This window comes from Numenius arquata, chromosome Z (genome assembly GCF_964106895.1).
Source record: "Numenius arquata chromosome Z, bNumArq3.hap1.1, whole genome shotgun sequence".
In the NCBI taxonomy this organism is placed as follows: Eukaryota; Metazoa; Chordata; class Aves; order Charadriiformes; family Scolopacidae; genus Numenius; species Numenius arquata.
The window spans coordinates 30284516-30345463 of NC_133616.1; the positions used below are offsets into that span (position 1 = coordinate 30284516).

The following is a 60948-nucleotide window of genomic DNA, read 5'->3' on the forward strand; positions in this document are numbered from 1 at the left end:
GAATCCCCAATTCAAGATAAGGAGTAGGCCACGAAGGGCCTTATTTTCCAAGATATGATCCTTTCCCTCCATACCTCCTACACTCCACAATATTCTTATATCCTTCATCACCACTTCCCCATCTTTTTATACACATCTTGCCCGTGTCCCTTCCCTTTTTCTCACAATATTCTTGGTTTACGGAATTTTCCTACACAATACCATAGATCTCAAATACAGGTCACGCTCAGACTGCATTCAACCTACCTCACCTACATCCCCACTGCAGCACCCCAGGGTACCCCAACTTCCCTACACATAACACCCTCAGTTCCTCCCCAGTTCCCCTGCCTCCTGCTGTGACAGCCTCAGCTACCCCTCTGTCTCCTGTGCTCTCTACAGCATCTTTAAGATTCTTCCCCACTGTCCTCCTACAACCCCTACCCCAGTTCCACAATGAGGTTTGCCAAGGAGCAGCATGTATGCACCAAAGCTGGTGTGGAGCCACCCAGGCGTTAGCTGGTACACATGTGGAAATAGGCCCAACTACCCAGGAACTCCAGAATGGAAATAAGGAAGGAAACAAGCCTGCCAGCTGCTGCCTCTCAGGCAGCCACTGTGACACCCTGCCTACCAGATGCCTGGCAGGTCCAACAAATGTCTTCAAGAATGGCTTCTGGTCCCCAGGCCTCTGCTGCTCCTGCCGGGTCCCATTCATTTCACTGGGATTTTTGCCAGCTGTTTGCGAGAAAATGGGATCAGATCTCAAAGAACAAAATAGGTTCCAGCCTCCCTCTCCCATGATGTTACCTCCCCATAGCATCTTTATAACCTTACTGCAGCCTTATAACCTTACTGCAGCCTTATAACCACCACCTCCCTCCTCTCCTCTGGTGCCCTTGCGACTGGAAGACCCTGTGTGCAGCCACAGAGCTCCTTCTTCATTCTCTTTGGAGAAGTCTTCATTGTCAAGATGCAAAGTCAAGATGGAAACACAAATCTTAACCTGGTGATTTGAATGCAGAGGTGCTGAGTCCCCTGTCTTTCATTCTGAGTGTGCTTCCACAAGATCTCTGTTGTGCTCATATGTTTGTCTATTTGGCTCTGATGGCTGTATAACATCCAGAGTGCACACACTTTTTGGGGACAGGGACTGCTTTTTCATCCTGTTCTTGCACAGCATCAAACACAATGAGATCCTGATCTCCTGCTCAGAATCACAGTCATCAAAATAGTTTAGGCAATCCAATAAAGTCTTACCAGACATTCAGTTTACAAACACATGAGTGCATGGAATTAGAAAGAAGAGGCTTTGCCACCATACGCTCAACTGGAAATCTGTGGGTCTATGCTTCCTTTGAGAGAATTGCTAATGGGGAAGAAAGGCCATGCAGTGGAAATGGGGAGTGAGCTCTTTTTGCAACTGTTGGCAAGAAGTCTTTGTTCAAAATTCTCCATAAAGCATGTGGGGAACACCCCCATCTCCCCAGAGGTGAATTCATGCTGCCCTTGCCAAAATGAGGTGGCTTTTTTATTTCCTGTTATCATCTTCCGCACCTCTAAATCCCCAGGAACGGTCTGCAGGTGCGTTCCAGAGGGGATATTGAATATTTTATTGACAGGCAAGTACTAAAGAACCGGTTCCCATAGTCACTATCTGCAAAAGTCTTCCCCTCAGGGCTCACGCAAGGGGGGAGTGTGTCCCTTCCTACACAGTCCCTGCTGAGAACAATGCTGGGGAAACCCACTGCTTCCAGCAAGGCTCATAAATTTTTTTGTCGATCCCTGACAGTTTTGCTTGCCTTGAAGAAGGAACAAATACACATGCTTGAGATGAGCATTCCTAACTCATTATCAGGCCTTTAGAAAGGTGCCAGCTGCATTATCTAAAAATAGCTCAGGTACCTATGACAAAAAATTTACCTGCCAAACTCTGAGTAATCTGGAGAGGCTATTGCCCAACATGCCTCTAACAGCTAGTCTGAGAGGTGAGCACTCTCACACCTCAGAGGTTTGCATAGGCACTCTCTGAACAGGAGGCATTTAAAGTGAGTTCATTAGGGTAAATACTTTGTTACTGGGATAGCCATCAGTTCACAGTTCTCTTTAAACTTTTCTTCTTCAAGGCTCTCTGTGACCCATCACATCTGAACCGGATGTTGCATCTCACCATGCAAATATTTCAGGATCATGTTGGTCTTCAGAACACCACCCATCATACAGCAGCTCCCATTTGGACTACTTAATGGTGCCTGATTGACCACAAGAACCCTCTTGTCCCTCCAGTTATGCCAATTCACTGACTCCTTTCAGTCCTTCTGGCATGATTCTCTATGTATAGGCAAAGCACTCGATATGGCTTTCTAGTGAATCAAATACTTCCTGAGTACTTCGTTTTTTCACGTAAATCCCAAGCCCAAGACTTGCCAAGCATACAGATACCTAGTCAATGTTCTGCCTTGTCATCTTCTCCAAGCCCATATGCTTCATTTCCCTCGTCCATTTAAAATGCCTTTCTAGTATACTGTGCACACCTTGGACAAAGCTGTCTGTTTTCATGGCTCATGCATCCACGTACACATGGGAATGGCTACACTAGCAATGCTGAGGCATGTGGTTCATACCACATTTCCTTGGCAAAGCTGGTTTAGAAGTTTTTGTTCATCCCTCCCAAGAGCTGCCCATTTCTCTGCTATGCCACAGCCTTGCATGCCCTCAGCCGTGCCATGCACTCCTGTCTGCAAGCTGGTTTGCAGCATATCCCATGAGCATTTCTATCAGCACCAGTGAAAGGGTGGTGGCTGCAGAGCAGGGTTGGGAAGAATGAATGAATGAATGAATGAATGGCTGAGGAGGAAGAGAGATTTCTCAAGCGAACTTTGTTGTTGAAGAAAACATACGGAACGACATCCTCAGATGGGAAAGATTTTTCTTATCTGCCCTCCTACTGATTATCACCTCTCCCATATCCATAACATGAGCCAGCACAGCTACACAAACATGTAGGAGATCGCAGAATAATCAGTTTAACTACTGCTAGAGGCCCCAGATCAGACCAGTTCTTAGGAAATCTGTTTGATAAGAGGGGAGATTATACAGCTTTTTCCAGACTACTGTTGCCAAGCATGTAGTTTGAACATTGACTTTTTGAGACAAAGGACTTCTACCTTCAAGCTATACTACAAAGTCACACTCAGGTGATACACCAGCTGTGTTCTGTAGAAAGAAATTGCACCAACATGACAAACCCCACTCAGATGCTATCACCAGATTAATTCGGAATTGGCTAATGGCAACCTAAAACAGGTTGAAATCCAGGTACAGTGCCTCTGACTGGAACCCCTGCATGTACCTCAGCCCCACCAGAACAGCAGGTCTTAGCCAGCCAATGCCCTGAAGCCCTACATGAAAGTCCGTTTGAACATGCAGTTTGTATACATAGGCTGTGCAGTATATCCAGAAGGCACTGGGCCTCTAGCAGATGTGTTAGGCAGTGCATTTGGCATGCACAGAAATCCCACGTCCTAAGCACATCAAATCTACTATGCTTGCATTAACCAGCCATGCAGAGCACGTTCAATACCAACAGCAGTCTCAGGTGCCACAGTGCTCCTGCTCATGCCCATGCCCAGGGCTACAGCCCAGAAATACGTAAGTGCCATATAAGTGCTTCTGCTCCAGCTTCCCCCCAGCTCTCTCCTGTATATAGCAGTCATGTCCACTGCTAAAGAAAAAACAGTTGAAAGGCACGAACTGATCAACTTAAGTGAAACCACACAATGGGCTGCCTCTGTTTGACCACATCCATTTGTCCTCCTAGTCCTGGGCAGGATACCTTGGTTGTCTCTAGGTAGCTTCATGTTTTGTAGGAGAGTAAAGGAGGCAAGTTAAGAACACAGGCCAGCAAGGGACTGTGGGGATTTCAGAGTCCACATGAATTAGTGTTGCTTTGTAAGTACTGTTATTTCTTGACCTGATTACCAGAGAAAGCAAAAAATATAGGAAGAGAATGAAACATTTTTTGTCTTTCTTTAGGCAGAAATGGCATAAGAGAAGAACTATATTTTGATCACCTACATTACCTCCTTAAGGAGATAGCTCTCTCAGGGAATCAGTCACAAAACTCCTATTGATTCTGATGCAACCCAGGATGTAACCTTGTCATCAAAAACGGTTGCTCTTCTTCAGACTCTGTTTTGACCAAAAGTTATGTCACCCAAAATGTGTGGGACAGGCAAGCTAAAGACAGAGCAGAATTAAAGAGAACAGAATTCTAGACTGAATAACTCTCGAAGTAATAGTATTTTTCTGTGCACATAACCCATGCATTAAAAAATTTACATTGATAGAAGACTAGTATATCAGAAAAACAGAAAAAAATTATAATGAGTGATATACTTCGGTTTCTTTTACTTGCATAACCCATAATCCTGCTGGATCGCATGTTTACTGGTGGGTAATATATGACTTATAAGTACAAAAAATCTGCACTGAAAAAAACAAACCAAACAAAGCACACAAAAACCCCCCTCCACTATGTGAAATATGCCCAGTAAGACTCCTCTATTGTGGCAGGAATTGATGGGGACATTCCAACAGATCTCTTTGACATCAGAAGGAGCTGAGATAGCACAGTGATATAAATGCCAGAGCACAGTTGTTACCAACCACTGGCTCTCAATTAGCCCTTTGTAGAACCAAGATTATTAGAGATTAATGTATGAGTCTGCCTGCTTACACACAGAAATGCACAAACAAGAAAAAGAGTATCTCAAGATACAAGGTATTTACTAGATCAATACAAGAAAGGAAGGTACCCGCATTTAAAGGATAAAACATAGTAGGAGATAATATAGACAGAAAAAGTTTTTCCAAGCAAGTTTCAGGGAAGCAATCATGTGGACAAAAAAAATATTAGGGAAATAATCTCACTCAACAGACAATGAAGTGACAGGGTCAGAAGAGGAACAAAGGACCTGCAGAATGTAAGTTTTATATCAACTCACTCTGAATAAGAGATAGCCAGGAGCCCTTTCCAAAGTAAGCAATTCTTCTACTAACACTACTAACACTGAAGGGGCAAGATACAGTAAAATAAAAATATATGGTAATGGAAAGAGTACAGAAAAAGAAACATGACTGAAGGTAATGACTGCTGAGCAGATAAGCCACTTGCAGGAAAGATTTTAAAAAATTGTATTGTAAAGTGGCAGCTTTACAATATTCCATAGATTAAAAATTGCAGACTATGTCATAGGTAAAAGGTGAGGGAAAATAGGGAGAAAAATACCTTTAAAAAACCTACCAAAGCTCTTTTGTTCTACCTTAGCTATTTTGAGACACTTTGAAACCATAAATGAAGTGCTCTATCACAAGAGAAACAAAGATTTTCAAAGTGATTGTTATTAAATGGCAAGAGATGTTTAATCATTTGCTTCAGTAGGGTTGTGAACTGACTTTGGGGCAAATTTTGGAAGAATGAATACCATTAAATGAAACTTCAAATTCCACTCTGACTAGACCAACTGCAATAATACTGACTCTGCATATGAGAAAATCCTCTCTCTACTGCTGTTTTCTGCATTTGTATACTCATTTTAAGAGATATTTCCTTCTCTCAGGGAAGCCAGATTTGAGCAAGAGAGCCTTCTAGAGCACTTCTTATGTCGCCCAGGAGGAGGAGGGGAGGCCAGTCTGGACACATCATGGGTCGCTAGAAGTCAGAAGCAGAGATCAATGATGTGGGTCGCAGGATGTTCCTCCCCAGGATTACCCTGGTGGGCTGCAGTGATTAGAGTCCATACAAGTTTATGAAAATATCGTCCCCTCAGATCTGCACTTTTGATTGATCCTTTCACTTTGTGTCAGCTGATGACTCCCTCAGGTTTTGTTCCCGTCATGCACGAAGGAAATCTGCAGGGACAACCTCGCTACATTCACCTCGCAACTCCTCTCTATCCATTTCCCAGTCTGAACAAAGCCAGACAGCAGCCAAGAACAACCTGTGCCTTGTACAATCACTCACTTCTGCATCCCTGGAGCTGCAAGAAGACAAGTCTTTTCAGCAGTCAGCAGGCTGGGTTCTCTGAAACAGAGGTTTCCTGCTGCTTTCTACTAATAAAAAGTTATCTGGTCGTTCTCCAAAATGATGCACAAACAAATCCGAACAGAACAAACAAAAAGTCTGGTGATCTACAAATTCCTCCTGACAATAGGTTTCTATTTTGAAGGTAAGATGATCTCAGTTGCAATGAGGTAAATGCAATCAGATGCCTCACAAGGTATCTAGTTGGAGGCAAGCAGGGTATCTCTGCAATATGTAGAAAAGTTGGGCCCCTATGCTGAAATTGTTTTAATTCTTGTTCTCCAATTTCTCCTTGTTGGTGCTCATGAAGGGCAGAAGGGTATTTGCCCAGAATTTGGCCTGTAACTGATTGAAAACTGGGCCCTGTATTCATTTCATTTCTAAGCACCTAGCTAAAAAAAGGCTTGAGATGATTGATACAAGGATAGTACCGGAGAAAATCATATTACAACTTAAAGCGTAACAGATTTCACTTGGCACTATTCAGTGGGAAATTGAAATCAAATACAGTAGCAGAGCAATCTGTCAAAGAAAACTTGTTTCACTGAGCAGCAGAACCCACTTAAAAGTACATAAGTCACCAGCATATGAAACAAATGACATTTTCATTTCTTTCATTCCTCCTGTCTTAAGGATATGGGATCTAACACATAAGATCCATTATTATAAATCAGAACAACTATAAGAAAGAGGCAATGTCTATAGGTTACTCTGCATTTAAGATTGTTCTGCACCTTCCCCTTCTTCCCCAAGGCTTATCTCTCAGCCACATCTGTCTTAGTAAGAATGACATAATGGGAAAGTGTTACAGGTTTGAAGAATTTGTACAAGAATGACTGACTAAAAGATTAGTCATTGCGCTTCCCGCATTCCACAGATAATGACAAGGTACTATCTTCATCACTAAAAATAAATTTTCAGGGTGGCATGTTAAACTATCCCAGGTGATTTGGAAGAAAGGGCAGGCTGTGTAACATACTGGCTTTTCACAAGAACAACAGAAATATTTTGTCATTCAAAGTCACTTCTGGTGACTCTATAGTAAGAGTCTTGCAGGAAAGTCTGTGAGTAAGTAATTTGTGTTGGAATTTCTCAAGTTTACCCATGCAGAATAAAATAGACAGTTTAGAGGTATGCCGAGCTCCAGTGTGCCAACATTGATTACTTGAAGCCATGAGGAAAATGATAGAATTCTATTTAATTCTATTTATCTTTTTGATTAGAAAAGGGTAGCTTTTTTTTTTTTTTTTTTTGCAGACCGAGAGTGTTGAGCTTTTACTTGCATTTCCTGCTAGTTTCAATGGCAGTAGTTGAGACAGGTTAAAACTCCTACTGTTTGCAAGCCCTCACTCAAAAGTTATCACTTTAGAAGAGGCAGAAGATCACATGGATTGCCCAACAACTTGAACCCAAGTGGATAGTAGTTGAAATCATCAGGCAGGGGTGTGCAATCTGGTGCCCTTTGGTAAGAGGGTGGCTGGAGAGAGGTACGATAATCTTAGCCACTGAAACCAAAGCAGGCAGGAACCACAGCTCAGAGACCTTACCAAGTAGTTTCCTTTTCCCCTACCCCACTTCACCCCTTTTCATGCATATTCTATTCCTACCCTCTTTCAGACCCAATTTGGCAAATACAATTTGTGGGATTTATCTTGGGGTTAAATTCCTAACCTATGGTGGTCATATTAAACTGCTGTAGCCAAACATCAGCTCTCTCAATCCTGTTTTAACACCCTCCTTGCTCCCTCCAGGCCTGCAATGCTCTGACAAGTCATCCATATAGTGTGAACATGCGTATCACACATAGGATCTCTCACACAAGAAAGTGCATTCCTCATGGCTTTTCTTGTATTGCTGAGTCTGTGTTTTCCTCATGACACTTTGCCTGCCACTTTATGTTAAACCTGAGTATTACGTTTCTGGAGTGAGGGAGAAATCTCCTGGGTAACAAAAGTATTTTATCAAGAAGAGAAACATGTGCAGAAACATGTCAAGGATACCTTCGACTGTAACCTTTCCCATTACAGTTTTTTATTGTATTATTTGATATCAGAAAGAAAATAAATTGCACTTGGAGACTATAAATCATTAACTGCAGGCCTATCAATATTGTGTTTCAAGGTGTCACTCTAAAGTCAGCTAGGAATCAAAGACGTATTGATCCATGCTCTTGCGTGATTAGCAACACATGACTTTTCAGTTTTCACTCCAAACTGTTTTTCTTCTGCTGAATACACATCAGATTTTAGTGCAAGTTAGAAAAAAAAAATGCTCTTTAGGATGGAAAAAGGGATACATTTTTCCTTGTTATGCTCTTCAGTTATATAAAATGTAGTACAAAAGTATTAATGAGGAAAATATATACTCAAAGATACCAGAAAAGTAGCCCACCACACTAAAATGATATGGCTATAATAATATATATGGCTCTTCGTTCCAAAATCTTTGGTTTCTGCTGTCACACCCTGCATAGGTCACAAGGCCAATAAAATGTCTTTTCTCACGCCCTGGGGAAGGCATCAAACTCTTGAGATGGAAAACAGGCTGTTTGATGGGCCAGCATCAAGAGGTAGGTAGCAACAAAAGTGGACTCACCACAGACCTGGCAAAAGAAATCCAGATTTCCCAGTCCTAGTACGTTCCTACTTAGCAAAGAGCTGTGCAACTCATTTGCCCAGACTGTGAGAGATGTTGCTCTTAATGTTTGCCCATTATTAATAGGTACTATTTTCTTACTCGGGTAGATCACACTGCTGCACTGCCTTTGTATCAAAGGTGCTAATAGTCTCTTTTGATATGGTACCACCCGGCCCAAGAGCAATGAGGAAGACATTTATCTGATGATCTGACGGAAAGAGCAAAGAGGGAGATGGTGAAGACAGCACTGCTGTACAAAGCTCCCTGCCACCAGAGAGGGAAAGAAACCTCTGAAACTAGCAGACAGCACGTGACAGCAGTGGTGGAACAAGCCCAGAACTGTCCACAGCATGCAAATCCTACTTCCTGCGAAACTGGATGATTTTGGAAAATGTATTCTTTTTAAATCAGACCAAATGTTTGATGGAAAGCTAGAGCTGCACATACATACTGCCAGTGACATTCTTAGGACACTGACCTACTGGGAAGCACAGATTACGGCTTTTGTTATCTGATCTGAGGCTGGACTTGAGACCTACAGTGAGATCCCTCATCACTGGGCTGCTGTAGGGCATGAATGTGCTCAACTTCTGTCTCTTCCCATTGCCTTTCAATGGGGAGTATGCAAAGAAAGCACCACTACATACATCCTCTGTTCTTAAATTCTTTCTATGGACATCTAGTCCTAAGCACTGGCAGAAACTAGGATCTTTGGTCTGATCCAGTAGAATCAGATCTATGTGCTCTCCCATTTTATCCTCTCCCTTTTCTCTGTCGCTCAATCCTGAAGTCCCAGTCCACTGTGAGAAGCCTTTTCCAGCTATAACTTCCATAAAGCTTTCTCAAGAAAGTTTCCTTTCCAACAAATAAGCATTTTACATTAATCTTTCTCATGACAGGAAAATTTTCCAACTTAGCCTTAGTAAGACCTTTCTCTGAGACAGGCACAAGTTTATCCTTACGCTTTACCGATACCATTTAGCTTGTCATGCAAATAAAGTCTCATAGACTTTGTGTGGAAGCCCTTGAAGTTAAAGCCCTGCCTTTTTCCTATGTAGCAGCAGTCTGTCTCAGGCAACAATGTTCCTGGCATCCCACTAAAGTCCATGGAGAGATTGCTGTACATTTCAGCAGGCTTTGGTTTAGACTCTCTCTGCATAACTAGCAGGCTAGGCCAGTATGAAGTACAGCTACATGCATTAAATCATGGCATATTGAAATTCAAAACTAAATTGTACCTAGTGATTATCCTAACTTGACACTTGTGTGGCTACCTTGAAGAGATCCATCTTATTTCAAGAGTATTCCTAAGTAGATCCTGCCCTTGTTACAACATTGAAAACAAAATAGATTTGTTCCTCGTGGGAAGTAAATGTGGTGCTTTGTGTATCTCTAAGGAGAGGCTGGATAAAGACAGCAAGCATCCTGTCATCCTCTGATCCTGGAGTTGGCTGAAGAACTGCAACCCTAAGTCTGGACAGCACTGAACAGACTGCTGCCCTCACCAGACTGTCTCAGCATGTCCCCAGTTCAGCACAGGAAGGAAAGATAGGGTTGAACTGTCATAACTGAGACTCCTCCGGGCTTTTAGTGCAATGGACCATCACAAAAGGGCCATAGAAGTTTTAGAATCCCATGGCCCTGAAACACTCCCTAGAAACAGTGACCCAGATAGCCAAACCTGAAAAGATCAATTAATTACCCTACTACATTCTCCAGTGACCCAGAACCCAGAAATGCGACCCTGGAAACTTGGTCTGCTTGAACCTCTGTCCAGCGAGCCCCTGAGTAACCACAGCAGGCAATTTCACGGTATATGGAATTGTCATTCTGACCCCAGGCTCCTGAGAGCTCCTGTGAAGCTGACTGCCTTTTTCCTTATGAGCCATCAGGAGCAACTGCACTGAAGGCGGTAACCACACTGAGCAAACCTCCTGCCAGAGCAGCATTGACTGCCGAGTCTCACAGTGCACCCAAACCTGTGTATCTGAACGGTTTGGGGGAATTAAAGTTTTTCTGCCACAATGAACATGTGAATTGCTCTGCACAAACTGGACACTGACTGCATTCCAGTAAGGAGGCAGAGGATTGTACAAAATAGGGCTGGAAGGGACTGCAAGGGGTCACATCATCCCTCCCCTGCCCCAAGGCAAGCTCAGCTCTACCTAAACCATTCCTGACAGATGTTTGTCTAACCTGTTCTGAAAAACATCCAGTGACAGACATCCCATGGCTTCCTTAGGCATTGAAAATAACTTTTTCTGATCTTCCAGAACTCAGCTCAACACATGTACTAACTTACTTAAAATACAAAGATGAGAAGAATGTCAACTTTTAAATGTGCAAATGGATTTAACTTCTTGATTTTAAGGAAAGCGCTCATGGATACAAGGGTGACAGCACAGTATCTCACACACATTTGTATTGAAAGAGATGCAGGCCTACCAAATCAGCCAGCAAAGGAGTGCAGGCCAGCAGCTGATCTGCTTTGAAATAACAGCCATAACTCTGGACTGTTTTATTCCCTCTACATCGATGCTGCTGCAGGCACTTAGAAAGTGCCTGTGATCCATCTCAGTGCACACAAGTGCATTGGCCCCTCTGTGCTTTGGAGTGCAGTCTTCAGCTGCAGTGCCAGCACGGCTCACAGCCTCAGTGCCTGGTAGGACTGGTCTTGAGGGAGGTCCCCGAGGTGGCCCCAAGTGTGATGTTCCCACACGCTCTTGCTAGAGAATTCACCAGGAGCAATCGGTACAGATGGGTGCTGCCATTTCCATGGGATCTTCCCTTCTCTGGGAGACAGGAGGGAGACAGTTGCCTCACAGTGGGCTAATGTTTGCTTTAACTGATGGTGGAGGAAAAATCAGAATAAAAGAATATGACTCTGTATGACAGTATTTCCCCACTCAATGTGGGTGTTTGCATACGTGCATCTGTATGCACCTCTATGCCTGTGTTCAAAAAAGAGAAAAAGAGGTAAGTCTCAAAAAGGTCAACTCCTGGTTTAAGCCTTTTCAGTAACTTCTGATTTCCATTCTGCTAGCTGGGGTGGTGTCGTGGTTTCGGCCGAATTTACCGAAACCAGACCAACAGATGGCCTTCCCCCCCAAAAAAGAGAGAGAGAGGAGGAGAAAGAGATAAGGAGATTCAGAAGTTTAGAATGAACTAAACTACCTTAATGAAGAATTAATATTAAAATAAAAATAAAGAAGAAAATAATGAAATAGATACAATATATACAAAACTGTATCAAGCTCCCAGGATGACAGTCTCGTCACCAGCAGGCACTGGGGAAGTCCCAGACTGGACTCAGTGACGGATGGGAACCGGATTCCAGCTCTGGAGTCAGGAACACACGGGTCGGGATCAAAGGCAGATGAACAGACAGAGTCCTCTCTGGACGTCGGCCATCGCAGGAAGGGGCTGACCCTTTGGTCCCTCAGCTTTTATACTGAGCATGGGGCAGATGGGATGGAATACCCCAGTTGGTCAGGTTTGGGTCACCTCTCCTGTCCACTCCTCCCCACAGGTGTGACCCCTCTACATTTTTCCGTTTCCGACGCTTTACGGGGGCAAATAACGAAATTGGCTGACCTTGGTTGTTATAGCAATATGTAAAAGCAAAAGCCTCTCTGCATACCGTTCCGTGGCATGGAGCACAAACATTGGTCTTATCACTCTGAGAAAGAGCAGTTTTCCCCACAATATGCCGTTAATTTCAGAGAGTTAGAGGAGGCCTAGCTAGGATGTAAAGTTACAGAACAGAAAATTGGTTCGGTTTTACTTCAAACCAGGACAGGTGGAAGAGACCCTAAACATAGGTCCTATTTGATTTCAAGAACGTTTTCGGGGGGGGAGGGGGGAGTTGTTTCTTGATATCCTTGGCCAAAAAAGGATACAATGTTTATTCTTTCATGATGCTTTTCTCACCGCCAGTAGAGTGGCTGCACGCTAGTGATGTTGAACACAATCAGAGTTTCACCCTCCACTCTTCAAAGTTGACATGTTTTGAAGTTGTCTTCAAAATGGCACCCTGAACTAATTTATAACATTTTTGGAAGCCTGCAGAATAGAAATTAATACAACAGTTAGGAGAATCACCAATTGATTTTAGTATAGTTAGACAAGCCATTCTTAGAAAGAAGGGGAAAGGTAGGATGACTAAAAGGCAATTACTGGAGTTTATAATGGAGAACACAATAGAGTGGGAGAGAGGGTCCTCTGTGACTGGTGTGTTGATGGCCTTATCCAGATAAAACACACGAGGAATCTGCATCACTGCTCTTCTCCCTGGAAACACAGTTAGGTGAGACATAGCTATGAGTTACTCCCAGGCAGAAGCGTAATGCCTGAGCTACATGGCTGCCCTAAATTCATCATGTAGCACTAGCTGCACAACACTGGATGCCCCAAAGGTTCCCCCTCACACATGGCTGCGAGTTGCTTTTGCAATATCAGTGACCTGAATATATCAGAGCAAAACTCTCAGAGAGAATTAGATTCAAGAGTCTTGAAGCTTCCCAGGAATCTGAAAGGGCTGGCATTTAGGTCTTCATGGCCCACTAGAGCCAGTTAAAAGGTCAGAAATAAAAGGTTATTGACCTGTGGATTTTCTTGAGACTCAGAGGGCACCATGACTTCAGCCCTTGAGTTCCTCTCACAACACAGGGATCATAAAGGGGTTTGCAGGTCACCGACCCCGCGGCATATGAAATCAGGAAAACGACTGGTAAATTTACTCTGCATTTTATTTGATTGCCATTGAATTTAAATAAATTACTAAGCAATTATCACTAATCGGGAAGGCTCATGAAGGGCACAAGTAATTCTCACTGCAAGAAATACTAAATGACATTCTGCAGCCTAAATTATATAGCCAGTCAAATGATGAGATCATAAGGTCCTATCTGACCTTATAGTCTATGATCTGTTGTTTGCCTGTAGCAAAGTTAAGTCTCTCTGTGTCTGACTTTAGTTTTCCCTTTATTCCTTAAGCTATGTCTCTCAAGAACGTCTTAAAATCTTCACAGTTGCCCTTTCTTCAAACAGATACAGTCCATGCAACAAATCATATTATTATATATTACACACAAGAAGGGTTTGTTCTTGACATGTTGCCAAGAAAGCTTGAGAACACAAGTCTCTCTATCACTTTGATCATGAAAGACAAGTGGCTCCAGTTATTTGAAACTGTATTTGACAGGATGGAAGTGAGATAGGAAGGGAAATGCTAAACTCCACCATTAAAGATCAATGCTTGAGAAACATACAAACAAATCAGAACAGAAATGGATTTTCAAAAGTCAATACTGGACGAGCAGGGAAAGACTCTGGTATACGTTTTATCAAATATCCCTTTAAAAGCCTGGCCATGGTGCAAGTGAACTCTTGATTGTTGCTGTACTCAGAGCACCCGGGCTAATTCTAGAAAGCCACTCGCTGGAAACGGCAGATTGCTGGTGTTTAACAGTGCTAATCTGCATCAAAATGCTGCTGCAGCTTTATGAGCACCTTTTCACCCACATTCTTCCCTCACAATGACTAAATCCTTGAAGTCAGAAGAATTAGTCCTGAGCCAGGCTGGTGGAAACGAGAGGAGAATCAGTGCCTTGTCCCTTCGAGTGATAATCCTTGTAATCGTTTTTTCCTAACTGGAAAGCAAAAGCCACTGCCTGAAGAAGTTACCCCAACTTTCAGCTGGACTTCAAATACTTTGCACACAAAGCAAAGCCTTGGAGAAACGGCATCAGAAGTGGATGTTTATTTTAGTGTGGTTCTCCTGACATATTACTGAGCAACTCAAGTTTTGCTTCAGGCCAAAAGCGTATTATATAGATGAAAGTCTAATAGCTTATCTAGTCAGCCTGATGACTGTTAGGATAGGACTGAGCAAGAGCAATTTTTTTTTTAATGGAAATAGTTGCAATTTTTTAAAAGATTCAAAGAGCTGAGGACTTCTTTGTGTCTTTCTCTGTATAGAGTTTCTGTTTAAAGGCCATTAGCAGCCTTTAATGAGACAGAAGCAGGCATCATGGTGACTGCTCAAAGCAAACTGGATTAATAGCCCTGGAAGCACCCATCTTCCCTCTAGCCAGGAGAAGATATATCTTAAGCTGTAACCACTTTATGTCCTGCTACTATGGATCTCTTCACATGGGAGAGGAACGCAACACAGCACCGCTGCCACAGCTGCTAACACTTTCTGCACTCTGCTTTATACTTCTGTGCGTACTGTGGATAAGGGCACATAACACGTCACCTTTGATTAGCAAGCTAGCAGTCATCAGTTTTTTCCCACAGAAACTGCCCCTTCATGTATGTTTTCATCCCAGGATATCACTTGGCAAATGCAAACTGGCCCATCCATTTCTCATCAAAGGGCACACGATTTCAAACCACCTCACCCTTATCACGGAGGAGGAACAGGCGTGGGAACCTGCAGACCAGCTGATGTAGAGTAACCTGTTATCTCCAATGACTTCTTCACAAACCTATGGTTTAAGAACTCTCATGTGGTTCTGAAATATTGACACCAGCCTACTGAGAATTCAATTTTCAGTTCACATATGAGAATCAATGGCCTTCAGTCAATTCTAACCAGAGATCTATGAGCCCTGAGCCAAAGCCGCTAACCTTTCTACTATTGTTTTATCTAAGAAAATCAGTTTCAGCTGCTAGTCTTTTTTCTTTCTTTGGTGAAAACTTGATTATAATTCCTTTGAAACCAAAGTCCACATCAACATTTGTGATATGAAGCTTGGAATAACATATTAAAATGTCAAGAGCTGTTGTAGAGATCTCTGAGATAAAATCAGTGACAGACGGCGTTGCGGCAATCTGGCTGGTAGGCCAATTCAGAGGCTGGTGTGTTCTCTGATCTGCTTTCACTCTAGCCAGTTCTGAGCAGGTTTTGGAGAAGTAAGGAAAATAGGACTTTCCCATCATGTCCTGCTAAGGAGAATAAAAGAACTGGAAATGTGGCAGTAGGCCTTAGAATGAGCATTTGAGGATCAATAGCCCTGGGCTGATGTTCATAACTACTCCACAGCAGCATAATGGCAGAGCCACCAAAATGTATCTCCACTTGATCTTTCAACTGTTTCTTTACACTCTGACATCTGACAACACTCATTATTTGTTTCCCATGCCAGACATCTTGCTGGGGGCGCAGGAATCATCTTTTTGTCCGCGATGGAACATCTGCATACACCAGACAGATCTCATTGTGTGTGGTGGAATAGCCTGACATATGGTATTACAACAATAAGAAATTACATTTTGCTTTTGTTGTATTTAATAATAGCTAGAGATACTGCAACCATTAATCCCAGCTATGGTGTGAAGCCAGCAGGCCTGGATCTCTTCTGTTTGTGTTGTTCCCTACCCTTTACTACTGAATGCCCCTCCCTGTTCCCTTCCTGTCTAGTAATATCCATTGATTTCTCTTTTCCTTCCAAAATCGGGCCACTACTAAAAGCTGAAAGCCTTCTCCTCCACAGCTTATTATTTACCAGCCATTTTAAAATTACATCCAAAAGCAGAGCTGGCTGACATATACACTGAAGCAACAGAGAGAGAAAGAGCAGGAGAGAGAGCATTCCACTGAAGAGCGAGCCACAGGACCTCATAGGGTTCTTCCACGGCTATTCCACTTAAACATTTCACTCTTGCTCCCTTCGCTTTTCTCAATCCTGAGCTTGTAGAGTTGGGAATTAGGGCACCACTGCTGCTGACACAGTGAATGGGCTAACCCCAGGCACCAAGGCTGCTCAGTAGCTCTTGAAACGGAGGTAAAGGTTCATCTAGTGCATTGTGGTGTTGACTAGAGCAATAGGGGTATTTTCACACAGATTAATCCAGTAACGCTAACATATAACTATTTAAACTGTTCTTTGAATTGCACTAACTGGTCAAACCTGTTCTAACAAGAGCTTCTGGCTTTGAGAGCAAGCAACTCCAGTGAAGCTGCTGCTGGAGGGTATCTGATGTTTCAAATGGAAGTATTTTACACCAGTTTGGACTTTCTCCAGGCAACTGTAAATGATTTTTGGGACAGGGCAAAGTCCTACAGCTATCTCTCTAACTCAATCATCATTCTTAGTTTGCAGCATTCAATACATTTTTTTCCCACCTTAGGAAAACATATCATTGTAGGCAGAGTACATATTCCCACCAGGTACTTTAACATAAGCTGTTAATGACTTGTGACTTCCTTACGCAGTCAGGCAGAGAAGACTTGTTTCACACTAAGCAGGTAAGCAAAATTTAAACCAGATGGTTCCAAAAAGGAGGGGCATTGAGAGAAGCAGGATTAACATAATTTTATATACCTAAGCAGAGGGGCCACAGCATGGGAGGAAAATAGCAATACTTTGACAGCCTTCTGTGCTTACTCGGAAGACAAGACAAGCAGCTCACCATCTGGAGTCCTAGAAAAATGTTGTCGGTTAGGAAGTTCTTGGAATGACTTATAAACCTTGACCTAGACCACGCATTTAATATAACAAGGTTCTGGGTCAACTTCTGGCTTGTACAGTTGGACTGTAAAGACACACTGTGAGGCATTAATCGTGTAACAAGAAGAAATCAGCCATAAGAACATGGCTTTAAATTTCAGAAGCCATCATGTGAATCCAATTTCACCTGCCTTTCCAGTTCGAACAACAGAACTACATGGATATGTGGATTTTGAGTTGGAGCAGAGGGATGGTGCAAATGAAAGCTTTTCGTAACACTTTACCAGCACCTCACTTCACTTGAACAGGGAGCAAACTGGTATTTGAAATCAAACCTAAATCTAGTTCCAGTAATTAAAGGGATCTTCTAAATATCCTCCTCAGTGGCAAGAGACTCTATTTACTGGTTAATTAAAGACTGTTTCTTAAACCCTTTCAGAACAGACATTAAAAAAAAAGGGTGAGAATGCAAGGCTGCAATTATTGGTTAGGCTCTAACCAAAAGCAAAGATTTACATTTATCCACTAGCTCATATGTGCCCATGTTTTGAAATGTCTTGGGTTTTTTTGATACAGCTGAGGGTGAGAAGGAAGGCACATGTCTCCTAACAGCTTTTTGAACACAACTGAGCTTACCAGAGCCCCATGTTCCAGCTGGCGTGGGTGGTGGTCTACAGTGTGGGGGACCCTAAGCATACTCCAGATGTCTATGGACATACTGTACGAGAGAGGGGGAAGGACAGTAAGGGACAGATTAGCACAGCTGCAATATTAGCACAACTTTATGATTGTCAGACCGATCAAGGAGAAGGTATGTGTGTGATATCTTTATATGTCAATATTATTTCACTTGGAACAAATTTTTCTATGTTTCATTCTAGACATTGAGCTCATTAATTTTCAGAGTAAGGGTGGTCCAGCAGTGTGGATACTGTTTAAGGCTCTGCAAGAGAGGATTTATATTTCTGTCCATGCCACAAAGTTGCTTTGTAACCCCTTGTTATCACAGTGTACAACAGCATGAATTACAGTTTACATGGTGATACTCCTGTGACTCCCTGTACTGAAGTGATTGCTCAGAAGAATTACCTCACATAACAAGAGGGACTTGCTGGCCCTCTTTGCCCATGCACAGCATGGAGCATCCCCTCATGGATCTGTTATAAGAGCAAATACACTAGAAATCATCTGGTTTCTGGGATCCATTTCAGTGGTCACAAAATAGGTTTCAGCCAGAGGAGCATGTTTGGGCTGTTCTTAGATCCTAACGCTAAACTGCAAAATCAGACTTTCCAAAGCCAAGATCTTAAAACATTTTGCTAATCCATCTAATTAGTTAAATTAAGTTCTTGCAGATCCAGTGCTGAATTCTCTGTGGGATGTCATTCAGTTGGACAAAAGTGAGTCCTCCTCCTGGCCCGAGCCAACAAGCAGCACAGTGCACAGGTCAGTACAGTCCAAGCACAAGCTGCTACTGCCTTGTTACTATACTCTGATGCTCTACAAGGCTTAATTCCTCAGATTTAGAATAAGGTTATCTACAACCACACAACTCTCTGCCAGTCCAGGCCGTGAACCGAAAAAGTGGCGGTCAAACCACAGTATACTGTAGGAACTTGCCAGTTCTCTCCAGTTTGTTGTTAAAAAAATTCTCCAACATCCTTCCGCATAAATGTAGGACTCTGAGCATTTGCAGTAGATTAGTACATAATATAATATTTAATTTGATAATACTGCTCTACCTCACAGCCAGGATTAGAAAGATTTACTCAATTCCAATGCAGATGTCTGTTCTGTCCTATGGAGCTTCTTACACCATCTTTATCAACATAAGACTGAGTGAATTCAAGCAGCGTGCTGACCACAATTGGGTGTTGCAAAGAACAGCTGAGTATGAGGGCAAGGGGTGCCTTGTAGGTATACACCTGCATTTATACATGCACATATACACACAGACTGCTATGCTTTGGTTTAGAGAAGTTGAGGAAATGTGAGCATAAAGGCAATTTGATGTTTTTTGTTTTTTGGCTTTTGGTTTTTTTTTTTCCAAAGGAAGCTAATTTTGCAGTTTTCTAAAAACTCTGTTCTTACGTATTCCCCTACACTCCCCAGTTCTCCCTTCCCACAAAAGTCCCGCCTCTTGCCCAGGCGGTCCTAACCCTCCTGTGGAGGTGCTGGGGAAGCGACGCAGGCTCCAGCCTCGCACCAGTGGCACTTGGTGACTTGACGTAACAGGAGGCACTGCAACCATCACACACCATGATGCAGCTTTATGAAGACAGCCTTCGACTGCTGTAATAGCTTAGCAGATAGGCATGAAACCAGGATAAAATCTGATACAAAAGCATCTTAACCTTTTGCATTGTGTGCCTGAATCAGCTGCCTTTTTTTTCATATGCTTAAATCTTGCCGAGTATTTTGGAATAGAGGCTGTGTAAAAGGTCTCCAGAGACAAGGCCAGCTGTATGATGGTTCTCCCTATGCTGGTTGTGTTCACAGTCCTAAATTCAGCACAAAACTACACTACTGGTGTTCAGAGTGTCCTCTGCCTTGTTCCTGGCTCTTGCCACCTCATAGCCATTTGCTTTTCCAGCAGGCATAGTCTCCTGTCTCCATTGGCTTGAACATCTCCCTGTCCTCTGTATTATAGATGTGGCTGTTAGGAAGTTTCTTTCCCTACCAGCCAGGTTAGCTTTTGGAAAGCTCTACCTCAGCCTCCTCAGCCCTTCCTACACATCTCCTTTCAGTCATTCTGCTTATTTAATCCTCCTTTTGGACTCATTTCTCATCCATAGCAGGGAAGTGTGACAGACAAGTAAATCTTCAGCTGTCGTCACTTCTCCCCTGGCGAGAAGAAGGACTGACAACCTGGCCTTTTCCCACGGCTGAGCAAACTAGAACCCATGGGCTACACGTTTGCCAGTAAATTAAACCACTAATCTGTTGTGCTTAACTGTTACAACAGGTCTAAGCATACTTTCTGCCAGGGCAAATTCACATTCTACTAAATATTACTGATTTGTATACATTATTGGTTGATTAGCAGGTTCTGTTCTTGTAAGGGGAGGTTTTCCCTTTTTGTTGCATACTTTCCAACAGGGATGATCTGTCTCAATTCGCTGATCAAAACCTGATCACAACCTGCAAAAGGCAAACCCTGCTGTGGTTAAAGTCAGCAACGTGCAATGCCATGCAGCTTGCTCTGTTTGTGTAAGTCACTCCAACGCCCAGCATCAATCAAGAGGTGAAACCTGCTGACAAAGGCCACCTTTCATAAACATTTCCTCATCCCACCACTTTCTCAGCCCTTTCTTTCTCCTCTGGGAAACAAGTAGCCTTTTCGTTTTGCTCCCAAATGTCTGTTTCCCAGCAATACCTAAGAAAGTCCCACCTTCCCTTTGGAGCACATCACAGTCCCCATCACCTGCTGGTGGCCAAAACAGTCAAATACTTATGAAGCCTCATCCTTCCGTTATTCACAGGGCAGAGTATACTGAGGTTGCAGAGCATCCCCTCTGCACAACCCTGTCAGGTCCTGCAGCAGCAGTCACATACAGCGCAAACCTCTCCTTGCTGATAGCAGGTACAGTCAAGCAGTACTAAATACTCTTTAGCCAGGGCTATTCAATATTCCATCATGAGCCAGACATAAAACACGAGCCTATTCAAAGCATGTCTTCAGCATTTAGAAAAAAAAAAAGGCATGAGGCACCAGGTAAAGAAAAATTCCCTGTCTTAGAAAAGAGGGATATTTGCGAAGGCTACTCTGGAAAATTGCCTCTAAAACATGAAGAAAGAGGTCCAAAGAAAAGGAAAAGGGAAAAGCTTCTTTAGGCTTTTGTTTGCTTATGTATCAGTATGACCTTTGAAGTTAGGTGTACATCTAGCTAGTTGTATATCCTTGGGAGGGTCTCTTAAGCTCCGAATTTCAGTTCACAGCCACACTCAGACATCACTTGGTGTTTCCCAAGTGACTCCATCTCCATGGAAACACAGGGGAGGACACCTGAGACGTGTTCTCTGTAATGTTGTCAACAGTTAATGTTTAAAGGCAATAGTATGACACAAACAAGATAATTTGATTAAATTACATAAAGTTACAGTTGCCTCCAGATGAGAGAGACTTCTTCTTGTCCTTTAGAGGTTATATGATAAGAACAGTCAGTTGCTTCTGACCTTTTAGTCTTCATAACAAAAAATGAACAGTTTTGACTTGATTCTACTGGATATACATTTAAGATTTTTAGCAATAACTGTTAGAGCTTGAATCTCATTGTTTTTGCAGTCAGGAATGAGTCCTGAACAGAGAACATGGGTTTACATAATGCTACATTTTCATAGTGTGCAGACACTTGTGTAGATTTAAAAATGTATGTATTTGGGGAAGAAATAGTAGCATAAGAGGTTTTCAAGTTTCTCAAGTTAATAAAGAACAATTTTCAAATTAATTTAAATGCCAATCTCAACATCATCAGCAAGTTGGAGATTGTTGCATTGCAGGCAGAGAGACTGCAGATCCTGAACACCTCCAGCAGGGCTTTTGAACAGAAGGCACCCTGTCGGGAAGACTGCAGAGAGACTGTGTATGATCAGAGGAAAGTTGGATTGGATGTGCACTGATCAGATAACACCTTGCAACTCTCTACAGCTCATTAATCCCTTTGAAGCTATGGCCAATATCAGTGTGATCATGGATTTTTTAATGCAAAGAGGAAAAAGCTAACATTTAAGACTATTTTAAGCATGTTTTTAAGTGGTGGATATCTTGAAGAACTAACATTCAACTTTTTGTTTGAAAATAATTATTGTTTTTCAAAACAGGGAAGGGGGCTGGTGGAGGGTGGACAAATACAATAGGTGGAAGGCTGTGGCTATAATTCATGGAAAAAAGGGAACAAAGATAAATCTGAGCCTTGAATCTGCAAAGGCTGTTCCCTAGAAAATTCTCACTGTTCTGGAGATATCCTTACCCACATAGACCTGTTTGAGAGAACGCTTGTGGACAGTGGCCACAGTCAAAGCAAACTCCACATTTTTCCAGGTTGTTTGGTTTTGTGGTTTTATTGTTTGTTTATTTGTTTTTTTCAGGAATATTGTTGGAAGTATTCACTCAATGCCAGAAGCACAGTCAAGACAAAACACAAGCAACTAGTTCTCTCTTTCTGATCTATAGCACATGTTAACTAATCCACTTTTTAAATAACCAGTAAACCAGCAGTTAACTATCTGATGGCTTGTCCTGCCTTCATGGCAAACTGTTTCTGTAGCTTTCGTTTCATGATTTAGCTAACAACATGTGGAGGCTGAGCAGCACTTTTTCTTTCCACATCCTTACAGAAATATAAGGTATTTCGCTATGACTATCCAGTTAAATAAAAACAATCTTTTGATTTTTAAAAATCCCAACAGCAGTATTGTTGCCACCCTTCAGCTGCACAACACTGTGCATGTGTTTTTTTTGAGAGTGAGTCCAAAGTGTAGGTACAGAGATCTGAAACAACAGGAAGGTTTAGGTCTGAAATTATTGTCGTAAGGGCTGATGCCTTTGTTGGTGATTTGCATTTCATCTCGACACGTTGGACTGGTGAATAAACTCTCTTCTACTCTCTCTGTCAAACACAATACACTATTTACCCACTTGCTAATAAACTTATTCCTCTTAACAAAGCCTCTCATACCATCGTTTTAGAACTTGCAGCAACACCTTCTCCGCCTACAATAGATCAGTGCCATAACAATGCACTATTAGCAAGTTTTGTACTTTGTTGACTATAGGTCTATGTAAATCCTGTGCCACACACTCATTGCTTACTAGTTTCTTTGTGAGAACTATGTTTACCAAAAAGATACAGAATACCATTTCAGCTAGTGGCAGAAAGGGACACTTACCAGATAATAACAAGAAATATTTTCCTTCCTATCCTTACATATTTGAATGTATTTGCTAGCCAGCTCCCCCACCCCAGAGATTATCTAATCTACCTCATCCATTGGCAAGATATATAGCCTGTCTATAAAATAATACTGATTTCTAGGTGTCTGCCTTATCATAAAAAGACCAATCCTTATTTTATTACATCCTTAAAATACATTTTAAGTGGCAGAGCAGCAGGCTATATTTCTGAAGCTCATATACATGGTTCATATAGTAAAAGTCTTGGTGAAAGAAAGGACAATACATGGAGTTTGTAATTTAATAGATACCTCCTGTTCCACAAGAGACTCTAAATTCAGTAGCTATATTATAACACATCATTGTCATTTTAATTTAGTACCAAATTTTGGTTCGATGGGCCATAGCTAGCCTCTACTAGCTTATGCAAATCATACACATTCATTGTAAACAACTTCAATAAAACATCCTTTCTACTACAATGCCGTTTCAGCAGATGATTTAGAAAAGATAAATATTTCTCTATTCTTAAAACACAGCTGAATTGAAAAATTGTTGTCAATGATCCTATGGGAGAGTGCGAAGACATATCCAGACCCTTCAGAGCACTGCCCCATGATAGCACAAGAGGCAATGGGCACAAATTGAAATATAATAAATTCCACTTAAACATAAACAAAAATATTTAACTGTGAGGGCGGTAAAATACTGCCACAGGTTTCCCAGAGATCATCTGTAGCATCTCCATTCTTGGAGATATCCAAAACTGACTAGACATGGCCCTGAGCAACCTGCTATGGCTGACGCTGCTGGGACCTGTGATGGAGGCTGGATTGCATCATCTCCAGAGGCCCCTTCCATCCTCAGCCTTTCTAAGTTTTGGTGACTCTGTGATGCTTAAACATGCTGGATAGACACTCATTTTCAGCTCTTTATACTAATAAAACTATAAAATTTTTATTATATGCACTGTTTCCCAGGTCCTGTGTGACCTCAGGTCATGGGTTGACTGCAGGCTCAGGTGATAAATGAGGCCGAGGCAGAGCGTTTCTCTGAGCTGTGGCTGCTGGCAGACAGGGTAGCCCTGAGACTGGTCACAGGCTACTGTGGGAGAGGCTGTACTACTCTGTCTAGGTGACTTCAAGGAAACCCTTTCATATCCAGGAAAGCAAAGAGAAACTTCTCAGGAGGGTTAGTTATGCCACAGGTGCCTGCTGCAGGGTTTCTTGCAACTGCTCTGATGCCTTTTATAAGGTGGTTAATCCATGAAGGATGCTAACCTAGAGTTGCTGTCTGCCTCAGCCTGATGGTATCCCTAGTTTGTGCACTTGATCCCAAGATAGGCCCAGTGCTAACAGTGCATTCACTGAGCACATCTCCATCAGACGTGCTGCTGGTGTTCAACAGCAACAGAGGGTGGGTGGATCACTAGTTGTCACTGTCATAAGAACAGAAAGAAATAAATTTAAGACTTTTGCATCTAATTCTTCACAAATAATGTGAACTCTCAGACTAGGCTGTCAAGTTCATTAAGTAGCTACTCTCTTCCTATTTATTCAGAAGAGAAAAAGTAATGCCATTTCCCTCTCTGCCAATACAGTTCTTGGCAACCTACTGGAAAGTATTTTACACTTTTTTTTTAATGCACACACCAGTGTTTAGAAAGGGGAAATTTCAATGAACACAGAGTATGTTTCCTCATTTTATCCTGCATAGAAACTAAAACAGCATAACTAGAAAAGAATACTAAATACATTCTAACAAATCTAAACCTATTAAAATTGTATTGCCTATATGCTCAGTATTAGGATTTTCAAAGCCATTTAAGTTGCTTTCTGTCTATTCTGTTGTTCAAACACTCTTAGGAGCAGGTAGCCTCTGTCACAGGAACAAACTTTTTGATGCCCTTAATAGAAAAATTAAACAGTTTGGCCATCCCTTAACCGTTTATTTAAGTACCTTGCAGTGGTCCATCATAAAGTTGTTTCCTATTAGCACAGGTCTCAATTCTGCAACTGACACATGCTAACATTATGATCTCTGAGTGAATCCACTGAACACAACGGGAATGCTCAGACTTTGTGAAGTTCAGCACAGACAGACACATGCTTGCTTTGTAAAGGTTGTATCTGAGATGACAAGGGGAAAGCCAAGGCATTTTATAGGCCAGCTTTTAACCAGAATAGCTCAACAAAAATAGGAAAAAAAGTCTTTATTTTAGAGATTGAAAAGAATTCATTGTTTGCTATTCCAACTAAGTTAAAAAAATGACTCTTACATCTTTTTATTTAAACATTCTTGTTATGGGGCTTGACTGTACAATTGTCTAAACAGCCATGTAGTTTACCTCTGAATTTATGAAGCCCATATCACAGTTTTTAATTTATTTTTTTTTAACCATAAATATTTTTCCTCCTTGCAACTTTGAAATGGATTAGAGCAGGAGAAAGAAATTACTTGGTCTTCCAAGGACTGAACTAGCTGCAAGGAGCAAGAAAATGTGCCTCAGCTGCATTTGTAGTTATCTGAAGTTGAGCCTCGGCATAAAGTCAGGATGCAGAGCTGCATCCTTAGTTTCTGGTGCTGCAATCATTTCTGAGCCATCTGTCCACTGGGGCCAGCAATTACAGCAAGGTCGTTTCTCCCCATTTTCTGCCCATAGTTGCAGGCAAGCAATGCCAAGCAACAGCTCAACACAACCCTGAACAAGGCAGAGGCTTGAGATGAGCATGCCCTACCCTTTCCTGAAAGCGAGACAGACCGTAGGTACAGGCTTTTGATCAATAAGGTCATATTTTATTATAGCATCAGATAAAAAAAACTTTTAAATAGAAACACCCAAATGAATGGTATGAGGTGAACAAAGTGGAGGGGCTTGGACAAAAATTTTTTGGAGGAAGAGTGCAACTCAGAAAAACATGTATTTTTTCCAGAAGCCTTGGCTGCTAATCCAGCAACTGTGAGCACTGAAGAAACCCTGCAAAATCTCCTCTGAATCCCTAGGAAACTCTCTTCCTTCAGCATCTCGGAGGCTTTGTGTTAGGTCTGCTCCAACTGAAAAAAGCGCCAGTATTTCTCAAGGTGCTGCAGTCACCACATATGCTATCAATGCCTCCATCCCTGCCTCTTGGATTGCACATCTAGAGCATCTCCCACAAGCAGCTGCTTTTTACTGGAGTAGATCTCCCTCCAACCCATAGTGCCCACCTCCCTGCGATGCCGCAGCCAGGAGGACATAAGCAGGTGGGTTTCCTGGTGGCTGCCAAGTCACACCTTGAAAAAAGTTTCCACTTTCATATAGGAAACCAAGCAAACCAAATGTCCATCACAAGGATATTGGCAAAAAAAAAAAAAAAATTGCAAAAAAAACCCCACGGTGAGGAAAGACAGACTTACCGACTTTGTGTCTAATGAGGTGGCATTTTCATCTGGTGGGAGGTAGGGAAGAAGGGAACTGTTTCTATCTACTCAAATAGATTTGCTGAAAATGCAAAGTAGCTAATAAATCCCAAAAAAAACCCTGGTTACACGGTTGGTGTTTGGATGCCTATGAGCAGGGCGAGGCAGCCCCTGTGAGAGTGTCTGCATGCACCCAACTGTTCCAGAATCCCGTTTGCAGGATCAAAGATGAAAGGCATGTTTCAGCTAAACAGAAGAGGACATACATCAACACTGATGACTAACCCTTTTAAAGCTAACAAAACACTAGCTAACACAACACATCCGATCTTACCTTACGACAGGAGCATTTTCAGGGTTTTTGCAAAGTTAACCAGAAACAGCTAGATACGGGCCTGTGCCAAACAGGGTTACAAACAGCAAGTAGCCGCAAGCCACATGAGAAAGGGGCCAAAGCTCTGCTATTCAGGTGGGAGAGACAAAGGCAGATCCTCTGCAGGATTATCAAGCCGTGGGATACAGCTCCTGGACCCCATTCAATGGCAATATGTAAGCAAATGTCATCAAAAGCTTTTCACCTCCCTTCCTCCTAACATCTTCAAAGTTTGCTGCTCTCCCTGTGTTACTGTGCGGGCTGGGGTGATGGGTCTAGGAGGCGTTTACAGAGGAACCGGCTGAAAGAGAAAAGACAGGGGTGAAGGAAAGTAAGGGCTAAGTTGACATGGAAATGAAAGCTGGACCACTATCCTGTGTGCCTAGGGACACTTCCACCAACCCACTGACCTCCTCCCCGCCAGTTGTTTCCCATACCCTGAGCCAGGCCACCACAGCCAGCCACTCACCCTAGGAGAAAATCTGCATTGCCTGAGTCCCTTCACAGCGATCCCCAGGCTTTACACTACTCTTTCCAGTATTTGTAAGACAATATGTTTCCATTTTTGGAATGGAAAAGAAAGCCCATGGCCTTCAAGACAAAAAGTCCGCCCTGCATCTTTCGTTTTCTCAGTCACTCTCTATGCTGGTAGGGATGCCGAGGAGCAGGGTAACATTGTGAGCCTGCTGCCAGCAACTCCCCAAACCTATCTGCTTCCTATCAGCACTCCTATTCCTACTAGCTAAAGAGTAACCACCTGCCTGAAAGAACTATTGTCCCTCACAGCTTGTTTGTGTTCACCTTGTGGCAAGTCCCCCCTAGTTCTGTTAGTCCTGGGAGACAACATCTCTGTAAATAGCTTAACCCCTTCTCAAGCCAATTAACAACATGAATGAGATGACAAGTTTTCACAGCCAGTCTCGCAAAGCAGACTGACATCTCGTTGACCGGCGCAGGACATGCAGTGGCTCCAGGAGAAGGTGCCAGGACACCCGAGGCGGCGCTGCTGTGATTCGTTTTGCATCTTTTGACAAATCCCCCATTCCCCAACTTCCTGGCCCAAGGCTGAGACTAAATATATTTGCTCCCTCACTAACCTGTTGTTGGGATGAAATGGGATGAAAGATGTTGAAATCTCACGGGAAGAGCTGCAGACTTGTAAAATCTTAAGTTTATATTTGTGACTCTGGCTTATATAAATATATAATTGCAATTAAGTAACACAGTCAATCAGAAACTTAACCTCTGAATCTGAGCATGGGCTATGACCCACAAATTCCGCACAATGATTACAAAATATCTAATGAACTTCATCTAATACACAAGCGTTAAGTAATTTACTAAATGCCTGATAAAAGAAGAGTAGGATTAGGAGAGGGCCTGGCAGAAATTCCAGTGGCTTTGCCTCCTTCACGGCTCCCCATTGCTTCAGAGATAAAGATTACGGTTTCTAGGGTAACTAGACACACACACACAAAAAAAGGACACATTGTCTAATTCGGCTTCCTGAGACTGTCAGAGCATTGATGGGCCAGAAGCGTAACCTAAGCATGATTATGAAAGAAATTTGTAATTTATGTAACCACTTATTTTAAATCACAGTCATGCCTCACATACATTTTTAGTTTTAAGGGTAATTCTCATATTTAAATGTACAGTTTCTAACAAATACTGACACTTTAAAATTCACAGACCGTTATTAGAGACACATAGAGGACAGATGGTCCTGTTGTGTATATGCATATGTTATCACTGAGGGATTTAATACTTTGCTTCATGCCACACCCACACATAAATGTAAAGATTTGAATAAATATATAATTTTCCTATGATATTTATGTTTCTGTATCGTTTATGTGCATACACATGCACAGATGATAGACCAGATTACCATTTCAGATCACAGCCTTTCACACTGTGGAGGAGAGTAAATGATGCAGGTCTTACAGAGCTGTAAGGGCCAGAAGTGATGATATGTCGGTAAAGTTGGGGACTAGTGACCCTTTAAAATAACAGAAACTTAACTTTGTCTCATTTGGTATTTGCTAGCCAAGGGTATGGGCACACCTATGTGGTCCCACATGGACACTTGGGCTGTCTCTTTGTGACACAGCTCTGCTCCATTTTCTGCCTCTGAAACCAGGAGGAGAAGACACCATACTGCTGCTGCAAAGCCTGCAGGGTGCTGCTACCACCTGTCTTCAGGCACAGCAACCGTTCTTCGCCTGCATGCACCCTCCTGCCCTCTTCTCAATGCACTCCCAAAGCTTCATGTCACAGCATCTGAAGCAGCAGCATGTCTCCACCTCTTCAGGACCCATCTTTTCCACTTATCAAAGTCCAGGATGACTCAGAGACAGCATTCCTTCCTCCGCCTTCAACTGCATTTAGGTCACTAGCGCTGGGTCAGACAACTTCCACCCAGTTATCCAGAACCTAAATGTGATGTTACTCAGATGTTCCGGCTGGGATGATGGCAATATGTTAAACCACGCTCAGGAATGTTCCCAGGCACTGGAAGGTGATCGTCAGTTCTGCTAAATTGTTTGAGTGGCCCCAGCATTTTTTTGGCCCATGCAAACTTGCACTCCTCTGGAGCGTTCCCAGGCAGGGTTCAGGAGCCAGAGCACTCCAGCGGCCACCCCAAGCAGCTCATGTGCAGTCACCCTGATTTACCAGGACAAGGGGCTCCTCAAAGAGCTCATGGCTGTGTCGTGCCAGCTGGTCTCTGTGCCAGAGACTCTTCCCAGGCATGTTCAATTTACTTAGAGCCTTTGAGACTTTTCCAGGTCAGGGCTGATCACCCAGGTATGGTTGATGGAGCCGTTCTCAATGCTAATGAGCGAATTCCTTTCTAATAATTCAAGGTATTTGGTATTCACACTTACCGTGAACAGAACCAATGCCTTGCAGGTGTCTGTTTTGCAGATTATGAGCTGTTTTAAATTTAAATGTAATTATCTATTTTAAATTCTCACCATAAACATCAGACCTCCAGTATGAGAAGTCTTCCACATTCAGAGCCAAGCAAGAGTTTGAATCCACGACAAAATCCTCCAATAAGTAACTGGAAGCCCTAAAATGACACCACAGTAGTCTGTTCATGCCTAGTGCTGCTGTAAGCATCCCAAATCCTGGTGAAATCCAAACCAAAAAAAACCCCACCACCTAGGTTACTGTCCAGCAAAGAGCTTGCAATGAGCACTGTCACTGATTTAACCTCATCCTGTTCTGTGGGAAGGCTGATTTCTTCCGGTATCCTTTGAATTTCAAGATTCTCTGCAATAAGTGTCCCACTCCCCTAGCCAAGACGTACTGCAAAGCCCTCAAACACAGGTTAACCGAGCAGTGCTGAGGTCTGAAAGTCATTTAATACTGTGGCCCTGACTCTTTTGGGCAAATAAACACCCCAAGAAACGTGTGGCTTTCAGGGGGCAGCTGCAGGAATTTTAATAGGTAGATTAGAAGATTTCATAAAAACTCTTGCAGAAAACAATACTTCCTGCTACTGCTTTGCCTTTCCCTATCTCTGCTAAACAAGCACTGCAATTTCATTCCCAGGGCCAGGAGCCCAGGTGCTCAGTTACACAAGTCACACTGTACAGGCTAGTGACGGCAACTGAAGTACCGGCATCCTCTCTGCACTGTGCTGTGACTTGTGGACACCTTCTCTTTCACTTCCTCCTTCAGAGCTCTATAGGCAAAGGGATGAAGTAACAAGAAGTGAAAGGACCCAAGCAAGGAAGAAAGGCCCTGTTCCTTTGCTCCAAAGCAATGGATGCACACTTGAGGAAAATCCTCTTCTAGGCAGGACAGCGGGTCAGTGCTTAGCAGTCCCAAGCAACTGAACCTCCAGGGTGTGTGCGTGAACAACCCTGCATGATGTTATTTTTGACTTGGACAGTGGTCAGCAACACCTTAAGGCCAGAGAGGTGCTAAGCCAATATAGAAAATCAATAGCATTAAAAAAAAAAAACCCACACCAAAAAACCAAACCAACCACCCTGTATACACATAAAAATTCAAATACACTTAAAAGATCAAAGAGTTTGGCTATATGTGTGCATTATATAGAACAACTGGAATTTTTTTACACACAGACAGCATTTTTTGCCTTGAGAATAATTAGGAAGGATTCAAGATGCTTAATTCCGCTTCCAAGTCATATCAGGCACTAGCTAAACTGTACTGCAAGCATCAACAAACTTGCATTTCCTGTTCTTAAATGTTTTGAGGCTCTCCAGTCTTAACTTTGAGATATACATCGTAGTAGCAGCAGCAGAACAGAACAAAGGGGAGGGAAGTGCAACTGAAGCAGAAGCTTAAACCAAAGCAGTAAACTGCATGTTGTTGTTGTGCTTTTATTAAGAGGACATGAAAAGGACATTATAAGGGATTCAAAGCATTTTGGGGGTGGGGATGGAGGAGAGGAAGAGACAACACTTGAAATAAACATTCCATGGAGAGAAAATCTCTAATAATTTATTGACCTTCAGTTTCACATTGTGAAAAAAAATGCAAATTTTACAAAACCTTAAGATGTAGTAGTAACAAAAAGACACAACATAGACAATTTTACTTCTTCACTTGCACAGTTTTCTTTTAGCCCATGAACCACATCTTCAATAGCCAGGAAAGGGAACATTATTCTGCTCTAATCACTCTTATTCAGACAGGTGTCAGACCTAGAGAAAAGGGGCTGCACAATTATACCAGAAGAGGAAGGCTGTCCTTTGTTATATGTTTCTACAGCAACCAGCCTGCAAAATAAGAGGAACCTTCCCATCTTATGCCAGGGTTTTTGTGTGCACTCCACTGTGAACTGCATTTGCTTCAAAGTGTGGGGTGTTTTGCAGGACTAGAATGGTCAAGTAGCTAGCCAGGATTCCCACATCAATTCAAAGAGCAAGAGCCTAGCGTATTCCCTGCAGAGCCAGAGGCCCACCCCGACTTCAGCTTCCTTCACCCTACACGCAGGAATTAATCGAGGACTTGAAAGCAGACCACAACTTTGGAAACAGCTGCAGAAAATTCACCCCACTTTCGGAAGTTGCATGGCACTAGAAAACAGATTTCATAAGCCAAGTGGTTATACGCAGTGCAGCTTCACGCCTGGACTCTGATCAGCTTGACAGAGAAAACAGGTCTTGAACCTATATGCCCTTATTCAAACAAAGGGGCCCCTGGGGACCCGGTTCTTCGCTTCCTCGTGCAGCCACTAGTGCCTGGGGAGAGGACATGCAAAAGTGCAGGAAGTCTGATTTTATGCCTTCCTTCACACTCCCGGGAGCGATCCACAAGATGAAAGGCAACAGGAATTCAAGGCTGTTTGCTTCACCTGGGCAACCTGTGCAAGTGTGGGAATACAGAAAGGAGCCCTACCCTATCTAAGATATTATCCTATTGCTTAAAAGCCATCTAAGAGAAAAGAACAACACTGGGAGGGGGTGGGGGGGAAGGCTGTGGGTTTAAACACCTTTTCAATCTATCATTTCAAGAAATCAGTTTAACCAGAGGAACTATAACTGTTCACATCTAGGTGGGCCTCACCCTTTAAAAAACTGCTAACGCCTTCACTAATTAACCAATGTTCTCTCAGTATTCACAGAACTCCAAATACTCTATCTCTGAAATGTAAGGGTCTACTCCAAACAGCAAGCCTAATATAAGGCAGCACAGAGAAACTTCCAGTGATCAGTGTAAACACTTTCAGATGACAAAGCTTTCACAAATACAGCTACATCACTGTCACACAGAGAAAGGCAAGCATCACCAATGTGACTATTTTTGTTTTGCATGCACACATGCAGCTGTTTACTTACACGGCAGCACACACCAACCACGTAACTGAATGTGCCAGTTAAGTTGGGCTCCAGAAACACTTAGGAAAAAACACAATACGATACATGCTTCATGACAGGATCTGGCAAAGAAAGCACCTGTGAAACATAAGCTTCTGAAATCCAGAAGAAAAAGAGTAGTTTCAGCTCTGTCTCAAGACCAGACTGGTAAGAAACAAATTTATTTAAAAATCAAAGTTTGGTTTCTCAGGATTGTATCTATCGCTTCTGAGTGACCAAGTGTTTAAAGACACACCTGGCTAAGCAAAATAAAAGGCAGCAGAGTTTGAGGGCTATATTTAAGATTAAGAGGTTTGAAATACGTTTTTTATCCCCATAAGAATTTTGCCAGAGCACTTAGGTCTTTGACATCTGGCCACTCAGATCATCATCTGAAATCCAGATGGATGAGGCAATCCAGTCAGTGCAAAATTACTGCTCGTTGTCTTTTTTTTTTTTTTAAGACTTCATCACTAACCTATCTTGAGGTTCTTTTGTTTTTATTCTTGAATCACCATACTCCACTCACTCAGCTCAAGGTGGCTATATTGTAGGTATCCCTCCTCCAACCCAATAAATAAATAAATAACTTTGGACAATGACTTCATCTGGGCTTGGTATCCAGAAGCTCTTCCACAGTATTTGCATTGCAATCAGGAAGCTGCACAAAGAGAGAGCTGCAAGAGATTTTGGCTATTTCCAGATTAGAAATTGAAAGGCATGACCAACAAATGAAATGTAGCAAGGACACCATCTACAAGACACACCACAAGCAACCTGGGGAGCTGGTGGCCTGAGAAAGTGACCTTCATGGCTTCTTCCAATAGTACGTGTGTAATTTAAGATCCTGCCTTGTAATCCTTCCATTTCCGACCGGGAAGCCACCCCTGCCTCCCACCTCCAACTGTTACCCAACAGTTTTCTTTCTTTGTGCAGCAGAGCAAGTCAGCGATCACAAAATGTGCAAAACATACAACAATTCACACAAGCCCTTGCAACATGGAGACAATTGCAGGCATTGTTTCAGCATGCAAGCACTGAACAATAAATAACTAGATCTACAACAAGGAACGTAACAGGGATGGGACAGTTTGAATTACTTATAAATACAGGGAGGAAAGGGAACAAGGAGCGTTTGGGAGATGCCATTCGCTCCCCACTGTTGCAGAAACGTTTCACCACCGGGCTGTTCCTTATCAAGCGGAAGGTCACTGGCTGCACACGGGACAATGCAACGCGGGATCTGAGAGATGCTGTAGGCACTGCCCACAGACAACGCACGCTCCGGTTAGCAGAGTTGAGCAGCCACACCGCTGTTATCTCCATTCACAGTGGCATCTCACTGTTCCAGACCTGGCCTGCTTCCCCTGCAGCTGGCGCTGGCACTTCAAACCACCACAAAGACAGGTGACAACCATTTCGAATTTCACATACAAACAGCAGAGTCCATGGAAATAAGTGCTGTGTGCTGCACAGCTCAGAGAAGTTGTCTCTTCTTTTTCTCCTTTGAAGGGCTGATTAATATTGGCGTTAATCCACAATTACTAGCACAAGGACCAGATCATAGGTTTGTCCATTCATATTTAAACCACGTGCTGAAGCACTGAAGACAGTTATTTTTCTTCCCATTCCTTCATGTCTAGGTTAGATAATTTACAAGGTGCAGATGATTTTCTTCAAATGCAAGAGACGCTGAATGATTTTTCTTCATTAAAACCATTTCTCCAGATCTGAGGTTCCAATTCTCTTCTCCAAATAAAGGAGTAAGCTAAAAGCATGGGAAGAGGCAGGGGGAAGAAGAGAGGTAAGACTTAAATTGTTTTACTCAGACAACGTACCATAACGTTTTTTGTCAGATGTCAAATTAAATCTCAAAGCTACACTCAGGATACAATGGAGTTGATGAGCTTCCCCACCGCACCACCACCACAGTGTTTGTGTGCCAACTACTGATAAATAAGCCAGCCAAAACCATAATTATTTAGGGTCAGATTCTGCCTTTATTATTCTACTAGCCTTACTCTGCAAACCATCCTCCTGACCCCAGAAAGACTGTTTAATCATTAATTTAGTCATTTGAAACCTAAATCAACAAGCCCAATACAGTTCAACATGACAGCCTCCACATCTCGCATGCTTCAATTTTTCTATGTTCCCCGAAAATCTCAAAGCCTTGTGGATTTCTTTCAAGTGAACATAACCTTGTGTAACTTCTCTTCCACAAAAGCCCACATGAACACTTAGTGCAAGAGATCTTTCTCTCCCCAGGCCAAGGCAAACCTGGTTGGGGTGAAGCAGAAGGGAAGGTGAAGATGTCTCACCCCAGTTCACCATGAAGAATTCCAAATTGAATTTATGCCCAATATTGAAATATAGAAAAGGACATACAATCCCCTTACTTAAAACTTATCTGCTATTCATTAGAGCAGAGGCCTGCATCATTTCTTTTCACACAGCAACATACCATGCATCAACAATTCCATCCTAGAGTCCTTTATAAAAATTGATTATTCAATGAGAAATCCAGTCTTTGGATGCTGAGATTGTGCTTTGCTTTTTCACTATGAAGCTGTATTAAAATACCAGCTTCCAAACCATCATCAGCTCATCACAGTCATTTCTGACAGCGCTGCTAGAATTTTGGGAGGCAAATCCTGCATCATTACTATACAAAAGGAGCTCCAGTGAACTCACAGTTCACTTGAACATACTTCATTTCTCTCAAGCTGTGATGTCTAAGAACAACAGGGATCACTCACAGGAAACTCTACAGCCTACATAACAGCCCAGAGCATCAAGTATCTTTGCAACTGTGGACTTAAAACACACTATGTTCACTATGCCTAAAAAAACATCTCTGCGCTTAGTGTTGACTAGTATTTTCTAGACATTCTTCAGCATAACGTGCTATTCTTCTCACTGAAACACACTATCAACACTGAAGCCAAAACAATGTTCCCTGTCATGGGCTGACTTTTAAAAAATATTATAAACAATTCCGAGACGAAGGGAAAAAAAATAAAAATCCCCAACCTACTCAAAAGCCCCAAGTTTGAGCAACACCACAAAGCAGACTGAAGCCTTCCTAAAAGCTGTCAGACTGGGGCCACACAGCACCATGAAAACAGAGGGTAATCAGAAGTAATTTCCTTTTGTCCCTCCCACCCACTGACAGAGCAGCAGGAGTCAGTACAAAAAAAAAAACAACCCTACTTGCTGGATGAGCACACAGCACTGGTGAGATTTCAGCCTACAGCCGCATTCAGCCAGTTATCTTCTGTGTTAGTTAAGCCAGTTATCTCGTGTGCTAGTGAAGCCAAAATAATGGCTTTTAACAAGATACTGCAGAGCAAAGGAAAGGGTTTTGCACTGTTATATTCTGAGGACTCTTATTCAAAATAAAGCACTCTCTCTCATGTAGTGTAAACTTCAGAACAATTAAGTCAGTCTCAGAAGAATAAGTCAATATTTTTCTTGGCACAGACCTAAGTCCAAGCATTCAATACTGCTGCTCTGATAACACTGAGAACTGCTGAAAGTCAGTAATAATAGAAATTAACCGAAGATGTCAAGATTGTTCCCAGCTAGGGAGGAAGCCACCACACCGAAATCAGGGCTTCCATCTGCCGGCTGTCGGGGGGTGCGATTACTTCCAGCACCCAGGATGTGGTTAAGTCCCAAGGGTTTGCCCTGCTTTCCCCAAGAGTAAGTCTGGGAAAACAAAGCGAGGAGTGGAGAGCGGGCAGCATCTTCAAAGCAACCAACCACCTGAGACAAGAGCAGCTGATGGCTCAGCACAGCCCAATTTCACACTAGATTTCCAGACTGACCTGCTGCTGTGCCCAACCTCCTGTTCTTTCCTCAACCAAAGCTCCCAGTCGGCTGAAAGACAACTACCAGATGAATCCTCAGTGTATCACAGAGAAAGGAACTTCATGACTACCCTACATGTCTAGGTATACACTTCTATCTACCCAGCTTCAGAGTTTCATATTTACTGCAAGAGTCAGGCAAATGTCTCCAGCTGCAAAAGACACCAGAAAAAAGAAGTATGGTCTGTCCCAAACAGAAGAACCTAGTGAAGGCTTTATACACAAGCTGTTCTTCCTATTTTCTGGAGAATCTCGTATCAGTCTGGACTTCTAGGTAACTTAGATGCAAAGGCAGAGCTCATTTAATTACCGCAACTATATTTATTTGCCTTGTTCCTTCTAACCTGACTGCTTTCATGGTTACACTCTACACTGTTCAAACCCAAAAAGAAACTACCACTCACAGGGCATGGATTATTTAGGATTAAGCATGCCACTATATTTGGTTGGTTGGTGGTTAACTGTGATTCTGTACTAAAGTCTCAAGGGTGGAGCGGAGGAAAAACGCAACACAACATCAAGGGGAGTCTGCCAGATTTGTTGCAAAATACACTGATTAATAGTTCTGGAAAATGTCTGTGACTAAGTGATGTAACTCTAGAAAAGATAAAAATAAGCAAAAAAATAGTAATAGTTGAAATAACAGTTAGTAGTTAGCATGAAAAAAAAAAAAAGCTTTGAAAAACAGTACGTGCAGGTACCAGATAGATATTTTTTTTTACTGTTTTTTTTCTTAATGTACCTTTTCTCCCATCCTCCTAAAAATAAAAAATTCACAACAACCAAAACAAGAAAGGCCAAATTCAGGCTTGCTTGCTTGTGAGAAGTTGCAATGCTGAAGCTGCACCTGGTAAGAGCTTGGACCATTATGTATAATTAAATTGTTTTGGAACAGTGTGTGCTATAGACTGGTAATTATTTTAGCCAGCAATATTAATTACATGCCTTCCCAACACTGTATCTAGTCCAATATATATGACCATAACTATTTTGAAAAATCTGCATTTTAAAGTATATCAATGAAGCAAATGCAACCTTCATCCATGCAGGTGCAACCATGAGGTCTAGATGAGATGGAAAATTAGGCCTGAAGTGCCTGTAAAACACCTTTCATAAGATAGCAAGTTTCCCCAAAGGCTGTCTGCATGAAGAAAGCATGCCGTCTGCCCGGAAATTCAAGTGAATTCACTATCAGGCTTCAGATCAGAATTCACAGTAGCTTTCTGAGGCCCTGTTACTGGATATATGGAGTGACCTGGCCTCTGTCGTCAGGATCACGGCACTGAACACGTTTAGCATGTATTTAGTATCTAAACACAGAGCAGGATTCCATTTCCAAATTTTCTGCACTTCCACACAAGTAAAGGACTGAGCAAAACCAACATTTTCAACATCTAAATCATGCAGGAAAAGGCCCTGTAAAGAGAACTGCCTCCAAGATGATTTAATTCTATGACTCTAAGATATGTGGCAAACTACTTCCAGCATCTTGGCTTTGCCACAGACACGGTGCCTGGCTTACAACAGTCCGGGAATATACATGTCTCAGTTGCTCCAGCAGTTAAAATTGGATTGAATATACTCATCCTCCTCAGAGCTGCTGGTGAAAAGCTTTGTGAAAAGCATTATTATGGTGGAATTCAAAGGTGCTATTTCTTACCTGATAATTTGGAATTGCAACACACACACAATTATGAGGGGAGGTGCTTCCATGTGCTGACAAATGCCGTGGGAATTAACGAATAGGGCACAGTTGTTATGCTGTTCCACACATCTAACGTGGGATCGTAGCAGTCCAACGTTTTGCACCTCTGAATGCCGAAGTAGCCTCCAACCACGTACAATTTGTTTCCCGATGCCACTGCGTGGCAGCTCATTCGCTTAGCTGTCACATCTCCCACCTTAGTCCACTGATACGTCTCACTGTTGAATTTATAAGCAGAGCATGCAGAGAATTCGGTATCTCCACCCATAATAAAAATCTGGTTCCCCAGCACAGCTGCAGCTGTGTAGCGCCAGGGCTGGGGGCAGGTGGCTGGTACCGTCCATCTGTTTTCACACTGATCGTAGCACTGAACTTTGGGCAGCTTGTCATGGCTAACACTGGTACCTCCAAAAGCAAACAGCTTAAGCTTTGCGCTGACTACAGCGGCATTGCTTACTCCCTCTCGCAGTGGGGCAACCATGGTCCATTTGTTGGTCACAGGGTCATACTGTTCTACTTGCTTTAAGGATACTGAAGGGGAAGCTGGAAGGCAACCGGTTGCAGCGGTGTGTCCTCCTACTACATACAAGCAGTGCTTAAGTTCAGCAGAACCATGCCCAAATCTAGCTACCAGCATGGGAGCAGCCTTTGACCACTCCTCATGAAGGGTGTCATACACCCACACGTCTTTGGAGACTCCATTTTCTGACCCTCGTCCCCCAGTGATATACACTTTGCAGCCTATGGCACAAGCACTGAACTCTTTCCGTGGACTTGGTATATCAGCCTTTGGAATGATCTCCTTTGCCTTTTGGTCCACCAGGTACAGTTTGTCACACATAAAGGTTTGGCCACCCAAAAGAAAAAGCGAATGGCCAGTTTTACGGGGTCTGGCACACAAACTAGTGACCACTCCATCATTCTGCAAGATCTTTAACTTGCATCTTATTGATTCTTCTACAATCTCTTTGCTTTTCCTTTGCTTGGTGATCAGTTCTTCCATGGCCACGTTCTCCATAAGGTATATAGCTGGCAAGAGGGCCAGTCTCACTGTCTGCAATAGCTCAGGCAGGTAACAGTGACGCTTACTCAGGTCATAGTTGACCCAGTTGATAGCTGACTCATATACCAGCCTTTCATCTTCAGTTTCTAATTCTTCACTGGAAAGGAGTTGCACTACCATGTCTTTTGGCAGCTGGAGGAAGTCTTCACTTTTACTGATACTCTGGAAGTTGCTAAGGCACATCCTCCAAGAGAGTTCATACAGCTTGGTGCACTGGTGAGCATCCGACAGCAAAAGCATGCCGAGACAGTTGGTGGGATGAAGGTTTTTCTCCAGAAACTCTGCACAAGCATCCCGAATGTCCTGAAACTCCAGCATGTCACCAGCCTCCAGCAGCGACTCCGCATTCTCCTCGTTGATGATAACCCTGGAAGAATATGCATAGTCCAGAAGAAGCTCCAAGACTTCTGGGTGAATCGAATTATGAAAGTTGACTTCACTGTCCTGGCTCTCCTTCAGGCCTCCGCTGAACATTGCTTCGAAATAGCGGCTACAAGCAGCTAGAACAGCTCTGTGGCAAGGGAACGACCTGTTCCCAGCATGGAGAAGTACATCTGTAAAGAGACGCTGCTGACGCAGAAGGTTCAGGTGAGTAAGGACACTATCAGCATAGGATGACTTGTGGAACAAGTATATGTTTATGGAGCCAGTGCTGGCCCTAGATTTGCGGTTTTCATGCATGCTGACTGACATTTTCTTTCACACCTGTAAAAGAAAAAAAATTAGTAAGATTAATGAGACAGTTAAATTCATTATTATTTTTTACATACAAAAATGGTATCTATTGTTCACTATAAGATGGGAAAAAAAGCACCTTAATTTATAGATGAGTGGACAGAGAATTGCATCTACCTTTGGCATGTGTTTATTTTTTTGTAATATGAGTTTCACAAATGACATACTCCAAATTTGTTGCCCAAGAGCAGGTTTATCTTGGGAAACCTGATCTCCAACTTTCAGAGCAATACAGTAAGCAAGTAACTCAGAAGAAAGAAAAGGAACCAGGACTGATTTTCTCACCCTTCCCCAAACTAGACCAGCTGATTCACTACATATGTACACATGCACATGCTTGAAACATTCTCCTGTACTGAATCATAGCAGGAAGAGCTACCAGACAGAATACCTAAGGAATGTCAAAAGCTGCACGGGGAACAAAAACCTACTAATCCCATTAGGAAGCTTCCCTTTGGTATAATGATTCCATATGCAACAGCAGAGAATGAAAAAAGGGAACTTTAAAACAAAATAAAAGCAACAATCATAAACTTGCACTTGCGAAACCTTTAAAAAAATATGATGCGTGCATTTTAGAGATTACATCTTGAACTCTGCCAGCAGCCGCCTGTTGTAGTGATACAGCATATGCGCGGGTAGAGTCAGCAAAAAAGTGTGTTTTGACTATCAACTGAAGTCACCGAGGCGTCGCCTGTGAAGCTGCCTCGAGAGTCAGGTACTCTGAGCACAAGCCACTGGCTCATTCTGAGGTTTGGAGGAGCCATAAAGCACAAGACATGTCCTACCCTACCCTCTTCCTAACAAACGCAACGCCATTCAGTCCCTGTTTGTGGAGGTGAATGTTACTGTCATCTGCCATGATACACACTTCTGTGTATGATGACAGCAGCAAATTTCCAGATTTAATTAAGAGTCAAGCCAAAACAGTATGGAGTACAGGGGAAGGGAGGAATATTGGCAGCCGTATAAAGCTAATGGCCAAAAAGCCACAGTGCAAGTAACAGGAGGTGAAGCACACAGAGCCCAGTGCAAGCTGTGGCTGTGAGCGCCACTGTAATAATTTCACCTATCCCTCCCCAAACTGCAGGGAAAGCTTGGAGAAAGAAGAGAACCAAACTTCCCTAATTACTGCGATATGCCCAGAGTCCCTTCTACTGCACCTTTAAATAAGGAACAGGGCAAAAGCCTACCTGGGAAGCACCCAATGCTCAAAGTCAGAGCATGACCTGGGGCCACCTGTGTAGGTTTTTAATGTGGATATACTTCCCTCTCTCACAGACTCAAACATTTTCATATTACTAAGCATGTTTAGGCAGTACAGAACTGTACAACTCTATTCCCACATTTCATGCTTCAAAATGACACAAGAGCTTTACAAGTCTCAAAAAAGAAAAAAAAGGGCACATTTTAAAATAAATATATGTATTTTTCTAGATTCATATGACCAGAACCTTCAATAAAATCAAGACCCTGTATGATTAATTTGGGTAGTGAACTCAATTTCAGAACAACCGATTTGTGTATATGCAATATACAACAGCTACAGATCAACTGCATCATAGCCAGTACCATCCTCCTGGCTACCTGTGCTAGAGAACAGAATAATTGATTTATCACATCAAACAGCAAGTCTGTGATACACCTTTCCCTTCAGTCAAAGCCGAAAAGTCCCTTAAACCAACATCAATTAAGGAACAAAGAGACACTATACTGCAAAAGCACCAGAGCCTGTTTACTTTAATCTGCAACATGATGATGAAACTTCACTAGGATTGAAAAGCACAAGCACCACAGCTCAGTACACAAGGCTCAATCCAAAATTCTCCAAAAGAGAGAGGAATCCTTCCCCTCAGAGCCACAGGGCAGATATCTGTCTCACTCTACTATACAACAGTTCGGAAAATTATTTTACCAGTGTTCCCTACACCAACCTATCAAATGCACTGAGCACAGAAGATCTTAAGGAGGCTGGTACATCTTCACAACACAAATCCTTTTACAAGGAAAACTGAGATACTTTTAATGCAATTGTCTTGCCCTGCAAATAAAGACTCAGATGGCATTCAAGGATCCTGAGCACTAATCTCAGACTAAAATTACCCACTTAATCTATAGCCAAAAAGATTATACTGACTATATGCAGGTTGAAACCTGCTAGAACTCAAGGATTACAGAAAGGGTCATGGCTTGAAATACTAGTACATAAACGGTTTGGAGATGCAGATGGAAAGGTGAACCCTTTACTGGCAAAGAACCATCATAATATACTACTATGATGCAGTGCAAAGCATTCACTGGATCTCTACAGACTGGCCTTTCTCACACTGAGGACCTACTCCTGCAAGTTTTCCTTGTCAGGGAGAGGACTGGAGCTAAACACCCACTGATCAGAGACAATAGAGTCAAAGATATAAAGATGCTCACTGGCCCCCCTGCTCTCCATCCCAACTGAGTGAATGCATAGACACCAGAGTCTAAGCAGGTCAGGATCTCTATAGAAACACAGTTCCTCTCCTTTCCCCCCATGTCTAACGGGGAATTCAGAGTATACTGAAGACTTTCTTTTATCATGCACACAGAGTTCAGCCGCTACTTGGGCAGGTAAAGTTCACATCAGAGGCTGCAAATGCAGGCATTCAGATCTTTCAACGGGCTCTGTACTCCTGCAAGCGCCACTTGCTCAGCATCATTCAGAATGAGACCATAACCACAATGAAATACAGATAAACATAAAAAAACACCCTGCAATTATGTGCACGTTGGAGGCTAGTGAGCTACAGAACATATGCAGAGGGGAGGAACAGATCACTGTGTGCTACCCAAGCCCACCCACATCCATACTAACGAACACTGCCGTAAAAAATATAAGAGCTATTCTCAAACAGCTACTGAGTAAGGCATTCAGCATTTCACCCCACTAAAATAGAATACTTGGTCTTTCAGTGGGCAATGCTGTTTCTTACAAAGCACTTGCAGATTTCACGTACGCTGGTCTTTAACTGTTCCAGTAACATTGCTTTTATCACCACAATGTCATCTATTGAGAAGAATCCAAAGTATGCCAATTCACATTTAAGATAAGCTAACATATTTCCCCAAACAGAACAAAGATACATATCTATAGATACCTTTTTCCTCCACTGTGGTTGCTGAGTTCACACATGGACTACTCGAACAAACACCCTTACAAGCAATTATCATAATTTACTAATAAGCAGTGTTTCTGCAAACACGTCCTTTTGCACTTTCTGACAATTACCTCAGTTCAGAATCTTACAAGAACATAAAAATGTAGAATGACATCTCTGATTTCTCTATTTGGTGTTGGAAATTATGCAAGCCTCAAATACTTCAGCAGAGGTAATTTACAGTCAGTGAGCAAATGTTCATCTTGAATAATGAGTCAATTCCCTTCAGGCATTTTTTCCTTAGAAATAATAATATTTGTATGTAAAAGACAAGAAGCGGTCAGTAAATTACAGATACAGATTTTATCTAGGAACAGAGGTTGAACCTAGACTTTGATTTATAATTACACTTCAACAGGCTACTTGTCACAGCAGCCCAGTAGTAAACACTACTTTAAGACTAAACAACAGACTCCCTGCCCTACTTCTGAACAGCTCTGCTGCACGCAGGTCCCAGCCTAAATCAAATGAAAAATTAAGTAGTTTCAAATTAGTTACACATCCCTGATGTAGACTCATTTTAATACGACTCCGTAATTACATGGTGGTGGTTGCATTTTTGTTTAGAATCAGTGAAACAGCTGAAGGAGAGGAAATCGGCTAAACATCCCATCGATTCAACCAACACCGCTTTCAACTGCTAAATCTGCAGCGATGCTATCAGTTTTGCAGAGCCAAACTCTTAACCTACCTAAAGTCCTCTAGCACAAACTCAGTGGCTTCCCGGGACCTGCAGCGAGATGGAAAGCAGGACACGCTGCTCCTGCTAGGAATGCATTACTGCTCACCACATGTAGACAAAGAAACCCAACTCTAAATCCACACACACGCACACCCCCACAGTTCACTCCATCATAACGCCTAAAGAACTCCCCCGTCTTTGAAAAGAAACTTGCTGGGTTGCTTCCCAACCTGGTAAAGAAACAGCACGAGAAGTTAAAATGCGCACTGGTTTCCTTTATAGAGCAATAACCACGTGCAAAAGTTTCTGTACCGGCGCAGGGAGCGCAGCTCGGGGCGCAGCCCCACGCCGGCCCAGGGATGCTCCCACCCTCCGGGGGGCCCCGAGGAGGAAGCTAAAGCCCACCGCGGAGGCTAGCAGCCTTCCTAACGGGAGCCGCCACCTCCCGAGGACAGCCGCATACCGGAGACACTTCACAGCTACCGCCGATGCCCACCCACCGGCCGCCCAGCGCTGCGCTGCCTGCAGAAGGGGCTACGCTCCCCGACGCTCCGGCGGAGCGACCGCGCAGCCCTCCGCCGGCGCGGACCTGGCCGCGCTGACCCCACGCAGCGCCTGCCCTAAGCATGCGGCAGCCCCCCGCACGGCAAAGCGCGGCCACCCCACGCTGCTCACCCGCCTCCCCACCGCCGCCGCCGGGGCTGCAACAGGTCGGCGGGCACCGACTTACAGCGGCGGCTGCCGGGCGAGCGCGGACGGTCCCTCTGCCTCCGCGGGCGGCGCAGCGCCGCGCATGGGAGGGGAGCGCGGCGGCTGGCGCGGTTCGGCGCGGCGGTCCCCGCGGAGAGGCGGCCGGACAGGCTGCGCTGCGCCGGGCGGAGGTGGTGCCGCTTGCGGGAGGCGGGCCGCGGAGGGAGGGAGAGAGGGCGGGCGGGAGGTAGGAAAGAGGGACGGAAGGAAGGGAAGAAGAAAGGGGCGGCTGCTGCTGCTGGCACCGGCGGCCGCAGCTCTGCCCCGGCGGCGGCGCGGAGAGAGGGTATATGGGCTGGGGGGGGGGGGAGGGCGGGGGGAGCCTTTATGCAAAGCGGGTGAGTGACAGGCGGGGGAGGGATGGCGGGAGGGGAGGACCGGGCAGAGCTCTCGCAGGGGTTGCCGTCCCGCCCGGCGGCGGGGAAGAGGGGAAGGTGACCCGGCGGCGCCCGGGAGAGGGGGGGCTGCGGTAGGGTCTCCCCTGCCCGCCGGTGCACCGCACCTCACCGCGCCACGGGGTTAGTCGGGCAGCCCCCCGCCGCCGGGCGAGCGCTCCGCGGTGCCAGGCGGGTGTTCCGCGGAGGAGCCGGCTGCCAGCGCCCGGGGTGAAGGAGGGGGAGAGCGCTCTGTACTGCGGACTCCGAAGTGACCGCACGGGGAAGAGCCGGGCGGAGGCTCCCGAGGGCGGCGGGGGGCTGCGCAGCCCCTGGTCCGCATGGCGTGGCCGAGAGAACCTGCGGCGGGCGAGCCCGGGGAGGAGGCGAGCAGAGCAGCCGCCGGGGAGCCCCTCCGCAGCGCCCCGAGGAGCGGCGGGGGACCGAGCCGCGCTCCCGGGCGCGGATCCTCCCCGCGGGCGCGGAGCTGGAGCCGCCGCGCGTTCATTGCGCTCTGAGGAGGCATTCACATGGCTAGCGCTTCATAGCTGCGCGCTGGAGTGCCACAGCAGCGCAAAGCTACGCCTGGCTTTAATTATTTACCAATTAACAAAATATGAGAAAAACGCACTTGTGCAAAAGGCCGATTTCAAACATAAACATCTTCTAGACATAACAGCTGTGTTTAAATAATGGTATTGTGCAGCTCTCTACCAGAAAAACACAGGATACCATACTGAACATTGTACATATTGCTAATTTACCATTTGCTAATACCATTTAAAGCAATGGTATTAACCTAAAGAGGCATCAAGGAAGATAAGAACAATTATTTTACTTCCACCAGCAGGAAACTCCTAGCTGCATGTAGTAGTTGGGAGAATTTATTCATTCCTCATAATGAAATATCAGCCCAATTTCTCCTGCTAAACAAAGCCCCATAAGCAATTCACTAACGTGCAGAGTTACTTGTACTCCTGTTGCTGGACTCCAGACTCTGCAGATAAGCACATACACAGTGTACAGCAGGACACTGAAGAATCTGAAGTTCCAGAGAGCCTGGAGGCATACGCAAGGCTGGAGAGCGTGGCTGAACAGGGAACAGATGAAAGAGTAATTTGTTTCATAGATTATTTCTTTTTACAATATTGTTTGATTACGACATGAAGTATTGCAGATCGCGAGGTCTAAAAATGCTGCACATCTGTATGTAATAAAGTGTGTTTCAAAGCTGTTTAGGTGTGAGAAGCTGTTGGAAATTGTAAACCACCTTACGCAAGGGGTATTCACGGACATCATGTGTCTAATCCAGTGCTCACTTGAGTCATGTAGCTCTAGAGGATTTTGGTTCAGACTGTGAATGTTCGACCTTTGATGCACATTGCATTGTTCATGTTACGAGTCTGGGTTTTTCCTTCCGTCATAACATTTCCCGTAAAATACCTCGATCCTTTTTTCTCCCATTTTTCCCCAACAAAACCTGCAGACATTCCACCCAAATCCCATCCCCTTAGAGCTAATTCCATTATGGTGAATCTTCCATTGTCTGGTGTCAGAGTGTCAGATTATATCATCCTATGCCACTGAAAACATAGGGACACATCACTCCGTACAGTGTCGGGACAAACTTCAATCAGGAAGAATTAGCACTATGAATGAAAAACAGAAATGGTAGAATAATGTTACCTAATCTATCGCTCAGCAACATCTGATCTGTAAAACTGATTTTGAGCATGGCCATGAAGATTGGTCAGTGAAGAATGAGGTCTGTGGAGAGAACAACTTAAAAGGCATACTGGGCTGCCCACAGCACACAGATTTGGGCAATAGTCTGCAAGAACAGAGTGAGGCAATAATCTTGCAAGAGAGTGTCCAGATGAAGTACCAATCTTCCTTGTCCTCCATAAAACGAGGGACCTGTTGAAGTTAATCAGGGCAGAATGATTGGATGAAGCTATACATCATCTGTTGGGGAAGCAGCTAGACAGCCAGACAGCCCCTTCTGTATGCATGTAACTCAGCGCACGTGGACTGTGTAAAGGAGTGATACTGGTGGGAGCAGAGACAGGAGGAGAAGAAAAAGTAACTCCATAGTTCTCTGCCTGTAATTCCACACCTGGAACGCTTACAAACCACAACAGCAGTTCTCTTGAGCGTGCTCACAGGAGCTTCTATTTATGCTCAGGTGAACAAAAAGCATCCAAAGCGCCTCTCCTCCTTTCTGCACAGGAGTTAAAACTAGGTAACTCTCACAGAATACAGCTTAAAACACATTTAGAATAAGAAAGTTTGCATGGCTAGCATGGAAAAAACACTCAAGAAATTAACTTGGTCCAAAGCGAATCTTTGGCCTGGTTTATGTTGGTCTAAGAACTAAGACAGGTCACATTTAAACACAGTTCCAGTTAAGCCAGTTTCGTAGATGGGCCAATCTGTATTTTGACACTGCTGAAAACAAAGCTGACCTAGCCTATCCCAGGACATAGTTTAGCATGCCCACTGAACTAGTTTAAACATGTTTTTCCTAATATTCATATGCCAGCATAGATAGGATCTTTGAAGTGTTGCTAAATATCATGATTTTATCACAAATCACAAGATAATTGGCCCTTTTCTCAAAGCCCCAGCTTCTAGAGTCATGTGAAATTGATAATCTCTTAGGGTTGGTTTTGTTGTTTGTTTCTTTTAGTAAGAAGCCTGAAAAAATGACTATGTGAAATAGAAGAGTGGCCTTCAGAAACATAAAGCATGTAAACCCCCTAAAATTTTCAGTTTTCATTTCTTGAATTGCAAGTGCCACATTTGACTCCGAAACAACTGGGGTAGCAAAAACTTCTTTGTTCAACTCAAATCCAGCTGGCTAAAACACTGCTATTTTAACTAAATGAGTTTCACCTTGCACTTTATTTAAATTTGTTTGACTTCTGTGTTGAGACAAGTTCTTGGATCCTTGAATGTATAGTGAACTTTATAACACGGCTTTATTGACACTTAAACGTTTTGCAGGCATACCTACGCAGCTAGAACATCTTCCAGACTACTCTATCAAATACCAGCAAGAGTCTAATGCTGGCAGAGCCATACCAGCAATATAATCCATTTACCAGAGCAGGTTATTTAATTCAGGAGATGGAAATACATTTTTTGTTTTGTTCTGTTAGTATCAGCTGCATCTACAGTAGCAGGGTTTGCCAGTACAGCTATCTTGGCAACGCTTTTAAATGCAAACAAGCAGTATGTGCCCGCAGCACAGGCTGAGATCTCATTTTTAATGCTATTAAACAGCTGTGTCTTGGGCTTTTGCCTTGTTAGACTCTTTTTAACCACATTATTTTGTTCAACTGTTAAATAAACAGCATGGGGTTAAATGTATTAGTGTAATTTATCTTCATTCCTTCCTAATTTACACTTCGAATGAATTAATTAGAATGATCTAATTAACGCTGTACAATAGCAGTACCAGTGCCAGAGATCTCCCAGGAGGATGGGGCCAGGAACATCCCCCCTCAGTGACCCACACCTGCTTTTCTTTGATGGGCTGCAAACAGAGGTTTGGGTTGATACAGCTCAACGTGGTACAATGCTTGTTTAGTGCCAGGGACGTATTTAAAGTGTTTGGTTGGAGGTCAACATTCAGCAATTCCTAGCAACAATTCTGCCAGCTTGTCCACTAGTTTTGGGGGGAGAAATCCCTCTTTGTCCTGTTCTCCTTTTCTCACCTCTATGTATGTTGATTTTTTGAAAGGATTACATTCCGTCAGGCTGGCCCATTAGATGTCATTTCAGCATGGCATGGCAGCTCAGGCTGAAAAGAAGATAGCTGCTGCTGTCTAAAAACTAGCAGTGTTAAGGGGCAAATGTTGGTGCATGTGACAAAACATTGTCACAAAAATTGTCACATGTCACAAAAACCTCTCCAAAACATTTACATTGCATCAGTGTGACGAATGGTTGTTGTGAGGTGCAAGTCCCTTGTCAACTATAAAGTATATGAACGCTGGCCCATCTGAAATCAGTAAGTTATGCCATCATCTTACGTGCAAGAGACAGGAAAAGTCAGGCCTTGGTTTCTATTTAAGGCTCAATACATTTTGAACAAAAGATTTGCAGAAGGGTCCATTTGGCTATAAAATAACTTTCTAGATGTGGATAATGTCTGGAGTGAGAAAGATTTTCACCTGAGGTTTCTTAATCCTTGGGGGAAACCCTTGGAAAAGCCTGCCAGAAAAGCATCTAGTCCAGAATTCACAATTCTGCATTATTCCAGCAGTATGTGCTTACAGAAAAGTAGTCTTGAGAAAAAAAGTATGTCTCAGACTATAAGGAGAAGCCATCCACTTAGCTTTTGTACATAATTCCGTTGTCCGTCTTATAATTTTCCAGTTTGTATTACTAATTACTGCCCCAAAACTCTGCTACCTGACTTCATTTTTTGCCTATTCCATATTGCCTGTTCTCCCTTCTTAGCAAGAAAAGTAATTCCTGGTCACAGAAGACAACAGTGATGATGACCCACTTTTGACCAGGTTTGATTAGCAAGGGCTCCCAATTTTTACTGGAATGCCAGTCACTTCCTACAAATAGGCACAGGACTGGGAGTACCGCTGCAGAGCGTGGTTGGCCCCACTTCTGCCATCACTCATGGTGACATTCAGCGAAAGTCTCAGCATCTCATTCATATATTCATTCTCAGGAGATTTTAATTCTCTGTGCATATCTTTGCTGGCTATTCCCATCTCTGAACAGGGACTCCACACAGGGGAAGTTAGTTGCTTCTCTCCAGGAGCTGTCTCCAGTCAGTGCAGACTCCAGACCTCACAGCAACTTCCCTTTGCTTCTCTCTTGCTAAGTAGCAGTGGCCCCCAGTGGCGACAGCTAAGCTGGCGTCTCATTTCAAGTTTTCCCATTCCGTAATGAAAAGCCTCCATGCTGTAACAGAAACTTGGCCTAAGGACTTGTCAGTTCTCCACATCTTCTAGTTCTGCAGGGACCACGGTCCAGCTCCTCCTGACCCCTTCCAAGCCCCTGCAGACCTAAGCTTGGAACCAACACCACGCCAATGAGACTCAGAGAATAGGGCTGTACCTTATATTATTCATTAAATGTTTAGTCTTTAAGAAGGGACTAGGTAATTTAAGCAGAGGACAGTGTGTCATCTGGGGAGACTCCTAAATGACGGAGACTTTTTGCTTATCTTCATCTTTTATTTTAGTATTGAAAGCAGGAAGACAGAAATATGTTAATGCAAACATTCAGCTTTGGCTTTGTAAGGACAGGAATATACATCTAAGTAGCTATTCTTACATTCATAAGTAGCACTAGACATTTAAATACAAGGTATTTATGGACTTCTAATACATAAGGACTATTGCAGGACTTTTATTCAATGTGTTTAAGGACAAGGATTTTTGACATGAGGTGGGACACGTACCTTTTGGTGGCACAACTTTGAGTCATTCAAGTCTGAAAACACAGACATGTGTGCCTCCAAAAAATTTACATTTTAGCTTGGGGACTTTTTACACCGTTCCCCTCACTTAGATGCTATTTTGCCCTCAAGTCAGAAGGGAACTAGCTCTTCACCTCTTCAGGCCTGATGAAGAGTCAAGCCATATACTGACAGATGCCAGAAAAAAGAAGGCAATGTGTAGGAGCTGAAATGCCCTGACTGTGTCACACACTTAATAGAGAGCTTTGGATTTCCTCAGGTGAATAAGAGCAAACACGGGATAAAAATTCTTTTTGCTCCTTCTGTTTTTCAGTGCTCAGGGGACATTGAGCTAATCTGCCCTCATGGATATATGGGTAGATCAGGACCTGGGGTGTAAATCCAGGTAGCTCACCTGCCAAAAGTCTATGTCTCAATGCTGCAATCGTCCACTGCACCAAATTAAAGTGACAGCCAACAGATGTCTTCTAATCATGCTTTCCACCATCATATACATACCTCTTAGAGGACTAGTTTCCAAACTACAGGCCATGAGGTCATGGGAAGTGGTCCACAGAACCTAAGTTAAACTGTAAAGTTTATATTGTTTCCAATTCAAAAAGTTTGATGATAAGAATGCATGAGAAATTTGGAAGTTTAACATGGTTTGTTGGGACCACTGCTTTAAAGAGACAGTACAGAATTTCCTGATTTTTATGGGTTTAGGACAAATCCGGGCAAGCATTTTAAAGCAAACTTGTTTGTGTAAGTGTGGGTTTATTAATTTTCCTGCTGAACAATTCACCACAAACATCTGGAACAGCATTATTAGTAGTTTTGAGGCCACATTAATTCTGGATGTTCTTAAATAGCATTTTTACAGATACTTAAGAACACTTAAGAAAAGAACACTTTTGAAGGCTCTTGGCAGAACATGAGAAGGTTAAAATAGAGTCTCAGTTACTTAGTCTATTCTGTGAAGCTTGATGATTGTGAGGACTAAGTAATCTGATTCCAGACATTTTAACAGAATGAAATGCGTCCTATGGAGTTGGTGTTTCTGTGGTTTAGATCTAACTTTTGAACGTGTTGCCTACAGCAGGGGTTGTTTCCCAGGCATTCTTATATGCACAAGTAGGTTCAGTATCCTCATCAGCCTATGTCTGTTTAATGAGAAGGACTTAAAAGGACACATTTGCTTGTTTTAAAAGACTTGTTTATGTACTCTCTCAAAGCCTTTATTTGAGACTTTATTGTTCTTGTGTACAAAGGAAACCAGTGAATTGGATCCTGCCACAGAGCCTGTGTATTATACAAAGGTTTAAATCCTTCATGGTGTTGGTTTGAATTTTTTTTAATCTTTTTTTATAAGCAAGCCTTTGTAGAAGATGAATTCACTGTCAGTGGGCTTAGATCTCCAGCAAAACCTTTTTTAAAAAGAAAAAACAGTTTATGAGTGAAGAAATGTCACATCATAATAGGTAAAACCTTGCAAGTTTCACATTCAACAGTGAGAGGAAACCAGATTTCTTATGCGAAATGCAGTCTAAAAAGGCCTGTTACCTCTCTGCTCTAAAACTTAATTTGGATGATTTAGCTAAGCCCGAGGTGAGTAGGAGGGCTTAATATTTGAAGAATGTGTAGTGCGGACAAAGCAAAAATTTCTTAATACAGTCAATGTGTCGTTTACTCTGGTTATTGATTTGCATCTTCAAAGCTCTGCTTTATTTTAAGCTAATGAAGTTTAATTAGAGATCCGATTGCTGCTGAAAGTAGTAAAAATGAAACTGTTGATGCTTTATTTGAGCTAAACATTTTCTGGTGATTTTCCCAACCTCCAGGACATGTCTGAACATGTATTTACTTTACTACCTGAAGGAGCCACTTGGCATGTCAACATATGTATATTTTGGCTTAAAGAAAAGACAGTAGTTTGGAAATACAAAAGACAGCTTCTGTCTTTTGTAACAGGTCGTGTGTTAAGATGTAAAAGAGGTAATACATTATATTAGAAAGAATTTGAAGTGCATAGTTGGAAAATAGTTAACTGATCACTTGGGCTTTCTTAAAGAAATGTATTTAAGGTTTTAGTTAACAGGCAATTTCCTTTTCAGAATCTACTTTCATCTGTATGTAAACTTAGAATTTTGCTCAAATAGAATAACAAAACCTCATGACTCACCACATCAAATAATTGATTGGAAGAAACATCGGGTTTTCCTTACAGGAGTAATGCACGTTCAGCTGTGGAAGCAATCATATCCTAAGCTAGCTAAAAGATCAGAAGATTCCCATTATTACATTCCCTAGGTATCTTTGAAATTCATTGCTTATTGTGATAAACTGCACACATCACAAGCATCCTGGATAGAAAAATACTTGCAAGCTTTGTCATATCGCAATAAACATATGGGGTCAGGGGCTGGCAGCCTTAAGATGCTGGTCCTCGCATAGCAGTTGTCAAGCACACATAAATGGATTTCGTAGTTCAAAAGTAATAGTTCACCAAAATATCCAAACAGATATCTCTGAAGTGCTCAGTAGCTTGTGTGAAATGCCAGTACATTTACGGCGCACACACACACACAAACACCCAGTTTATGGTATGCATAAGCGCAGCCAGAACTTGTATATGTGTAGTCTCATTTTCTCAGCTAGAAACAAAAAAATTAAATTTATGGATGACCAATTATATGAAAATTCATCAGATTTAGAAATCTGGCTTCAAAAATTTCTCAAGCAAATTTTACGTGTTCATTGTTCATACGAAGATTGAAAATACTTAAAACCTCAATAAGTGTTAATACAACTGCCAGATTTTAATGCAAACGAAAGCTGCATACATATGCAAACAGAATCCTAAAATTTGCTTAGGGGATTACCTGAGCTCCTATGACTAAGATGCTTTGGAAAGACCTTCTGTTCTCTTCTACTCAAGTAGATTTCAAGAAGCTTTCCTTCTGCTGGGTGTCTTTGAGATTCCAGTATGTTAAATGGGGAGAAATCTTTAAGGAACAACATATATGGCAAAAATCATAACTGGTTTCATCAGATGCCATTGATTTTCCCAGATCACAGTCAGATCAAAAGAAAAAAGAAAGATTAAAAAAAACCCCAAGAAACAACATGGAAGTCTCCTTTTTGATTCCACAGCAGATTCTATACAGTTTTTATACAATCAATCAATAAAATTATTTTATGTTGCTTCTCTGAGCAGGTCTAGTGAAGATGTGTTTCTGCAAGACAGCTGTGTCGCCTGAGAGCAAAAGAGTTTTAAATTTTCTAGAGTTCCTACATCTTACTTGGACTTCTAAACATGCATTAAGTAATGTGATGTAGTTTAGCCTTTTCATGCTAATGCATCTCAATAAACAGACTATAGAAACAAAAATACATTTAAAACATGGGGCTCCCAGCCCATCCAAATTTAAAGCATAAAATTTTGTCTGTGATCTGAGTAAATTTAAACAAGGACTAATCTTTATACTCCTTAACTTGTCGATTTTTTCCTTTCAATATATACTAAATATTCTGGATATTTCAGCATACCCTGATGTATTCCTGCATGAGAGATAAGCTCAGAAAAATCCAGTCCATTGTTTAAAGGGAGCAAAAGAAAAAGAGCCTTTCACTACAAGAAGGTTTGTGAGAAGAAATCTCTTCAAACCAATATTCTCCTTCTAGTGTTCTATAACACTACAGCACCACAACTACTGCCATGGTACTACCATTCCATTCAGCCATTTACTTGCTAGGTATAATGCTTTCGACACCAGTCATCGAGTCTGGGCTGAGTTCTGCAGCCACCTCTCCCCGCTGTCCCTCACAGTGAGGTGGCAGATGCTTGCCCCAAGTCAGCACCTCTGCAGGGAGGGCAGGACACCAACACCCTCTCCACCTCTGGCTGGAAGACAGGCACGTGGCACCAGGCAAGGCAAAAATCTGCCCAAAGCGCTTGAGAAATGATGTTGAACTCACTGTTTGGGCAATCCCTTATCATGAAGCAACTTCAGAACTCAACATCTGAAAAGGGATTGAATGAATCCTGGCTTTGTTGAAGATGGCAGGCAGATGATGGGAGACCTGGTTTGTCTCACTAATTATTACAGAGCTAGGCAATTATGTTTAGTGAAACAGACATGCATTTATATCACCTAGGCTCACAAGTATAAAACCAACTCCACCCTTCCTTCCTTAAATACATCCCTCCTCCTTCTTTTATTATTACCTATGGTACCATTGCTTATTCTTCATAGATAAACACATTCTTAAGGAACTCATGACAATGGTATTTTTTTCCTTTCTTGTTTTCTGCGTATATTTATTTCTCTCTGCACACTTCTGTCTTGCTCCATCTTGGCATAGTGCGTTCAGGCTGTGTCCTAACTGTTAACAACATACATTTCTCCTAGCTGCCCTCCTAGCTTAGCAGTATTTGTCCATAAAGGTAAAAGGAGCTGCAGAGAGGCAAGCCTGCCAATGGCACGGCCAAAATATACTCAGTCACACCCTGGTAATGGACTGATTTTGGAAGGATTGCACAGATTCCACCCCGATAGGTTTTGGTACCACACCCCCTATCTGATCCACTTATTTCAGTAAATCCCACAACCATGTAAAGATAGGTCTGACCTGTTAATGCCTGCAGGCATAGTTGTCCACTCTACCCTGATCTGAACAAACAGATTAACTTGAAAGTTTCTAAAGCACATTTTCTCAATGTTATTCATTTAAAACCCAGCTCCTGTGAAGTCAATGGGAGTTTTGCCAGTGAACGTCAACGCCTCTGCTATTTTATTCCTTGGCTTCCTAAGCAGGAACTGCCAATCATGCTGTATTACACAGTAATTTTATTAGGCATCCAATCGTGCTTTCAGTGAAGTAGAGACAAGTTATCCTTTGCTTTTGCCGGCAATGGAACCAGGCGCCTTCAGCAAACCACCACATTCTCTACGTGTTTCTTTTGTTGGAAGACAAAACTCTAAATGACTTCAAACCATTCTGACTTCTGAACTGATAAACTAAAACATTATGCTATCACATCTATGTAGTATCAAACTCCTGTCTGCAAGCCTATTTTCTAACTTTTTTCCTCTCTTTCAGGACCTAAGTATTTTCCCATTTCCTTCTGAATAGCAAAGCCTGTAAAATTAGACATTGGTAGATTCTGTGTTATATCATTGTCCACAACTAATATGAAGTGTCAAGAAAACATAATAAAAAAATCCAACATGTCATTTTTTGTCAGAAAATCAACTTGAGGTTTATAAAAGTTAGTAGTTATTACTACAGACTCTTTGCCTAGGGGCATGTATTTTTGACTGAGCTGTCTTTTTGTCTGATTATTTTTTAAAAATAATAAATCTACATATGACAAAACATATGGCTAATGATATTAGGCAATCTTCTTAAAATATTGGCACCTTGGCACAGCAGCTCTTGGCAGAACTGAAAGCAGTAGGCAGATACGGCTTTAAAACGTCTTCCTCTCTTTGTTTCCCTTTCTCCATCTCCATCTCCAGCCAAGGCAAAAAGCCACCTTAAGCTTCTTTTCACAGTGTTTACATTCAATAGTCCTCGGGGAAGGAAAGTACAAAAATGGCAGCACACGTGTACTACTTTAGGAACATGAAATGTGACTGGCACAAGGTTTGCTCTAAAGCCATTTTGCACCATCACCATCAGTAGAGGCAGATCTAGCACACGGTGCCACTTGGTTGCATGTTGCCCCTGTCCACACAATTGACTTGAAGGAAGCTGGCTTTCTAAGCACTCTTCAGCTGACCAAACATAGTGTTGAAAATGATAATAATAAAATGCTTTATGGATTAGCATAGTTTATTTCTGGTACCATTTATTCATAGCAGTACTATGAAGAACATTTACAGAAAGCATCCTTGGTAATACAAGTAACTAATGACCACAAGAAGCAGGAGTTAAATAACATGATCTGACCACTTCTTCTGACAAATTAAACTGCAAATACAATACACGAGCCTTAGAGCTCACTGAACAAAAGAGATCACTTACAGACTGCCACAAAAGAAAGCAACATCTGTTACTGGGGTCTATACAAAGAAAATATTACTGTTTAACTGCAATCAAAACCATTCTGCAGCTTTTAAAATCCACAGTTCATTTTAAATTTTTTTTTTTTTTTTTTGAAACTTGGTATTTTGTAAAGTTTTCTTTATCACTTAAAAAAACCTTTTCTACAAAATATTTCAAAATAAATCTTGAAATTCTTTTCAACAGGTCTTACTCAGTATACTCAGTAATACTGCTTACAAATGCCTTTTAGTATATTGTGGTAGCTCTTTGGACCGTGAATCAGTGTTTAGTGATATCTTTTATTTGAGACTCTCCATAGTCATAGCTTTCAAATCACAACTCCAAGGCTCCACACTGTTCTTCTAAATTAAATGATCACAATAAATTAAATATTCATGGTAAAGATTAGCAGCTCGGGGAGGTGTATGTATCAATAACTACATTGATTATGTATTAAAGGACCAATCATTCATTCATTTTATGAATACATAGAAAGTTAAAAATACTTCAAATCTAAAGTCTTTCCTATCTGCATAGCACTTTAAAATACAAACTCCATAAATTCCATAGAATTTACTCTGCACTTCCCCATTAGGTGATTAAATTAATTTTGAGACCTGAGATTCCTCAACTGATTAAGTGTATCAGATTATCTTCTTTATTGTGTCAATATCATAGAATATTGTCTGGAAAGGGTCTTTGGAGGTCTCTAGTCCAACCTCTTACTCAAAGGAAGGTTACTTTCGCAGTTAAGTCAGGTTGCTTGTGGCCCTTCTGAAACTCACATGCAAATACTGAAAAATCTCAAAGAATGGAGGATATTAACTTTCCTCAGCCCACTGATGATGATCTTGCTTATACGCCCCAGGATACTGTTTGCCTTCATGGCTGCAAGGTCACACTGCTGACTCAGGTTCAGCCTGCTGTCCATCAAGACACCCAGTCCTTTTCTGCAAAGCTGGTCCCTCACCAGCCAGTGCACAGCTTGTACCAATGCATGGAGGTTTTCTGCCTCAAGTGCAGGACTTCACAATAGTTGTTGAACTTGTTCCTGCTTGTTCCATGGCCGCACGATTCCATGGTTTTGTATAAGTTGAGCTTAATTAAGTATTTCCTAATTTGATCCTCCTTTGCTGTGAGTAGTATCTCTCTCCTCCAAACTTCGCGAGTAGTCAGAGAAACCTTATTAGAATAGAACAGAATAGAATCGAATATTTCAGTTGGAATGGACCTATGGCAATCATCTAGTCCAACTGCCTGACCACTGAAGTAGGATGACCAAAAGTTAAAGCATGTTGCTAAGGGCATTGTGCAAACGCCTCTTAAACGCTGACAGGCTTGGGGCATCGACCACCTCTCCAGGAAGCCTGTTCCAGAGTTCAACCACCCTCTTGGTAAGGAAATGCTTCCTTATGTCCAGTCTGAACCTCCCCTGGTGCAGCTTTGAGCCATTCCTACATGTCTTATTGCTGGATCCCAGGGAGCAGAGATCAGCATCTCCCTCTCCACTTCCTCTCAGGAAGCTGCAGAGAGCAATGAGGTCACCCCTCGGTCTCCTTTTCTCCAAACTAGACAAACCCAGAGTCCTTAGTGGCTCCTCATAGGACATGCCTTCCAGCCCTTTCACTGGCTTTGTTGCCCTCCTCTGGACACATTCAAGGACCTTCACATCCCAGAACTGCACAGAGTACTCCAGGTGAGGCCATCCCAACACTGAACACAGTGGGATAATCACCTCTCTTGACCAGCTGGTGACGCTGTGTTTGATGCACCCCAGGATGTGGTTTGCCCTCTTGGCTGCTAGGACACACTGCTGGCCCCTGTGGAGCCTGCTGTCAGCCAGCACTTCCAGATCCCTCTCTGCAGGGCTGCGCTCCAGCTGCTCCTCTCCCAATTTATGCTTGTGCTCAGTTACCGTGTCCCAGGTGCAGAATGCAGCATTTGTTCTTGTTAAATTACATGCCATTGATGATTGCCTAATGCTCCAGTCATTCTAGATCCCTCTGCAAGGCCTCTCATCCCTCAAGAGAGTCAACAGCACCTCCCAGTTTACTATCATCAGCAAACTTGCTGATGGTGCATTCAGCTCCTGCATCCATATCACTAATAAAAAGATTGAACAGAACTGGCAGAACCTGGGAGGCTTAGCAGGAGTTTCTGCTAGAAAAGACTGAAATAAATAAAACGTTGGGTACCTCTTACATACCCTTCATAAGTAGATGACCTGCCCGGTTCAGCAGCAGGTCCATATTTTCCCTGGTCTTCCTTTTGCTGTCAACATACCTGCAGAAACCCTTCTGGTTGCACTTCATATGCCTTATCTGCTTCAATGCCAGCCAAACTTTGGTCTTTCTAATTCCACCCCTGTATGCCCCAGTGATGCTTCCATACCGCCCCTTGGTAGTATAACCCATCTTCCACTTCCCATACACTTCCTTCTTGTGTTTGAGCTCAGTCTGACCATGCTGGTTTCCTGTGGTGCCTGCTGTATTTCTTGCATATTGGGATAACCCCACTGGCCAATAAAGATGTCAGGCACAAGTAGGTTTAGTCTACTTGAAAACAGGGTGGGGGAATTTAAAAAAAATTGTTCCAGTTTGGGCTTTGACAGCACTTAAATATTTTGGCTTAGAATGATTTTTTTCTTTCTATTGAAACCACTTCATGTTGTCCTTCACATCTAAATTACACATTAAGGCTAAGACATACTACTGCCTTAGTCCCTCTCTGTCAGGGCTACAGATTATGAGTAAATCCATATATGAGCTTACTTATTACTACAGTCAAGGGGTTTACAGAAACACTGAATTTTGGACTTGAATGTTAGGCCTTTTTCTATAAGCCATGGTTTCCTTTTGCCTTCCTCAGTCTTGCAACTGAACAAAGCCTGTGTACCTACTCTGCTCGTTACAGACTCAAAATCAGAAAAGGAGATACAAATCCACTGAGAGTTCTGAAAAGCGGCAGCTTGATGCTGAACCTGAATTCAGAGGTGCCTGGCTGGAGGGACGGATGGAGAATATACATGAAAAAGTAATCTAAGCACAGTATTCTGCGTCTCCTGAAGCTTAAGAGTATAGGGATTTAGAAGAACCATAAAAGAAAGAGCTGAAATAGTTGAGACAGGAAATGATTCAAGAATTAATAAGAATTTCAGCAGAGCCAGAGCCGAAGCAAGGAAGAGACGTGGCAGTGCTGTAGAGATTGTGAGAGGTCAGTGATACACAAGCAAACTGTAAAGAGAGTAGCAGGCTTAAAAATCAGTTCATACTTAAGGCTGGCTTCAAGATTTCTGGCCTTCACTACTGCAGAAGATAATTAAGCCAATTATTGCATAAATTGAAGTCCTCTTACAAAGTTTTAAAAAAAATTTCTTAGCTACCGAGTTAGCATCCCTGCAGGCTTCTCCTCCCTTTTAATAAAAGTTAAGGGATGCCCTAGAAGAACTACAGTGGTATTCTGGTACTGATGCCTGTCAAGACTGGCCTCAGTGCACTTCATTTAAAACAACCTATAACATATATTTGGAAACACACATGTAGAGGATTTGTTTGAGGAGATATTGCAGAGTTAAAAAAAATAGCTAAAGAAGCTGAAACAAATTTGACATTGGCAGCTCTTCTACAGGTAATAATAATGGAAAAGAACATGGAACAGAAGCATTATAGCAAATGCAGAATATTGTAGGATCATCTCATGTAGACAGAGCTCAGTGGGCTCAACGGAAATGGCTACAGTAAATAAAAGAAAGTCATAGGTTCCGTTCTTAAAAGAGCAGTGAAGATTCAGGCTGAAAATACTAAAAGCCTTAGATAAAGAAAAGGTATAAAGGAGAGAACGTGCTTTTCAGGGCTGTTTGGAAAGTAACAATGACAAAAGCAAGGTGGACAGGGTTCAGTGGAATTTCTTTTCCACCCAATAGATGTTTAATTCACCTTACTTGAAAATGCCATGCAAGACTGTAAAAATGGAGACTGTGCAGCTGGCTTTTATGCAAAGCTGCTGTCTTAATGAGAAAACGTGAAAGGCTGAAGAACAAACGTAAAAGAATAATTATTTCATAGACCTGTAAATATAACAGAACACAGTTCTAGAGAAGAAATAAACAACTCTTAGATCAAAGGATTCATAGATCACCTTCACTGGAGGAATAAGTAGAAATTTATTAGTTGCCTTTTTCTTTTTCTTTTTTTTTTTTTTTTTTTGAAGCCAGCTCACATTAAGTATACAGCTTAATGTCAACTTAAATTACACCTACAGTTTTCTGACAGATTCATTTGCTTTTTCAGGTTTATGTCTAACACACTGACAGTTTCTAATCAATAGGAGACAATTCCCTTTGAGAGTTATTAAAATATACCTTGCATTTAAATGCAATAAAAAGCATGACTGAACATGCCTCTGTTCCTCATAACACATAAATACCACATCTGGT

The 60948-nt window shown here is 42.6% G+C and overlaps 1 protein-coding gene across 1 annotated transcript; it reads right to left on the reverse strand.

Moving 5' to 3' along the window:
- Positions 1–38225: 38225 nt before the first annotated feature.
- Positions 38226–39995, reverse strand: ENC1 (ectodermal-neural cortex 1). The gene has a single exon (XM_074166268.1). It carries the CDS (start codon positions 39993–39995, stop codon positions 38226–38228), a length of 1770 nt encoding a protein of 589 aa, XP_074022369.1.
- Positions 39996–60948: the final 20953 nt, after the last annotated feature.

Bases quoted from the DNA above. Each gene is read 5' to 3' on its own strand.
- ENC1 (XM_074166268.1), bottom strand. From the start codon at position 39,995: ATGTCAGTCAGCATGCATGAAAACCGCAAATCTAGGGCCAGCACTGGC.